At 39.2% G+C, this 71,424-nt stretch overlaps 3 protein-coding genes and 2 pseudogenes across 6 annotated transcripts; 2 read left to right on the forward strand and 3 right to left on the reverse strand.

The window, feature by feature from the left end:
- Positions 1–6,509: 6,509 nt before the first annotated feature.
- On the forward strand, positions 6,510–7,619 carry LOC146452428 (uncharacterized; annotated as a pseudogene).
- Positions 7,620–9,739: 2,120 nt separating this feature from the next.
- LOC146452429 (gamma-crystallin D-like) lies at positions 9,740–20,671 on the reverse strand. 3 transcript variants are annotated; one of them, XM_085097896.1, is made up of 7 exons: positions 20,244–20,671; positions 16,377–16,436; positions 15,433–15,657; positions 14,234–14,284; positions 10,906–13,613; positions 10,675–10,737; positions 9,740–10,122 (listed from the first exon to the last, which is right to left on the reverse strand). In XM_085097896.1, exons 2-5 carry the CDS (start codon positions 16,431–16,433, stop codon positions 13,356–13,358), a joined length of 591 nt encoding a protein of 196 aa, XP_084954022.1. In that variant the 5' UTR covers positions 16,434–16,436; positions 20,244–20,671; the 3' UTR covers positions 9,740–10,122; positions 10,675–10,737; positions 10,906–13,355. The 3 variants fall into 3 exon arrangements, with proteins under 3 accessions (XP_084954022.1, XP_084954023.1, XP_084954021.1); XM_085097897.1 differs by lacking the exon at positions 20,244–20,671 and adding an exon at positions 17,164–18,229; XM_085097895.1 differs by lacking the exon at positions 20,244–20,671 and adding an exon at positions 17,133–18,225.
- Positions 20,672–29,827: 9,156 nt separating this feature from the next.
- Positions 29,828–30,436, reverse strand: LOC146452430 (uncharacterized). The gene has a single exon (XM_085097893.1). The coding sequence runs from the start codon at positions 30,434–30,436 to the stop codon at positions 29,828–29,830; it is 609 nt and encodes a 202-aa protein (XP_084954019.1).
- A 167-nt stretch (positions 30,437–30,603) lies between these two features.
- LOC146452431 (protein CFDP2-like) lies at positions 30,604–31,140 on the reverse strand. Its single transcript, XM_085097894.1, has one exon. It carries the CDS (start codon positions 31,138–31,140, stop codon positions 30,604–30,606), a length of 537 nt encoding a protein of 178 aa, XP_084954020.1.
- An 8,310-nt stretch (positions 31,141–39,450) lies between these two features.
- Positions 39,451–41,709, forward strand: LOC146452432 (uncharacterized; annotated as a pseudogene). The gene is made up of 2 exons (XR_014859750.1): positions 39,451–39,787; positions 40,039–41,709. The product of XR_014859750.1 is annotated as an uncharacterized LOC146452432 (transcript).
- Positions 41,710–71,424: the final 29,715 nt, after the last annotated feature.

The raw sequence follows: 71,424 nt of genomic DNA on the forward strand, positions 1-71,424 counted from the left end.
AATATTTTCGTTATCTCAAGCTCAATCGAGGACTTCGCCGCCTTATGCAGATTCATTGTTATTGAACCTGGTGTAGTTTTCCTATTTTGACAGTAATTTACAGAATCAGTCATTTCTAGAAGTACCATCCACTCCCCCCTCCGGGGAGGGACGCTGACCCCTGGGAATTAGGATTTTTTGAAAACGTCTGAAACGTACCGGCAAATGCCCCCACGGCGGGGACAAACGAGCTTTCCAAATGTCCCACAATAAAATTAAATAAGAAACACAACTTAATTTCTTCTTTTTTGAGTTTAACTTCATTCTCTAGACTGTTCACAGTCCCCATATTTTTCCGTGGGATTCTCGAGACTGGTACGCTTCGATGGAGTTGCCGCCATCTTGGTTTGTAAAAGCGAGTGCGATCTGGGAAGAGTGTCTAAACTACCGAGGGGAGCCGAAGTGGGGGTTTGTTAAGTGGGGGAGGGGAAGGGAACATTTTTCTCGCCGCCTCCTCACTCGCGTTCCCCTCGGTAGTTTAGACACTCTCCCCAGATCCCGCTCGCGCAACATGGCGGCAGCTCCATCGAAACCTACCAATCTCGAGAATCCCACGGAAAAATAGGGGGACTGTGAACAGTCTATTCATTCTCAGGAAAGAATGTTTCCGGGTCGAGTTTGCAGAGACCTTGAAAATCACCAATTTTTTTGGTCGTGATCTGAAGAAAAATGAAAATTAATTTTGGTTGCATTTGAATGAAAAGCAATTTTCATAACAGAAATTTTGCACTTAGCCTGGCTTTCATTATGAGGTTCAAAGCAACTCGGAAATGGTCTATTGGGTGTCGAAAATAATTTCGTGTTTGCATTGCTTTGTTACCTTGTGTGATTGGTTGGCAAAACTTGCAGGACGTTCTCAGCCACTGAAGAGAAGCAAAACCAACTCAACTAATCGTGACTTGTTCGCAAGCGTTTCCCCGCGCTTGGAACCCGTTACAACACGTTCTAAAACCAAATGTGATATTCTAAAACGCCTTTTTTTGCACAAAATTGGCACATTCGGGTAAAAAAGGGCCAAAATATCAGGTAAAGTTTGCAATAATTAGGCTCTTATGGCTTATATTTGCCAACGTCCTAGTAGCACTTTTACAAATTGGGCCAGTATGCGCTGTTATTGCAACTTTTAGCGAAAACCAGCATGTCAGAAATAACAAGAATTGTTGTAAAAATTACCAGTTTAAGGTAGTATGGCATGTTTTTCACTAAATGTCCAACATTTTGCAAAAGCAAAGTGGCAAGAAATTAGCAATAAACTCATTTTATTGCCAGAAACAAAAATTTATTGCACAAATTGTCCTATTTTTTCGAAAAATTTCCAAGGCGTTGAAAATTTTGGTAATTTTTGGCAAGAAAGCGTGTTAAACATCCAAATAATCTAAAAAAGAGCAAGGCTGATTTCAGGGTCAGCCTTGCTCTTTTTTAGATTATTTGCTTTACAATTTTTTTGCTGATTAGATCCTTCACTACAGGATCCGGTACCTTTATTTTGTCACGGTGGTCCTTGCAAACACAGTTTATCACTGGTTTTTATTAAACATCCAAGCCTTGAAAATGGCCGTGGAAATTTTCAAAGCCATTTTTTTCTTGCAAACTCAAAATGGCCATGGAAATTTCCAAGGCAATTTTTTCTCTTCCAAACACAAAATGGCTATGGAAATTTTCAACGCCATTTTTTCTTCCAAACACAAAACGGCCATGGAAATTTCCAGGGTCATTTTTTTTTTCTTACAAACTCAAAATGGCCATGGAAATTTCCAACGCCATTTTTTTTTGCAAGCACAAAATGGCTATGGAAATTTCCAAGGCCATTTTTTTCTTACAAACTCAAAATGGCCATGGAAATTTCCAAGGCCATTTTTCGCAAAGAGAAAATGGCTATGGAAATTTCCAAGGCCTTTTTTTATTACAAACTCAAAATGGCCATGAAAATTTCCAAGGCCAATGTTTACAAACGTCGTGTTTACAACGTCGTGGCGGGGGGAGGGAGGGGGAGGGGGAGGGTAGAAAATTACCATGGCCATTTCCAGCATTTCTGTGTGTTCTCTGCGGAGTTAGAAATATTGAAAATCCAAACGGTTTTAAGCATTAGACATTTCTTCTGCTTTGCGCGTCCTGGAGTGTAGTGGATCGCGGATCTGTCTACTCTTTTGAACGAATTATAAATAACTGCACTTTGCCTGTTGTTAATTTCGGATCCTGGATCTCATCCTTACTTGTTCTTAATACGGGACTGATTTATCGGTTCGTTGAACTTACATACAACGTGCTGGGACCCAAAGGTCATTGACATTTCTACAATAATAGTTCCTGAAATTCTCGCACGAGAGGATGTAGCACAGCTCATCACCACATGTCAGAGAGTCCCAAGTTGATGCAGATGAGAAACTCGTAATATACAACATTCAGAAACCAGCTGTTCTCAGTTGTGACCGTACAACGGCAATAATCTATAAGCGAAAAGCCTTGTAAAGCTTTTTTCTGTGTAAACTGATCCGACTCACTGTGCAGCTACAAAAAGACGTTTGAATTCAGGCCACGATCACTCTAAGCGAGCGCCTAACTATTATAAAGAGCTGATGTACCCGGGCTGTACCAAGCACTCAAATTTATCAAAAAGGTAAAGAAAGATGTCATCGACTTTTAGAGTTCCCCGAATGGACCGGAGCATTTCAAGTTCTCCACGCACAATTGCAATTATGCCAGAACACAGTGAATCATACATTTAAATTATGTGATTAGATATTTATTGCTAAAAGGGACGTCGAGCCTAAAATTACAACAATCTTTCCACTTACTTTAGTATTCACCTTCCTAAACTCGGATTCCGCTGAAAAAACTAATGATCCGTACTTGTACATGTGTCTGTGACTCCCATGGTATACAGACAGTTCACTAGAATCTTTTTGGCGGAATCAATTCTATGAACCGTTTCTCGGTGCACCACAAATATGCCACTAATGATTCTATGACGAAGGCCGGAAATGTCAGGGGGAATATGTAACATATTTCTTTTGATAATGACTGTGTGCCGGCAGAGCTCGTCACAGAATTACACCAAAAAGGAAAAAAACATTACTTTGTACGTGAAAGACTTGATTTTACTTCTCAAGGCTCTTTTCTTCAAGAAAAGTAGCATGGGAGACTTCACACGAGCCCAGTACGTGACGCAGTCGGTATCTGGGTTGTATACGCCTCACCACAACTGCCACTGTTGCGCCGACAAAGGGCTTATTTTGTTTTCCATCTGACTTAAAACGACACATATTCATTTCTCTGGACAAGCACATCGAACTCCGTGATCATCAGGCCATACAACTGCCTTTACAGCTTGTAATACAACGTTCGACAAAGAACGAAAGCTGATACAAATTTGGTGTGTACTACCTCGGATCCACGAACAGTGGATGAATCGGTTTTTTAAAAACCAGAGATTATGTCTGGGTCAATTCCAAAAGCGATCATCCCCCCCCCCCCCCCCAGGCAAACCCCCGGGCATTTGACTTTTTTAAAAATGCCTGATCAAATTCCCCGCTATATGGGCCGATTTCTAGGTCAAATGTCCCAGGGGTTGGGGCTGAAATGTTATCGTGTTGGTTTTTTTTTTGTATTCGCTAGCTCTATTTATATAAAAATCAACGAAATTGATACATTCATAAATTTAAAACAATTTATTATCATCATCCAAAATCGTTATGTACTTGTGCTAGCGATTTTATAGTTTCGAAGGATTTGACTAGACTCTCAGTGCATGGCTAACGCTTTTTTGTGCTGAACGCTCCATTAGTGTAGTGTGCTTGCTCCCGATAATTTTACGCCGCGATAATTTTAAGATTACGCTTTAGATTACTAAAGATTAGATAAAGAAAGGCTTCACAGTTTACCTTTTGATACAAATTCTTCGAATGTTGACGCTAAAACAGCTTTCCTCGCGTCCTTCTGAAAATTCCAAACCTTGTATAATGGCATATTTCCGAATATCAACATAAATTTTGTCGAAAACCACGAGGAGTTGTGACATGTTACATGGAGTAGAAATCATTTTTAAACGCGACCACTGACCAGCATTTTTTCGACGGGTCAAATGCCCGATAGGTCGGGTTTCTATTCGCGTCAAATGCCCCACTATGTGGAGCGGAACAGGGGTCAAATGCCCGGGGGTTGCCCGGGGGGGGATGATCGCGCTTGGAATTGACTGATACATTAGGCCAGTGCGACTAAACCGTTGGAAGACATCTATCCCGCCGGGTCACGGTAGAATGAAATCTTTCTTGTTTCTGCCAATAAACTAGGGTCTACAAAATATTCTTAAATATCCTTAATTTCTACATTATCCTTCTGAGTGGAATTTCAAGACCTTTTGATACTGAGGAATATTAATATGATAGAGAACCTGTTTTCAGCGGGCACCCTGTATAAAATAAGGGGACAATAGCAAGGGTCCCAAGCCCGAGGGTGTCCGCTTAATACAAGTTTGACTGTATGACGAATATTAGAGCTCACTTGATGAAATTTTCATAGCTCCCCGCGACTATTACTTTAGATTTCTTCATGCCACTGGCGAAGCCTGCGCTCAACCGGCAACGCTCAGATGTCACTTTGTTTCAGTACGTTCCTTTAATTTATTGACTTGTTCGCAACCGATCTCTCTTTTCGCTTTTCGCCCGAAATCCTTGAGACCTATTATTATTATTATTATTATTATTATTATTATTATTATTATTATTATTATTATTATTATTATTTTCCTTTTTTTACATGGATGTGTATTCCTTTTTCGTGCGAATGAACGGAAATAACTGATAACGTCCCTTCAACTTTTGAATCTATCAATTAGCCTTTTCTTACCGCGGGGCGAGTTGTTTAGTTACCGTTCACTACCGCGTCAGTAACCTAAACTAATATTAAACTTTGACCATTAAGTTGTGCTGATTTTGTGTTGTTACTTTAATTTTCGGGTGCAGTGGGAGTCACTTCTGCAATCCAAATTGCCCGGCTGTCGACTGTTGTGCCAAAATTAAAACGGCATGTGTGATATCAGATAGATAACTGAGATCAGAAATTAAAAAAAAAAACCTCATTTGATTTAAACAGATAATTAGTACAGAGTGGACAAAAATCTAATGTATTAAAATTTTTAAACATTTAAGCAGTTTGTTTTCAATTTAGTAATAGTAGAGTATTATCGAGCACTTAATGTCATCCAATGCCACAAGATTTCATGTTATTTTATGTTATCGAGGTGTTCGTTCTATATTTCTTTGCATCATTTTTTTGTGTAAAGGAAGGGCAACTTGTAAAATGAAGAATATGTCTTGGAAGAGGTTAAAAGTAACGTCGAAAAATTTTCACGCTCATCATTCATGTCAGTAGTTTTCCAATGACCTTTACGCTCGACATTTAAAAATTCATCCAAAAAAATAACGATGCAGTTTCAATGTTCACTTTGCACTTCTGCTAAAAAATGACGTTGGAAATTTCCATGGTCACTTTGCCTTGGTATCAAAACCGACGTGAAAATTTCAATGGCTTTTTCGCCTTTATATCAAAACCAATGTGGAAATTTCTATTGCCATTTTGCCTTTGTATCAAAAACGACGTGGAAATTTCCATGGCCATTTTGCCTTTGTATCAAAACCGACGTGGAAATTTGCATGGCCTTTGCCTTTATGAGTAAAGGTTTGGTTATACATAGACAAGTAAAGATAAACGATAAAAAGGAACAACGTTTCGGGGTCGTCATGACGCCATTATCAAGTTCGAAGTGATAGAAATAATTGAAGTCAATGTCAGAAATAGTTCACCAAAAAAAATTAACATAATGTCTGAATATATAATGTCACGTAAATAGTTTAGCTTGAATTGAGTCCGATTGGACATTGAGAGATGGTGTTAACTCTCTAATTAGCAACATTTCGTAAACTAAGCAATCGAACTTATTCATGCACTTCTTAAAGACAGAAAACTTTCTGTCAAGGTCTTTAGGGACATTACGGTGTTCATTAAGAAGATGCTTGCCAATGGAAGAAGATTGGTATTTATGTTCGACCACGCGCTGGTGTAAATGCCTAAGTGTAAACCCTACATAACTTGCATCGCACAAGTCACATTGTTATTCGGCGGTAAACAACACAATTCTGATTTACAATAGGTGGTTTTCTCTCCTTTGTCTTTAGTTCTTGTTGGATTTTGTTAGACATTGGCAAGGAGTGGCCCGAGTGGCGAACCCATGGCGACGCCATCGGTTTGTTCGTAAAGTTGGCCGTTGAATTGAAACAGCTGATCTTTGGTGGATGCTCTGAGAAGATCTAAATGGTCCATTCTGCTAAGGTTCAATTGGTGGGTTTTGTTGAACCAGTTATCTGTGAAAGCTTTATCAGCAAGTATCTGTATGGTTTCCTCCAGGGGCACGTTGGTAAATAGCGAGGAAACATCATATGACACAAGAATATCGCCACTGTTGATCTGTTGCCAATGTCTTCATGGGATCCATTGAAGAAACCCTAGAGCTTGCAGGAAAAATGCCTCCTTTTTACAAGAGGTACGTCGACGATACTCTGACCATAATGCCGGACACAAAATCAGCGGCTTATTTTCTCCAGGTTCTTAACAACTGCCACACATCTGTGAAGTTCACCATGGAAACAGAGGTTAATGGTCTGCTACCCTTTCTTGGAATGCAGCTCCTTAACAGAGCTCCCCAAATTGAGACCAAGGTCTACATAAAACCTACTAACACGAGTCTTTTGCTTCACTACCAAAGTCACGTCGATATGCGCTATAAACGAGGGCTTTTGAGAACTATGCTTGATCGTGCGTATCGCTTATCATCGTGTTGGTCGTACTTCTCTGAGGAATGTGACCGTTTGAAAGTTGTGTTCACCCGGTTGAAATACCCACAACAACTTATCAACACCACCGTTAGGAGTTTTGTAGCCTCTAAGGCTGAAGGCACTCAACCAATACCTGCCCCTAGGGACAGTCCAACTGTCAGAATAGTCCTGCCTTTCAAAGATCAGGCTTCTGCTGACCTGGTACACAAACAGCTCAAAGATCTTAGCCAGAAGATTGACACAGTCATCCAAGCGATTTTTGTTGGTAACAAAATCCAACAAGAACTAAAGATAAAGGAGAGAAAACCACCTATTGTAAATCAGAATTGTGTTGTTTACAAATATCAATGTGACTTTTTGCGCGAGTTATGTAGGGTTTACACTTAGGCATTTACACCAGCGCGTGGTCGAACATAAATACCAATCTTCTTCCATTGGCAAGCATCTTCTTAATGAACACCGTAATGTCCCTAAAGACCTTGACAGAAAGTTTTCTGTCTTTAAGAAGTGCATGAATAAGTTCGATTGCTTAGTTTACGAAATGTTGCTAATTAGAGAGTTAACACCATCTCTCAATGTCCAATCGGACTCAATTCAAGCTAAACTATTTACGTGACATTATATATTCAGACATTATGTTAATTTTTTTTGGTGAACTATTTCTGACATTGACTTCAATTATTTCTATCACTTCGAACTTGATAATGGCGTCATGACGACCCCGAAACGTTGTTCCTTTTTATCGTTTATCTTTACTTGTCATTTTGCCTTTGTATCAAAAACGACGTGGAAATTTCCATGGCCATTTTTCATTTTATTTTTGTTGATGGAAGGCAGCATATTCTGAAAAAAGACATTTTTCGCAATATCTTGCAAAACAAAGCAAAAGTTTGGCAAAAAATACCCTCTATTAGTGAAAAATTGCAAACATACGTTCGAATTTGGTAAAATTTACTTCTTTTATGCAAATTTTTTTCATACGACTAGCCGATTAACCCAAATCTTGCAAAAATACGATAAAAGTGTCACATTTTTACCAGAATTGGGCTATTTTAGAATACAACGGAAGGTTTTAGAACGTGTTTTACATGCATCTGTTTCAATCAAACAATGAGTCCTTTTCCGTCACCAATCGCGCAATCCAACTCCAGCATTTATAGACAAGAGCCGGATCCGCGAATAGGCTGCGTTGGTGGGGGCTGCCGCAAGTGAATGTTTGGTTTATCAACAGAGTTGATAAAGTAATTTGGCCAGCGTAAAGAGATGGCCAAATTACCTTATCAACTCTGTTGATAAAACCAGCATTTATACTTGATTCTCTTTGACAACTGAATAATTTTCATTTTTCAGTTACCGGGGCCCCCTAAACTTGTCAGATACCATTTTGAGAGAATACAGTGCGTATTAGCACAGAATTAGCAGGGCTTTTTTTTAGTTTATTCTTCATGTACTGATGCGTTGGCCTCTGTTCACCATATCAAGTACTCCCCTTTTTCTGTTTTAGATCTTCGCTTGGATCTTAAAACCGTTTTTCTTTGCCATTTAGGGAAACCTCTATACGGCTAACGTACAGGGCACAAAGAGGGTTGAATCACCAGACTCTATTTAACAAATAGATTCCATGTTGCCGTGCGTCTGTTCAGTAATAGATCAAAAATGACGTCAAAATGTGGTAAGAACAAAAAAATGGCAGCCGTCGACTTCTGTGATCTATTACTGAACAGACGCACGGCAACATGGAATCTATTTGTTTGATCAGCTTCTGGTTTGATATAATAAAGAAGCAAAAGTTGTTAATGGTGACGTCATCTATGCTATTGTCTTCCAATAGATCATAAGAGAGCACCAATCAAAATGCGTGTAGAATTCAGCTTATTATATAATTTCCTATATCGCTCTATTGATCTGAGCTACGCAGCTCTGTCAAATAGATGAATGACAATCACTGTAAATAACGAACTTTATATTACTTTCTAAAGCAAAATTTTACCTTCGCTCAAATAGAATTTTCCCCTTTGAAGTTCTATTTTCATATGCATTGGTAAGCTTGATCATAACAAGTTAGAACAAGTTATCTCTTCGCAGACAAATGAATTTGTCCCGAAAACAGTATCAAAGCCCTGGGTACGGATATCATAAGCCCATTAGGGGATTTAAGTGTTTAATAGTCTCCAAAAAGAATCCTCGTAAACAGTGTTCGTTACATACGCATATAGGAATAACTTTGTCTGTAGGAAGGAGTCCATTAAGCTGTAGGATGCCTTTCCGACTGGGTATGGTGGGTTGCATATTCGTATTACTAACCTCTCTGGATAAGATTATGGAGCTTCTTTAACTGACCCCGCTTTATTCCCCAGGGAATAAAAAAAAAAGGTTTCGGTAGAGAGGCGAAGGGTAGCCTGGGAGCAAGCTCTCTATAAAGTTAGTTGCACGTGGATATACCCTGAGCGTGAACGGCAAGAGGATTGGGGCGGGATTTGTCCCACGCTCCAATCCTCTCCGGGTTTGGTTCGCTCGCCGCTCGCGCCCCGCCTCGCGCTTTTTTTTTTTTTTTTTTCTTTTTCGCGCCCCAAATACGTGTCTCGCGTGAGAACCCAATTGGAGGGCTTGCTTGCAGGCTAGGCGAGGGAGCGCTTGATTCTCCATGATAAGGTTTCAATTTTGGAAAAAATAATTACTGAACGCATGATATCCTGCGAGAATTAGACATCCTAAATTTCGATTCTACTCCGTTTGGAAATGACAAAGAAACTCATACTATTTCACATTTCTGTGTTGGATGAGACACGTAAGAAATCGATATGTTTCAAGTGGTTTAAATTCGGTTTCAATGTTAAGAGATAATCAACGTACTCAACACCACACCAGAATGAAACTGAAACAAGCTTTAATGGCAGTAATCTTCCACTCGTTACATTTGTCGTTATTGAGAACTATACCTATTCTAGTTAATCACAGTTTAGCTTTTCCTCGTCAAATTTAAAGCTTACAGCACTTTTCAAAATAGGCAAAAACTTGTTTATAGGTCAGTTTCAAACTCTTAAACCGGAGCCTTTCGGATGCTATTAACGGGACTATCAAGGCCCATGGCAGCTAGAGAGTTGTAGAGCTGACCTTGATTCAAAACCGCTTGTGTGCCCTGATAGTTGATGGCGGTAAAAGCCTGCCAATTTCCAGCACTGCTGCCGATTTGGATAGACTGGGAACCATTTGGAAAAATGTCTGTCAGGTCTTTTTGGTCCTGTGTGATAGACTAAATAGTTTGACAATATGTGATTAGATCGTCAGTATCAATATTAACGTTTCGCAGATCATGTGCACGTGTTTTAGCCATCTTTTAAATTATCTTATCTAGCTGAGCTGAGCTCGAAGATAAAAGAATGACAATAAAACCAATAGACGGTGGGGCTAAATCATGCCTTCGATTCTTTCGAATTTTTAAAGGGACAATGTCACGGCGATTTTGTTGTATGTTGTTCAAATCTGCTCAAATATTTGACAAATACCGGGGAAGAACAAGCTATAATCAGTTTTTAGCGACATCTCTACAATACATAGGTAGAACTTTGAAACACTGGTTGCAATCCATCTCTATCTTAGCCATCCGCAGTCAAAAATAATTAATACTAGTTTCTGTGCACTGGTAGGGTTATTGCTAACAAAACTAAATTGTTATTTAGACGATTCCACCGACTCAAATAAGTTTTTAGGCTATTCAAAGTAATTTAAAGTAACACAAAATATAGTTGACACTACCCCTTTATAGAGCTGGATATAAATTCAGTGTAATCAGTGTCGGCTTTACCTGCATTTTCCCTCCTTGGTTTTCATTTTCCCACAGTGTTACCGATTTGGGATCAGACATGATCTGAAATGAAAAGAAAATGTATTGTTAAAAGCAGATTTCTTTTATGCCTCATAAAACGTCAGTTGTACTCTCGTAAAAAGTTAAACAACTCATAATCATTCAGCGTACTTCAAATTTGTATTAACAGGTGTCAGGACAGGCTCTAGAAATACTCTGTGAATACTTTACCTTGTGAGGTTGTTGAAGCTTCAGTTGGATCAGTGCTGAGATGTATCTGAAATAAAGATCCAGAAGATCCGTAAAGATGTGTTTGGTGGAAGCCTTTTTATTGCTTTGGGAACAATGCACCCACACATGTAATAAATGTGGTCGTTTTCTGTTACCAAATATGGTCACAAAAACTAGAGCCAGAATCTTAACCATCAATCATATCTGTCAAGTCCATCGAGGGAGGAACTAATAAACTGTTAACTGTATTGGTTAAGGCTTGACCCTCTTAACCCTCTTAAGCACCTTGTGACGCTAAATCACTTGCAATGAAAATACTATAGCCACGCCTACACGATAGAAGTGTATTTTTTAGTGGCACGTGATATAGGAGTCACCTGAGATCAGCCAGATAAGCTTCTTTCTTTAAACAAGCCATTGTCCACCCAAGCTTGTCAAGAAAACACGTTTATTTTTGGATAAAGGAAAATTCTTTTGGACGGCTAACTGTCAAAGATGTGTCCAAATGAAGCAATTTGCTCTAATATCATAACAAAACACTTACGAATTTGTTTAAATCCATTAGACAAGAATTCCATGCATTTTATCAGTTTTCCACAGAATTGGAAATGACATTAAACGAGAATGAAACTCGGTAAATACACGGCTTGAGTAACATAATGTTAAGAATCTTAAAAATTGCATGCACAATGACTCATATTGTTACTTAATCCAGCGCCTATTAAAACCCTGCAAGAATGTCGTTTCTGCTGAACCACAGGCATCCATCCTAAATTAAATAAATTCTTATTGGAGAACGAAGTGACATTGCCAAACTCTGTTTTCAAATTAAGAGCTATCTGATATGACTTATATTCTACAACTCCTATCTTAGATGCAACTCATACCCAGATTTAAGGGAGCGCCTATTCGTAAAGGCGTCCTACAGACATGGTGTTCCTACATTAGCAACATGCTTATACAACGAACACTGTTTGCACTTTACTTCCCTGGGCCCAGTTGTTCAAAGCCCAATTAAGCTAATCCTGGGTTAACGTGAAGAAATATTCTTCCAAAGGAGTTTTGACGTACAGTTTTCTTTACCGTCAGCTTAAAATTGTCTTTTGAAAACAATTTTAGCGAGCGAGATGAAAACCTCGGTTGACTTTTAATCGGGGATTAGTGTCGGCTTCCAAACAACCCGGCCCTCATCGGCAAATGATATCGTACCCAAGGCTTTGAGACTGTTTTGGGACAATTTCATTTGTTTTCTAAGAGATAACTTGATCTTAGTTAACTTGTTATGACCAAGGTTAACAATGCATATCAAAATAGAACTTCAAAGCGGAAAATCGATTCGAGTGAAGATAAAAAAAATTTGCTTTAGAAACTGAGTGATGTAAAAAAGTTATTTTCAGGTTGCCTTGTACATGGAACTTTGTATAGACAACAACTGACGATTGTCCTTCATCTATTTGAGCGAACCTCGTGGCTCAATATAGCGATATAGCAAAAGAGAGTCATTCAACCATCTTTGTACCCTGTAAGTTAGCTCAGATATGTGATATAAAGAATAAAACGAAAAACAGCCCTGCCAATTCTACACAAAACGCATATTGTATTCTCTCATCACTCCACAGTCTCTTTAGAAACTAGCCCGGCTCTTTAGTCTAAAAGAGCTGGAGTTTATTTGCACGAAATTTGAATTAATATCTGCCTGAATGGGTGACGGAAAGGAAAACTATTAAACTGCGTCGCCGGTTTACACTGACCTCCCAATGATAACGGTGATCTAGCGTTATCAAACCAAATCTGTTCAGTTATGTCTTCGGAAATACCATACGGTAAGATATCGATGCTATTACTGAGCTTCGAATCATATAAGACTTCAGTATGAAAAGGAAAGAGCTGGAGAAAAGAAAAATGCTGATTCAGAAACGTCAGCATGCACTCGAATCTCTTTTCGGTGGCCAATTTACCGAACTCCGTTGATAAACCAAACATTCGTCTATTTTTCAAATCTAGGGACACCTGAACATAACGTCAAGAGACTTGATTCTCCAATACCATATATCAGACAATCTAAAATATTAGAACTCAGAAATAACAGCTACATTTACTCTGTTTCTTGACTTCTTTTCACCATTATATTTCATGTTACGAGTTTTGAAAACGATATTTAAAGCCGGCATATGTAAAAAGCTGAAAGATTGGTAAACTGACAATCGTTTATTTCGCTGTGTTAAGTTTTGCTGAATTATTGAATCACCTTGTAAACTAACAACATGACACCCAATATCAGGTAAATGCTAAAACAAGTAGCTGAAAAGTAGCTTTTTATTTATCTCGTGTTCAACTAGGTACAAATCACTGTTGCGAAGAACATGATACAAGTCAACGACCTGACTAGCCGCACACCGTGACAGCAGTGCGGTGTATAACGACGGCAAAATATCACAAAGTTTCATTGATCATTGTACGACAGCTTCAGTGGAAACGTCGGTATTATCCCCAGAGAATCTTTTCATGCTTTTAACAGGGATTCCCAGGCCCATGGCATCTAAACTTGTGTAGTGCCTACCGGGATCTAGAGTTACGCTCGCTCCTTGATAACCCACTTGAGTAAACACCTGCCATTTCATGGCCGTTTCTTCCACAATAATCGACTTGGCTCCATTGGGGAAATCACTCGTCAGGTCCTCTGAGTCTGGAGAATCGTTATTAAGTTCCTGTAAAAAAATCAAGTATTATCTTAATGTTATAAAACAACGATACCAGACGTGATGTATCTTACTGGAAGCATGCTGTTGACAATTCCAAAAAGTTGGATTTTTATAAAACAACAGGGTCTTACAAGAAATTCAAATGAGAGAGAACACAAACTGAGAAACTAATGATTCAGTAAACTCGGCAGATTGTAGCCAACTCTCCAGAGATCGTACTTGCAGGAATAACTTACCAGAGTGAAAATTGAAACATTTTCTTTTCTTCCGTAAGAATAACTCAACTCCTTAGGGACTTTTATATAAAATATAATTTAGGAAATAATTTTGTCCCTTAGCAATAAACAATATTGTTTTATGGTCGTACAAATAAATGTACTTGTTCTTATTACATAAATTTTCAAGATTAAGTAAGTTAGCACTTCCAATAGGCTAGCACAGACTACAACTGAACTCGATCACATTTTGGGTACAGCTCTGCGAGATAGCAAAAAGCCGTGGTTTACAAGAATGCAATCTTGTTCAGAGTTGATCCTTGCTTTCTGTGTTTTAAACCCTTTATAAATCCTTTAAATCCCGTTTAAATCCTTCTCTTCAATCTACAGTAACATTGGTTTAAGCCTTACCTTTGTTTTGCCGCCGTATCCTTCATCCTCATGCAATACCACAGTTGCAGTCTGTAACGAATAACAATAATTATTTTACCACGCTGTTTCTGATGTTTTCATGCGTTATCATAGCATGTACAACATTAGAAAAATGCGTCTGTGTAACCCTGGTAAAGCAGTCTACTTCTCGTTTTGGTCAAAATCAAGATCTGGTGCTCCATTACATTTTATTTCGTTCGTTAGTGCGAACATTAGACTATCTGCAGGATATGGCAATCCTGAGTTAAATTCAGAACTGTATTACTTGACAAATAGCCTTTTTGTTATCTGAACACAGCATATCAAGTCAATAATACTTCAGGGGTATCCAACCAGCTTCACTTCGGTGGATACCTATTTGGAAGGTCTTCATCGACTCGGAAATTTGGGTATACCCCTGGATATAGAAAATCTAAAGTTTTCTTCGGCAGAATACCAGCTCAATATTTCGTAACACTGGGCCGGAAAAACCAATTCCTTTCATTTTCGAATGGGGCAAATGCTTTGTTAAGATGCGAGAAATGGACCTAGCCAGGATCTCTTGTGGTTTAGAGTCCATCTTAACAATCACTTTAGAGGACTACCACAAACTTATAGTCCACCAATGATTTGTCAATTATTTTATTAATCTTACGCAGTCTAATTAATTCTATGATGAATTTTCTTTTTTTTTTTTTCTTTTTCTTTTCTTCTTCTTCTTCTTCTTTTTTTTTTTTTTGAGCCTAGGGGATACGTTACAATTGGGACTCTGCCCTGTTCGTCTCTCCGGTCAGGCCACGGCATTGTTATTCTTCTTCTTTTTTTTTAATGTCATATGTCAATTTATGTATTTATTTCTTTATGACGAATTACAATAAACTAAACTTAACTAAATGGAAACCTAGCATTTTATGTAACACCGAACAACAGCTAGTGAATTAGGCTAAATCAGCTAAAGCATCCGAGCACAACAAATCTGTATTAGGTTACACAAATTCGTCTTTTATAAGAGGGCACAAAACGGGATATGGGAACCAGGAGACAACATTTTAGGTATTATGATGAAAAATTTGCCTTTCCTATTCTCTTGTTGTAATTCCAACGGGAAGTTGGATTGTTTCAAGCGTGATTTCCATCATTGCCGTTTATATTAAAGTGATTTATAGTTCAGTTCCAGCCCCAATTTATACAAATTTTACCTTTTCGGCAGGGAATCTCCGCATGCTCTTTACAGGATTTGCTAGGCCCATGGCATCTAAACTTGCGTAGCGCCGACCGGGATCTAAGAAGACTTTTGCTCCGTGATAACCCACTTTGGTAAACACTTGCCATTTCTTCGCGTTTTCGTGCATGATAATCGAGCTCACTCCGTTTGGGAAGTCATGCGTCAGGTCGTTACAATCTGAGGAATCTTCCTGTAATTCCTACAATTTAAGAGATGATTTTAATGACTGCAAGAAGTACTGTTAATAGTCGGAAAAACGGATTGGTCGTTACAGGCTTTTTGTCTATCCCTTAGTGCCTATTCCTTTAGTCTCGAGAAAATGTCAAAAGAGAACTATCCTGATTTAATTTTAAATTGGGGGTACAAGAAGGTAGTGTGGCTCATACCTGTTCGCCTTAACCGCCTCAGAAATTTGGATTTAATTTTGAACAACAACAAGCGTTTTCTTTGGTATAATGTCTCATCTACAATTTTCGTGACACTGAGAAAATTACTTCCTGTTATTTTGAAGGGACAGAAAATGCCGTTAAGAGTGTGAAACAAAACTTGCTGTAAAATTTCAGAACATGCATGATCTAACCGCCATTCAAGGAGACTAAAAAATTCAGCCGAAGTCAGAGATCCGAGCAGATCAAACTGTATTAGCGTACAATAATATCTCTTTTCAAGGCCACAAAACGAGCTTGGAAAACAAGAGATGATATTTGAAGTATTTTGCTTAAATTTTCTGATTGGGTGTCCCTGAAGTCTTCAGTATACAAAAACTCTGGGAACGTTAAGTTACACAGTGTGCTTTGTTTCAATATTTCAGTTCGCATCATGTCTATACACTTCCAACACTTTACTCTGCGTGTCTTAGCACAGAACTTAGTCACATATTACCCTGACAATACGCTTTTATAACTGGTTATGTCTTACTTGCTCTTTCCCGCCGTATCCTTCATTCTCAAATAAAAAACCAGTCACTTGAGTCATGGTCTGAAAGGCAAACATTATGGATTAATGACCACTGATACGAACTTAGTCCGATTTTTTTTTTTTTTTTTTTTTTTGGAAAAACTCTTCTTCCAGGCTACGCAAACCTCATGTAATAGCTGAATAAAAATTGCTGAGCAATTGCTAGTTTAACAACCAGCAAATTCATGTGAAAGCAACGATCAATTTCCTTTTGTTCCCAGTGATCGTCTATACAGAGGATTGTCAAAAACAGGATATTTTTTACGTCATATTTTATTATTAAAGCGAATCGAGCCGTTATGTCGCAATAGAAAAGCGACAAAATTCTAATTTGTTAGGTATTTGCTCGTTACAATAAGCATTTTATTGCTGAATCAGTCATCTTGCCGGATAAATACTCAGGACGAGGGCTTGTTTGGCAGTAGTTTAGCGACCAACATTAGATCAACCCAGGGGATGTCGACTGCCGGCTTAAAAATGTTAAATTAGAAAATATAAAAATTAATCATATCAATATAGTGAACACCAAGGAAATTTTGCATTCAGGAGTAAAACTAAAATATGTGGACGAAATAAAACGGAGGTTACTAAATATAACAGTCCTTATAGCGTCCGAGGTGGCCGTTTATACACGTAAGTAACTTAAAACTATTTAATACTGAGCTAAAAATGGGAAAAGATGGCAAGTGAAATCGATTGGTGAGACGTAAATCCTACCTTGGTGTTAACCGACGATAGTTCGAGTTACCTGTTGCTTCCAAGAGTTTTAAGTTCGTTCTCAAGTCAGCATTCCTTCGCAACATAAGCAAATTAACAAACAGAGAAAATTTACTATTCACTCTCCTGAATGGGCTTGTCACGTGCGCGCATTCTTGTTATTGTTCCACCTAAATCTTTAGCTTTTGGCGTCAGTTGGCTCTAGGTTGGGTCGAAAGGATGTTGTAGGTCAATGTGAAGTGAGCAAACTCAACTGTTCCCGTTTTGAGAAGTGTCCACATTGGTGTCCGGGCGCTGTCTCAAAATAATAGTTTTCTAAGTATACCGGACAGACAAAAAATCATCGTTTGCTTTCAAGGTGTTCAAGGTCAAAAACCTATTAATATCGATAACTGAAATGTTATTTTTTGGAGAAACCTCAAATTTCAGGGAAATCTTAAAATTGGTTCGCATCAGCCAAAAAAAGTAGAGTGAATCTAGGCGCATTTCTTGCAATCCAGATGGGCTTTATTGACACCAATTTCTGACAAAAGCACTTTTTACATTAAAATCTAATCCTCCCTTCATTAACAATTTTCCTTATTCCATACCGCTAGTAGAAGATCTAAATCGACAAATAGGACTGAAAAATATAGATCATCTAAGCTTCCCACACACTCGAGATGGACAGGAAGTCGAACCTCCTTTTCTCTTCGTTGTTTGATTGATTATACAACAGTTAGACTTAATGAAAGTTGGGAATGTCATGATAAATAATTTCAGAAGGTTTGGTGTCTGATATTGATTACAATTCGAGGTTTGGCACTTGCTTGCTAATTAATGTGTCTCGCTTAAGTGAGTCTTTTGAAAAGCTTCGAAAACTAATCGGTGCATAAATCTAGGTGAATGGCTAACGACTTTCCAAGCTTTTCAAAACAGACTCACTTAAACGAGACACACTAATTAGCAAAAACGACTCATAATTTAGTCACAATAACCTGGCCGCAAACACCTTAAAACTTTGACTCAGTCAGTTTTTTATCACCAAGATACTAGCGTTCTTTACCCAAGACAATCGCTTCTATAATGCTAGTAACTCGTTTTAGCTTCGACGTTTTTTCGACGGCCAATGAACAACAAAGATACATCGTTACATAATATTTTCCTTATATCTTTCTTTTATTTCAAATAAAATGATTTTGAAATGTAATTAACCTGATCAGATACTTGTGGTATCATCGATTCGTTGAAATTAGTTCACATTATTTGTCCGTAAAAGCAAGAGTATTCTATTCCCATTATTACTGTACAAAAATGTCACGACAAACAAACAAAAGCGGGCTTATAATCGGGAGGGTAAAGAATGCTTGTGTCTGTGATTGGATTGCTTGAATCATATTCATACTTTACTGAATACAAGATATACTGGTAGAAGTGTGACTTCTTTTACAGAATTGATCGTTTAAGAATTGGTTCATGCTTAGTTAAGGATGCACGCGGGAAGTTTGGAGAGCACGAGAGAAGCGTAAGAGTTGCTCGACGCCAGTAGGAATTAGACAGGGAAGCGCGCGCGCCATGTTACAATAGTTACTGAACAATGTATAAGTTCTATTTACCACCACCAGCAGTCTGTCTGTGGCACTTTTAAGAGACAACAACCCAAATCAAAACAGTGAATCATTCTGAAATTCGTTTGCATGATACGTGCGCAAACAAGGGAAAGAGTAAAATTCTTTCATTCAACCATGATCCAATTGGCCCCCCACGCAGTAGTTTTTAAGTACGAGTCTCCTAAAAGCGAAGGAGAGCGTGCAATGGAAATCATGACAACTCACCCCACACGTTTATTTTTGGACAAAGAAAAATTCTTTTGGTCGCCTGCTAACTGTCAAAGGTGTGTCCAAATGAAGCAGTTTTCTCGAATATCATAACAACACTTATGAATTTGTTCAAATCCATTAGACAAGAATTCCATGAATTTTATTGACATTAAACGAGAATAAAACTCGGTAAATACACGGCTGACGTAAGATAATGTAAAGAATCTTAAAAATTGCATGCACAGTGACTCACATTGTTAATGCATCCAACGCCTATTAAAATCCTGCAAAATTTTCGTTTCTGCTGAACCACAGGCATTCATCCTACATTAAATAGATTCTTATTGGAGAACGAAGGACATTGCGAAACTCTGTTTTCAAATTAAGAGCTATCTGATATAACCTATATTCCACAACTCCTATCTCGGATGCAACTCACACCCAGATTTAAGGAAGCGCCTATTCGTAAAGGCGTCCTACACACAAAGTGTTCCTACAAGTAACATGCTTATATAACGAACACTGTTTGCACTTTATTTCCCTGGGCCCAGTTGTTCAAAGCTCAATAAGCTTATCACTAAAGATTCTTCCATCAGAGTTTTGACGTAGACTTTTCTTTACCGTCAGCTTAAAATTTGCTTTTGAAAACAATTTTAACGAGCAAGATGAAAACCTCGGTTAACTTTTAACCGGGGATTAACGTTAATCGGCTTCCGAACAACCGGCTGGGCCCTGTTCGGCAAATGATATCGAACCCAAGGCTTTGACACTGTTTTGGGACAATTTTATTTGTTTTCTAAGGCCCGGTTCAATCGCCGCACTTCACATGAGCCGAATAGAATTCAATAAAGTAAGTTCATGTGAAGTACGGCGTCTGAATCAATTTAGAACGGCCGATCTAATTCGGATCGGCTCAGCTATTTTTCCCGCCTGATTCTGCCGGGAATAACGACTGTGGACCGGCTTTGATTCAGACGCCGTACTTCACATGAGCCGAATAAAATGCATAAATTATTACAAATCTACAATTTTCTTCAGTCATAATATGTTTCAGTGTATTAATTTCGGCTGAATTAAGTCTGAATCAATTCAGCCCGGATTAACAATTTGGGTTGGTCTGAAATTCGAATTCGATTCGGCTCATGTGAAGTACAGCGTCTGAACCGTACCTAGAGATAACTTGATCTAACTTGTTATGACCAAGCTTACCAATGCATATCAAAATACAACTTCCAAGTGGAAAATCAATTCGAGCGAAGAGAAAATTTTGCTTAAGAAAGTGATGTAAAAAAAAACAATATTTTCAGCTTACCTTGTACAGAGAACTTCGTGTAGATAACAGCGATTGTCCTTCATCTTTTTGAGCGAACTTCGCAGCTCATGATCAATATAACGATATAACAAAAGAGAGTCCAGTCATTCAACCCTCTTTGTACCCAGTGAGTTCTCTCATAAACGTGAAATACTGAAAGAATAAAACGAAAAACAGCCCTTCCAATTCTATACAATACGCATACTGTATTCTCCCATCGCTCCACAGTCTCTTTAGAAACTAGCTCGGTTCTTATCTAGAAGTGCTGAAGTTTGTTTGCACGAAATTTGAATTAATATCTGCCTGAATGGGTGACGCAAAGGAAAACTATTAAGCTGCGTCGCCGATTGACACTGACGTCCCCATGATAACGGCGATATAGCCTTATCAAACCAAACCTGTTCAGTTTTGTCTTCGGAAATACCGTACGGTTAGATATCAATGCTATTACTAAGTTCCGAATTATATAAGACTTCAGTATGAAAAGGAAAGAGCTGGAGAAAAGAAAAATGCAGATTCAGAAACTTCAGCACTCTAATCTTTTTTCGTGGCCAATTTACCTTTAGTTATCAACTTTCATCTATTTTTCAAATCTATGGACACCTGAATATAACGACAAGAGACTTGATTCTCCAGCACCATATATCAGGCAATCTAAAATATTAGAACTTAGAAATAAGAGCTACATTTACTCTGCTTCTTGACTTCTTTTCACCAAGTATATTTTTATGTAAAGAGTTTTGAAAACGATATTTAAAGCTTATAGCGAAAAGCTGAAAGCGAAGTTAGAACACAATTGGTAAACTGACAATCATTTATTTCGTTGTGTTTGCTGAATTATTGAATCACCTTGTAAACTAACAACATGACACCCAATATGAGGTAAATGCTTTATCTGCATGGTGTTCAACTTGGTACAAAGCACACTACACCAGTGCAGTGTATAACGACGGCAAATATCACAAAGTTTCATTGATCGTTGTGCGACAGCTTCAGTGGAAACATCAGCATTGTTCCCAGAGAATCGTCTCATACTTTTAACAGGACTTCCCAGGCCCATGGCATCTAAACTTGTGTAGCGCCGACCGGGAACTAAAGTTACGCTCACTCCTTGATAACGGACTTGAATAAACACCTGTTATTTCTTGGCCGTTTGTTCCACAATAATCGACTTGGCTCCATTGGGGAAATCACTCGTTAGGTTCTCTGAGTCTGGAGAATCTTTATTAAGTTCCTGCAATAAAATCAAGTATTATGTTAATGTAAAAAAACATCGATACCAGCCGAGATGTAGCTTACTGGAAGATTGCTGTTAACAATTCCAAAAGGTTGGATTTTTATAAAACTTTTAAGGAGGAATACTCTCTTTCTAACCACCCGGGTCTTAAAAGAAAAGCAAATGAGCGAGAGCATAAACTAGAAAACTAATAATTAAACTCGGCAGATTTTAACCAACTCTCTGGATCAACAATGAACTGGATCAATCAGTGCATCAAACGTGAATCTACGTGAATCTAGAGAGGAAACCTTACTATTTATAAGTCTCGCCGGGTTTATTTTAGGTTCCTCGCCACTTTATATCTTCCTTTTTCGGTTTTCTTTGAAAATTTGTTTTTCATAAATCTGTATGGTAAACTGTATCAGGTAAAGTATGGCAAAGTAAAATGGCATGGAAAAATATATATATATATATATATATATATATATCTATATATAAATAAAAAATTTTTCTTGCCTATAAATATATACTGCAAAATTAAGTTGTACCCTTTACCAATACTCAGTATGCTTTTAGGTAGGCCGTGCAGATAGAGGTATACTTGTTATTTTATAAATTAGAAGAAAACACTGCCAATAGGATAGCACAGACTACAACTGAACTAATCACATCTTGGGTAGTTTGCGAGAAGTCGTTAGATGGCAGATAAAGATGCGATCTTGTTCAGAGTTGATCCTTGCTTTCTGTAGACAAAATCCATTTGATTTTCTAACTGAGGAAGAATCTGGTCAATTAATTAAACGATAAAATGAGAAAGGAAAAGTGGAGATTGTTCAGTTTGCCCGCCAGGGCGAAGAACTCATCAAAATCCATTGTTTGAATAAACTGCTTAATTTAGAACTGAACAAATGAGTCATATTCATTTCCCGTTTGGAACAAATGATTCCTAGTTTACTGTGTTGTATATATAAGTCTTCAATCTTAGCAACATTAGTTTAAGCCTTACTTTCCGAGGGTTTCTTGTCTGATGTTAATTACAATTTGAGGTTTGGTGCTTGCTTGCTAATTAGTGTGTCTCGCTTAAGTGAGTCTGTTTTGAAAAGCCTCGAAGATTAATCTGTGCATAAATCCGGGTGAATGGCTAACGACTTTCGAAGCTTTTCAAAACAGAGACACATTAATTAGCAAAAACGACAACAACAACAAAGATACATCGTTACACAATAATTTCCTTATGTTATCCTTTTATTTCAAATAAAATGGTTTTAAAATGTAATTAACAATCAGATACTTGTTGGTATCATTGATTCGTTGAAATTAGTTCACATTATTTGTCCGCAAAAGCAAGAGTATTCTATTCCAATTATTACTGTACAAAAATGTCACGACAAACAAACAAAAGCGGGCTTATAATCGGGAGGGTAAAGAATGCTTGTGTCTGAGATTGGATTGCTTGAATCATATTGATTTCATACTTTACTGAATACAAGATATACTGGTAGAAGTGTGATTTCTTTTACAGCATTGATCGCTTAAAAATTGGTTCATGCTTAGCGTGCGTATATCGAGTTATCGATGCACGCGGGAAGTTTGGAGAGCACGAGAGAAGCGTAATAGTTGCTCGAGGCCACGCCTCGAACAACTCTAGCTTCTTGAGTGCTCTCCAAACTTCCATAGTGCATCCATAACTCGATATACGCACAGCTAAATGCATGAACCAATTCTTTTATAACATAGTGACAACAAGGTATCGAAAAGTACTAGGGGGATTAGGAAACAGGTTTTATTTGTGATTGATTACAAAATTCTCTTAGTGCGCTGCACCTAAAAACAAAGGTTCTTATCAGCTGTTTACAAAAACGCCACAATGGTATGGTCTGAATGAGAAAGTGTCATCTGAAATTGTCAATTTTTTAATTAGTTTGTATAAACTAAAACTAAACGAAGGAAACCCGAGTTTGTCTGCAAGCTGGCACGTCATTTTATGGACGCACGGCCGTGAGTATGTTGAGAAATGTACCATAATGACGCCAGTAGGAATTAGACAGGGAAGCACGCGCGCCATGTTATAATGGTTACTGAACAATGTATAACTTCTATGTACCACCACCAGCAGTCTGTCTGTGGCACTTTTAAGAGACAACAACCCAAATCAAAACTGTTAATCATTCTAAAATTCGTTTGCATGATACGTGCGTAAACAAGGGAAAGAGTAATAAAAATTCTTTTATTCAACCATGATCCAATTGGCCTCCCACGTAGTAGTTTTTATGTACTTAAGTCTCCTACAAGCGAAGGAGAGCGTGGGAGGCTATGATCCAATTGACGTACTTGTATTGCCTCTAACACCATGGGCCTAAAACAAACCTCTTCAGGTTTCGTCACTTGTACATTAGACAAGGAGATTTAGACAAGGAAAAACAAATAAACAATCAAAGGATGGTGCCAGTTAAGTTATTTTTCCCAACATACTTAATACAAAAGAAAGAAAACTTGCAGATAACAAAAATATTCTCCTGCTGTAAACTATGCATATAATAAATATGCGAGCAAACTAAAATATATATATTTAGCCAGGCCTAAAAGCGGAGCTCCACAATTCCTTTTTAATAGCACTTATATACATCCAAGGCTGCTTATTGTATGAACTTAATAACACGTAATAACGTTAAAAACTCCTCATCCTTTCTGGAGTTATATATATCTTGAGTGCATATAAAGCAATTGAAACTGTTGACGCGAAATATTTCAGTGAGCGCTTAAAATTAATTAGAGCGTGTTTACAAATATGCGCTGCGAATGGCGAATGCATTACACCAGGGCGTAACATGTCGATAATTTCGAAGTTTCTAAGTAAATGTTAACAAAAGGAGAATACAAGAAAAATAATGTTTAGTTGTGGTCCAAAACTTTTAATTAGAGCGTGTTTATAAATATGCATGCGCTGCGAATGGCAAAGTCCAACGCAAAATGTTCAAAACAATTCATAACTCTGGAAATAATTCTCCTACAGAAATAATTCCACTCTCCAACCCCAGGGAGTCCACAAAAGTTGTGAAAAAGAAATAAATTAATAAATTATTGACTTATGTTGTTCGTTTCTTGCGGTTTTCTATAGTGCTCATTTGCATAAAATTTACGCGACAGCACTAATGTCGTGTACTGAGTTGTGCGCGAGCGGATCTAAGCTCTGCTGACTTTACTATATATAAATATTGACAAGGGAGGCAACTTTTTCGCGAAACAATCTGAACACACTCAGCAAAATAGCTTTGAACGTTCGACTTGTTCGCCGCTTTGCAACCAAATTCGTATCAAATGAAAGCTGGATAAATTTGGGAACACATTTACCTGTCAGAATCCCAAGAAGAAACAATTTTGAGCCAGCATTTTAGCTCCGTTTTCGTAGTTTTGCTCGGTGTATTTTTTCGCATCAGCTGCGGCCAGTTACCTTGGCGCAGACGTCACAGCGACAGCTATGGTCAGTCATCGCTCCCTATTAAGTCACAAATTGCGCGAACTGACATTTTACTTTACTTACAAGTCGGCCGAAAATGTTTTCCGGTCTCGCGCAATTTGTGACTAAACAGGGAGCGATGACTGTCCATGGCTGTCGCGCAAAAACATCTTTGTAAGGTAGGGAGAGGCGACATTTCGCTCGCGATGGCGCGTAAATCTGTGACGTCTGCGCCAAGGTAACTGGCCGCAGCTGATGCGAAAAAATACACCGAGCAAAACTACGAAAACGGAGCTAAAATGCTGGTTCAAAATTGTTTCTTCTTGGGATTCTGACAAGTAAATGTGTTCCCAAATTTATCCAGCTTTCATTTGATACGAATTTGGTTGCAAAGCGGCGAACAAGTCGAACGTTCAAAGCTATTTTGCTGAGGGTGTTCAAATTGTTTCGCGAAAAAGTTGCCTCCCTTGTCAATATTTATATATAGTAAAGTCAGCAGAGCTTAGATCCGCTCGCGCACAACTCAGTACACGACATTAGTGCTGACGCGTAAATTTTATGCAAATGAGCACTATAGAAAACCGCAAGAAACGAACAACATAAGTCAATAATTTATTAATTTATTTCTTTTTCACAACTTTTGTGGACTCCCTGTGCTCCAAGTAAACGTTAGCAAAAGGAGGAGGCCCGTCGATAAAACCCGCAACATGGAACATTCCGAAACACGAAAAAAAATTAAGATACAAAAAATAATAATAATTAAAAAAAATTCATATAAGAAGAAGTACGGAGTAGATGGGACGGTAGTATAAATGGAGTATGTACTTCAATGGTATGTACTTCATGTATCCCTTATTATAATAGGGGGTATATGAAGAACCTACGATAAATGGTGTGTTGTAACTGACCAGACTGGATGAAGGCGCAAGTACTTTCCCGCCATTTGCAGCACGTGCTTATCGTCCGCTACGCCAGAAATGGATCAGTTCCGGCTCGGCTGACCAAAAAATCAATTTCCTGATGTTCGGAGTGGAACTAAAAGTCGTTCGCGCAGTCTTTTTACCAAAACCCTCCCCGGCTCCCCGCGTCTTCGCCTCGGGCCTCACGTTCCGTATTTGTACTCCTTTGTTGGTTCGAGAGAAGAAAAACTTATTTATGCCCTGAGCGGGATTTGAACCCACGTCCCCCTATTACCGGTCGGGTGTGATTACCACTACACTATCACATCCCGCTATCTAAATTTGCCATGTAGCCAGCATGGTTGCTCTGATAGTGTAGTGGTAATCACACCCGGCCGGTAATCAGGGGGACGTGGGTTCAAATCTCGCTCAGGGCATAAAAAGTTTTTCTTCCAATAAAAATGTCATTCAGAAGTTGTCCGTCCTTGGGTTACTTCTAACTTCTCTACAACCTATACCCTTGTGCTATCTGAGCTGATTTTCCAGAAGGTGGCTACAGAAATTGACATTTTTGTTAACTTTTCTTAAGATATTTATTTATTTATTTATTTATTTATTTATTTATTTATCTATCCGTCTATCTATCTGTTTATTTATTTATTTATTTATTTATTTATTTAGCGTTTCCTATTGAATTTCACATCAGTAAATAGATAGATTACAAGAACGTAAGGTCAGAAAATACTATGCAAGGGAAAAGTGGGGCTTTTTTGGAATTAGACATGAGATTTGCATGTGAGTGAAATGAAACATGACCTGTGATCCCACCAAACAATTGTGACATTTGGCAATTATTAACGGCGCCAACGCATCTTAAATCTCACCCAAAACCCGGTCTTTAAGCGCTCAAGTTCAGCTTTCTACAACAGAATCGGCTTAATCGGAGCAAGACAGCGTTTTAAATTAATTTTCCGTTTTCATTCTAAATTCATGACGCAATGCGAATCACGCCGAACGAACATCTGGAAATTATTTGTGACATTTAGTACGGAAATCCGACCAAAAATCGCACTTCTCGACTAATCGATCACTAGCCTAACAACGCTACAGTAATAACGGCAAAAAGTAATTGAATAGCTTCTCAAACTCACGCTTTTTGAAGAGAAAATCCTTGCCATTTCTTGTTCGTGTTTCGTCCATATAACGTTAAGTCCCGGATGTTGACCAAAAAACATTGAACGGGGAACACATACAGCGGTTTTCAACAAGAACTTAAACAGTGTGCTGTAGTTTGATTTGTACCAAGTTGAACAGGAGATAAAGCATTTAGCTCATATTGAGTGTCATGTTGTTAGTTTACAAGGTGATTCAATAATTCAGCAAACACAACGAAATAAATGAGTGTCAGTTTACCAATTGCGTTCTAACTTCGCTTTCAGTTTTTCACATATGCCTGCTTTAAATATCGTTTTCAAAACTCGTAGCATGAAAATGTACTTGGTGAAAAGAAGTCAAGAAACAGAGTAAATGTAGCTCTTATTTCTGAGTTAATATTTTAGATTGTCTGATATAGGGTATTGGAGAATCAAGTCTCTTGTCGTTATGTTCAGGTTCCAGCCTTTTCCCTTTCCCTCTCTGCAGTCCTCCTCCATGTTGTCCTTGGTCTGCCCCGTTTTCGTCGCCCTTCAGGTGTCCAGGTTAATGCAGTCCTGCAGTCATTATTCGGTTCTTTCCTCATGATGTATCCGATGAATTTCCATCTCCGCCTTCGAACGTCCTCACTGAGATTTTCCATCTCAGCCATAATCAGGACTTCTTTGTTTGTAATTCTTTCCTGCCAGCGTATCTTAAATATCCGTCTAAGACATCTGCTTTGGAAGACGTCGATTTTGTTTTCATCACTTTTATTCATCTTCCACGTCTCGCAGCCATACATCAAGACTAGCTTTGCCAGTGTTTTATATAGCCTGACTTTGGTTCGTCGACTGATCCTGTTGCTACTCCAAATCTTTTTCAATCTCAAGAATACCCCTCTTGCTAGACTACTCTGTTGTGGATGTCCTCCTCCGCCCTCTTTGGAAACTGTAGCACCCAAGTACACAAATCTATCAACACTCTCTATTCCTCGTCCATTTACCCCCACCACATCGTTTTTCCGCGAATTTATTCGTAGCAGTCTACATTTGTCTACATTGACTTTCAGTCCCACTCTTTCTGCTTCATGGGCCAACTTATCGGTCTTAGTCTGAATGTGCTGCCTAGTTGATGACAAAAGGGCTATATCATCCGCAAAGTCTAGATCCTCGAGCTTTGTGGTGAACTTCCATCTTATATCGGTGTTCCCCTCTTGCAAGGTATTTATCATTACCCAGTCAACGACTGGTAGGAATAGTAAACTTGACGTGTTACAGCCCTGTTTCACTCCAGTTTTGATCTTAAACCATTCCGTTGTATCCTGGCCATCCACTACTGCGCATTGAAAGTCATCATAAAGCGCTTTCACCATGTTGATTATCTTGAATGGTATGCCGTAGCTTCTCATAATCAACCATAGGCTATCCCTGTGGACTGAATCGAACGCTTTCTCGAAATCTATGAAGTTAACGTACAGTGATGACTGCCACTCTATTGACTGTTGGATGATATTTCTCAATATGAAAATTTGCTCAGTAGTTCCTCTACCTGGTCGAAAACCTGCTTGTTTCTTTCTGAGCTTCGACTCTACTCCGATTCGTATCCTGTCGATCACAATTTTCCCCATGACCTTACTGACAACTGACAGCAGCGTTATTCCACGCCAGTCCTTACATTCCTTCAGATTTCCTTTTTTCGGCAGTTTGACAATCAGTCCTCAGGGCCGTACGTAGGATTTTTTGTCTGAGGGGGCAAACTCCTCACACCCCTCACAAGGGTCTACCGTATACAGACAGGGTTTCTAGTTGGACGTTTTTGTTTTCACTCCTACACAGAAAGTTGTCTCTAAGACCTTTAAAGGAGGCAAAACACACTGATGCTTTTTGTCTTTAATTGTCATGATTTATCATGGCATAAACACCTTGTTTAGCTGGAACCAAACATTGCCGTATCTCAATAAGAAAGACCGGTAAAACTATCACGCACTTAAATGAGCCAAACCAAACCCAGCTGAAATGCCCTATGTGGCATCAAAAACACCGTCGTTGAACACACAGATTTAGAGGACATCAAAACTCATCAGGCACGAATGACCTGTGATGTTGAACAAACGATGGCCCTATCAAATCCTCCAAAACCGCTACAAATATTTGAGAGTAGCGCAGGCCTTTAAAGACCAATTTAGCTCTGAAAAAACATACTCGTGTAAGCTGGATTCAAAAAGGCTAAAACACGCACCAGGGAGTCGCGTAGCGTCAGTCTTTATTTACACGCCAAATTCTATACCACAGGCCGAGCCCAAATTACAAAATCATTATTTTCATAAGAAAACTCGTACTGGCTTTTACCTCGAAAGATTTTCCAAAATAATTATTTGGAATTCATATTGAAGGAAGATATTTTTCAGCTAAATCAGTCAATTTTCGTGTGATTCGGAGAAGTATAGCAACAAGAAATAGCTCAGCAAATTCAAACACTATGTTAGAAAAAAAAATTGAGTTTTCCTGGCGGAGGCAGCTGCCCCCTCTGCCCCCGCGCTATGTACGGCCCTGGTCCTTTTCTCCATTTTCTTGGTGTCTTCTCATCTCTCCACACTATGCCTATGATCTCCTCGACTTAAGTGGTAGCATAGTCAATGTCAGCTTTAAGCAGCTCTGCTTGAAAGTTGTCAATTCCCGGTGCTTTTCCATTCTTCAGATGCCCTATTGCCTTCCTTACTTCGGTCCTGCTGGGTTCAGATGTATTAATTTCTTCTATTTCATCCGGCAGTTCTGTCTCAATTTCGCTTACTGGATTGCTAGGGTTCTCCCTATTTAGTACTTTAGAGAAGTGCTCCAGCCATCGTTTGGTTTTACTCTCTTTATCATTAAGGATCTTACCGTTTTTGTCCATTACTGCAGCACTCTGCCTTGGCCTTTCGTTGCTTAATACTTTTGTCAGGGTATAACGGTGTTTTCGTGTGTTGTTGTTTAGCTGCATTTTCAGCTTCTTCTGCAATCTCTTCTGTCCATCTTCTTTTGTCCACCCTAACCTGTCTTTTAACTTCCCTATCCTTCTGTCGGTATTCATCTTGCCATCTCTTTTTTTGCCTCTCTGATCTTGCACCAATTAACTTCTGTTTGATGGCTTTCCTTTGGTCTATCAGAGTCCAAGCTTCCTGGCTTAACCAACGCTTGTTTTTCTTTTTCTTATACCCTAGGACCTCTTCTGCCGTTTGTACATAAGCTTTCTTCATTATCTCACTTTTCCTTTCTACTTCGTCTCCTTCTTCTTCCTCTCCTTCTTCGGTCATTGGCTCTTCTGCTGCTAGTGCCTGGAATCTGTTCTTCAGCTGTATGTTGAACCTTCTGTGTATATCATTGTTTTGGAGTTTCCGTGTGTTAAACTTCCTCTTGGTACTCTTTGTCACCGGTGCTCTTTTGAGCTTTAATCTGATGGTTGATCGAACAAGGTCATGGTCGCTGGCTACATCTGCTGACCTCATCGACCTGGTATCTAACACTAACTGACGTTCTAAATCTTCTGTTAACCAGAGTGTGATCTATCTGATTTTTGTTTTTCCATCGGGCGACACCCAGGTTTGCTTGTGAATTTCCTTGTGAGGAAATACTTTTCCAGTGATAACCATTTCATTAGAATCGCAGAATTCTTTCAGTCTTTCTCCATTATCATTAACGGTGCCCAGCACATTACTCTTTCAAGGCCGTTGACAAGGTTTCCCATCTGCTCGGCTACTTCTTGTAGTTTCCCGTAGAAATCGTTTTTCGTTTGCTCATCGGCATGATTGGCTGGCGCGTACACATGTATCATCGTAAGCTTGACAAACTTAGAGTAGAATCTTGCCTTTATTATTCTCTCATTAATTGGTGACCGGTCAATTAGAGCCTTTGTTGCCTCTTTTGTCATCATTATTGCCACGCCTTGCATGCGTTGATCGTCATCTCGTCCTGAGTAAAGTACTGTTTCGCCTGAACTCAATTTCATTCTACCTGCTCTTGTCCATCGGCACTCACTTATTCCCATAATTTGGATCTTCATCTGATTCATCACTCTCGCAACTTGTGCGGATTTTCCTGTAGTATGCATCGTTCTCACATTCCAGTTCCCTATTCTTATCTGAGCCCTTGGTGTCATTAGTGGTTTGTTCAACTCCTGAGCTTCCTCTCGGCTTTGGCTCAAGGGCGTCATGCTTTGCTTACTTAAGCAAGGTACCACATTGGTCCCAAGAGAAGATTGCCTTCGATAGAGTGTTTAAGGTTTCTGTAATCTGCTTTGTTTTAAGGGGGTGGGTGATTGGCCCACCGCCGAACCCCCAACCTGGAGGACCAACGTTTTTTACATCACTTTCGAAAGCAAAATTTTCTCTTTGCTCGATTCAATTTTCCGCTTTGAAGTTCTGTTTTGATATTCATAGTAAAGCTTGGTCATAACAAGTTAGATCAAGTTTAGAAAACAAATAAAATTGTCCCAAACTAGTATCAAAGCCTTGGGTACGATATCGTTTGCCGATCAGGGCCTGGTTGTTCGGAAACCGATTAACGTTAATCCCCGACTCAAAGTTAACCGAGGTTTTCATCTCGCTCGCTAAAATTGTTTTCAAAAGCCAATTTTAAGCTGACGGTAAAGCAAAGTGTACGTCAAAACTCTTTTGGAAGAATCTTTATCGATAAGTAATTAAACTTGAATCAAAGTTCAAGTTAGGATTAGCTTAATTGGGCTTTGAAAAACTGGGCCCAGGGGAGTAAAGTGCAAACAGTGTTCGTTATATAAGCATGTTACTTGTAGGAACACTTTGTGTGTAGGACGCCTTTACGAATAGGCGCGTCCTTAATCTGGGCGAGTTGCATCCAAGATGGAAACGGATGTTAACCGAAAATTGGTCCCAAAATATCTTTCTGCTTGCGGCAGTGTGAACATGCATCTGTACCTTAATAATAATAATAATAATAATAATAATAATAATAATAATAATAATAATAATAATAATAATAAAATCACTTATTGAGCGCTGTGTCCACGAATTGCTCAAAGCGCTGTACAACAATGTGTTATAAAATACAAACTAATAGCTATTATAATGAAATTAACTATACTAAAAATAACTAGACATCATCATAAGCCAATTTAAATACTGTATGTCTTCAACTGCATCTTGAACTGGTCAAAAGAGGTAACACTCCTGAGTTCAAGAGGCAATTGATACCATAGCCTAGGAGCAACTACATGTACAGAAAAAGCTCTATCACCATACGTCTTTAACCTAGATTTAGGCACAGCTAAAAGATTCTGAGAACTAGAACGAAGTAAACGTGAACTATTATAGTAGTGTGAAAGTTCAGATAGGTAAGTTGGTGCCAAGCCATTAAGGCATTTGTAGACTAAAAGCAATATTTTAAAATGTATGCGATAGTTTAGCGGTAGCAAGTGAAGTTTAAACATGATAGGAGTAATATGGTCAAACCGCTTAGTGTGCAGCAGTATTTTGTATTAATCTCATGCTTTATAGGATTGGACAACTTTACAGGATTGGACAACTGTCAGTCAGCTGTGCACAAAATTCTGGTCATGGTCGGGATCACCTGCTAGCTAAACGTTTTTCAAGTAAGAGAATTCCCATATGTTGCGAGAGCAAACGCCTTTGCCGGATTTTGTTTCGCCGGAAAAGGTGAAAACACCACTCGGGGGTGGCTCTTTTTGCGTTCATGCAGGCGCTTAGGCAGAGCAAACAGTCGTCGTTTTGCGGTGCCACTACTTGAGACCTTGAGTGTCGTAAAACCCAAACGAAAGCAATTCTACTTTTGTCAATAACAATCAGCAATAGACGCAAACAGCGCAACGAACAAATCTAAAATAGATCTGTTCTCGAAGCAAATACATGTAACCTGCGCCAAGCGCGGGAAAACACGTGCGAGCAAGTTACGATTGGTTTGGGTTTTGCTTTCCATTGGTTGAGAAATTGGCGCAATTTTTACCAACCAATCACAGGGTGTATTTATACGTACTAAAGTCCTAATTTTAGGAATTGCTCAGAGAGTTTTAAAATAAATACACCTCTTCCTGGCTTGCTACTATATCAGCTGAAAATGCTCTAATATTTCACGCTGTTGCCCTCTGTTTATTTTTCGGACAATCATGCCTCAGGCTTTGTTCTCCCATACACTATAATCGCGATAAGATACCTATAAACATTTTCCCGTTTGCGCACACAAGAAACATTTTGGACAAACAACGTTTCCAATCTGCGATAATGTTTCCCATTTCTTAAGACGCCTTGTGATACCGGTAGAAGGAGTTCAGTCCTGCATGTAATGAAGAGTCAAATAGATTTTAGACCAGGTAGTGAAGGGTATTGGCAAATGATAATTTAGTTCCTGTCTTGGGAATTTTCTCGTTGCTTTCTGGGAGATAGGTTAATTTAGTCTGTCATAAGGACGAAGGTAAGACGTATGCGGCAATAGAACTTTAACACGGAAAAAATCTATTTCGGACACGGAGAACATTTAATTTGCGTCAGATCACGAATTTGATTGACGTCGTTATTCCCAAGGTCCCTGAAACCTGGAAACATTGCGGTTTATCCAAAACAAGTTTCCTGTGTGCGCAAACGGAGAAATAGTTTATATTAGGGAAACAGAATATTTCTGAAAAGAATGAGAAACATTGAGGAAACACTCGTTGTACGCAGCAATGTTTTTCTTTGTCAGCGGGAATCTAAAATCATGCATGGATGATTGGTTGCGTCCAAGTTCGGTTTACTTTGTACTCGGTCATATACGTATGTGTTTCTTTGTACCATGCACAGGGTTTCAATGTCGTTGCTGGATGCTCGAATTGAATGGAAAGTTGTTTCAAAATAGATCAAGTGGCATTGTTAATCAGTTTGAAAACAGTCTAGTTAAGATTCTCCTCATCTGATCAGCAGTGCTCTACAGTGAGAGACAATTCCTGTTTTCTTATTTTTTGTTTTTCGTAAGTTCAAATCTCACTTCAAAAATTTTGTTACACAACTTTTACAGTTTGTTTTCCAGTGGATTTTGTTCCAAATTGGCTCATGTTTTATGGCCGTTTTGCGGTCACCCCATACTTTAGGGGTAAACTGCACCGCCGGATTTCTTAGTAATGTTGTTTACAGTTACGAAAGATTTGTGTCGATGTTAGCTCAAACTTATTGCTGCGTTGGGACATTATTGATAATTTTCCACTGTTAATTGATCTGAGTTAAAGAATTTTCTTTTATCCAGAATAAAACATCGCTTGCATGCATGCTTTAGTGTCAAACCAAAGCCGGTGCCGCCGATCGAGTACAGAGGTTTTGAACAGAAGTATAATTAAGTAGATAGAATAACGGCGTATAACCCTTTTTTTTTTTAGGGCAACACTTAAGAGTGCGTGACTGTAACTTTCGAGAATCGCTGGCCAAGCTTGAAAAATCGAAACTCCTGATAATTTGCCTGAAGTTTACTTTTGGGGAACTATCTTCGAAAATATTATTTGAATGTTCTGGAAATTTATAGTTTTCGAGAATTTTGGAAAAAACGAAATTACGGGTTTTGTCTCATTAATTATGCAAAAATCTTACTCAAAATTAGCCAAGTTCAATACGCTTGTGTTGAAACAGTACGCAACGCTACTAAACGAGGTCGGTTTTGAATAAGAGCATAACTCACCTACTGTCTATCAATGGAACCTATGTAAACTTTTGTAGAACTTTGGAGGGTTTATGGCTCGTTGAAAAATTGACATTTTAAGGACTTCGCGATGAGGTGAAAATTGAGTATGATTGAAGGTTTAAAATGCATCTTGGTATGTCAGGTATCGACTCGAGAGGAACATTGTGATAAAGTTTGGGTCTTCGTCTTTGATAATATGAAATAAAAAATCTGGGCAATCAATGCACGCGCTGACGAAAACCAAAGTTAGCGAGGCTTCGTTAACAAATTTGCATAATTCGCAAGTGTTGAGAAAGTGCTGTTGTGGCGACTCGGTGAAAACATTGACCCAGGCTATCTTCAAATGGTCATTTTACCTCATATTGCATTTGCCTGTTTCGCTTTCTTGTTTAATAACGTGGGAGAAAAGGTCTGGACAAAAAAAATGTACGCCATCGGGAAAGAAAACATTCGCCAAATTCTGGTAGGAAATTTGCATAATGCAAATCTCCCAATAAATCTCTCTGCAAAGGAATCTGATTGGGAGAGTTTCTCGCAGAGACTATTTGACCGAAACACTCCATATCAAAGGAGTCAAAACAATCTTTAATTACACGATTTCAACAAATAATTGTCGAATCTTAACCTTTAAAAATTAATAGTGCCAAACTGACACTCGCTATTGCGTTACCTGCGTCACGTCAATACCTGTCGACATATTTTAAATAATATAATGCCCAGAAACCAACTTGTGCTGCGAAATTGCCATTTACAACAACTAGAATAAAGACTTTTATTTGCTGGCAAATAAGCGGTTTTGATAAAAATAAAAACGTTCACAGGACACTGGAATCACGTTTAAAAAATACACGCTTGTCAAATGAGGTAAGAAAGTTGGCATGGAGCCGGTCAAAGCGAACATTTTTCATTAAATCAAGTTTGTTTAGTGGAATGCTTTTCGAATAGCCAGTCCAACCTTTTTCAGTGGCTTCCAAATAATGATCACTCAGAAGCGGGTCAGTTAAAAAAAAACTCTGTTCGTGTTGTTTGATACTGTACCTTCGCAAGCGACTGAAAAACAATGTCAGCCGGCACGCCATACTTTAACGTAATTACTGGTATGAAATATCACACATGCACGAATACACACTTTAAAACCTGTGTGTCAATTTCTGTTTAGCCAAAAAAAATAACTCAGTTTATACCTTCAGTCCACATTGGCTGTAGGGCATGCATTTATCTTTGTTGAATGTCAACAAGAGAAACACAGTGACACTGTGTACACGCAGTGTCTACCTTGTCATGTCACGATGAGTGTTACACAATGGCGTAAATTATAAGGGTTTGAATTGGAATTTACGAACGTGTTTTGGAGTCAAAAAGTAAAGGGCATGAATTGAACAAAAATGGCTTACCTTTTCCCCTTGATATGTTGCCAGTGTTTGTGTGCCATATTTTGCCCATTTCAGTACGATTCCAGTGGGTTTTAGGTTCGCTGAAAGTTTTCGTTTCTCTATACGGTATCCTACTATATATATCTATACCCCCAAAATCTTGGTCACTTTGGTATCAATAGTATTTTTAGAAAAAAATTGCAACGTTAACAACGCAGTCAGTATAAAACGTGAGTCGCAGACGAAGAACTGTGGACCACGGACTGGGTATAAAAGAGGTAGTACTACTAAGGTATAGGAGGAGTATGGACTACGGACTACGGACTGCGGACTGACTGCATGCCCTACAGTCCACATTGGCTGCAGGGCATGTATTTACCTTTGTCGAATGTCAACAACAGAAACACGGGTACCTTAGTGACACTGTATACACGCAACATCTACTGCATGCATGCACGACATCTACATGACTGTGCACGTGGGCTTATTGGTTGATCATGATCAATGATCATCAAACATCCTTTTGCGCATTTAATCTGCACTGCAAGAGCAAGTTTTCACCAAATCGAGCCCTGAGATGAATTCTAAAAATCTAAAATGCCGGACTCTCTTCAGCGCGTATTAAGAATTCAGCTGTTTCGCTGAGATAAAGCAAGATTTTATGTTTGCACTGTCGATCCTCACTATTTTATTCCCAGTCCATTTTTTGTTTCTCAAAAACAACTACCGAAACTTGATTTTATACATCTTAAACTTATTGAAAATGAATACAAGAAAGATATGATTTTCAGACTTCCAGTTCTCCTTTAAGCCTAGTGCGTAGTACGTAGTCCTCCTATTATACACTTACCTTAGTACCTCTGTTATACCCAGTCCGTGGTCCGTAGTCCTTTGTCCGCGCATTACGTCGTATTCTGACCCCGTTGATAACGTGCGCAAGTCTTCGAAAGTAAATTACAGGGGACTGAAGTGACCAAGATTTTGGGGATAGATATATATAGCAGGATATAGAGCGAGGAAAATGTCCAGCAAACCTTTAAAAATCCATTGGAATCGTACTGAAATGGCTAAAATATGGCACACAAACACTGGTAAGAGATCGAGAGACAAGGTAAGCCATTTTTGTTCAATTTATTCCCTTTATTTTCGATTCCAAAACACGTTCGTAAATTCCAATACAAACCCTTAAAATTTACGCCATTGCGTAACACTCATCGTGACACTCGAATTACAACATGACAATAAAAAGGTCAAACGAATTTCTTTTGAACGCTCATAGAGCTTCGGCTACCTGTGATGTATGCAGTAGACATTGCGTGTATGCAGTGTCATTAAGATACCCGTGTTTCTCTTGTTGGCATTCGATGTCCAAAGATAAATGCATGCCCTACAGCCAATGTGGACTGTAGGTATAAACTGAGTTATTACTTTGTCAAACGGAAATTGGCACACAGGTTTTGAAACGTGTAGCTGTGCATGTGTGTTTGTGGGCATCTTTTAAGACATATCGACAGCTATTGACGTGACGCAGGTAACGCAATAGCGAGTATCAGTTTGACACAAAAATTTAATTCGACAATTATTTGTTGAAATCGGATTGTTAAACGTTGTTTTAACTCCTCTTATATGGAGTGTTTCGGGTCTCTTCACGAAACCTTCCCAATCAGATTCCTTTGCAGAGAGATTTATTGGGAGATTTGCATTATGCAAATTTCCCACCAGAATTTGGCGAATATTTTCTTTCCCGATGGCGTGCATTTTTTTTTTGTCCAGACCTTTTCTATCACGTTATTAAACAAGAAAGAGAAACAGACAAATGCAATATGAGATAAAATGACCATTTGAAGATAGCCTGGGTCAATGTTTTCACCGAGGCGCCACAACAGCATTTTCTCAACACTTGCGAATTATGCAAATTTGTTAACGAAGCCTCGCTAACTTTGGTTTTCGTCAGCGCGTGCATTGATTGCCCAGATTTTTTATTTCATATTGTCAAAGACGAAGACCCAAACTTTATCACAATGTTTCTCTCGAGTCGATACCTGACATACCAAGATGCATTTTAAACCTTCAATCTTACTCAATTTTCACCTCATCGCGAAGTCCTTAAAATGTCAATTTTTCAATGAGCCATAAACCCTCCAAAGTTCTACAAAAGTTTACAGAGGTCCCATTGATAGACAGTAGGTGAGTTATGCTCTTATTCAAAACCGACCTCGTTTTGTAGCGTTGCGTACTGTTTCAACACAAGCGTATTGAACTTGGCTAATTTTGAGTAAGATTTTTGCATAATTAATGAGACAAAACCCGTAATTTCGTTTTTTCCAAAATTCTCGAAAACTATAAATTTCCAGAACATTCAAATAATATTTTCGAAGATAGTTCCCCAAAAGTAAACTTCAGGCAAATTATCAGGAGTTTCGATTTTTCAAGCTTGGCCAGCGATTCTCGAAAGTTACAGTCAGGCACTCTTAAGCCCACACGTTCCAAGAGTTCCGTGTTGTTCTGTTTTCAAGGTATGGAAAACCAAATATAAGCATTCCTAACTCTCCGGCTCCACTGATTAACTGTATCATAGGTAACTGGAGTTATATTTTAAATTACCGAGCAACCATGGGTTCGTTTTGGTGAACAATGATGATCGTGAATATCTCGGTTAGGAAAGACATTACCCGCTTCAGGAATTCAGATTAAACTGGGAAGGAAAACTAGCGTTTTCTTTATCGAAACATGGAAAACCTAATCCCTTTTATTTTTAGAGACGTAAAGACGTCATTAAAAATTCGAAAAAAGGTCATGCAGCTGCCAACAACAGCTCGTGAATTAATAGTCCCTGAAAGGTTTTGGGAAATTTAAATTAACCAGGGCAAAAGAACCCGAGCAGCTCAAACAATGTTAACTTAATGCACAAATGTGCCTTTTACTTGCTGACAAGGCCATAAAATAATGTCAGGAATGAAGGAAACAACACTATTTTGCTTTAAATGTTCTCGTTGTGTCCCTCTATTGTAAACTGAGCACTGAAATTCTGAACCTAAAATCGCAACAAACCCTTCGAACAATTTTTAAAACATTTCAGTATGTTCTCAATTTGTTTGCGTCCATCTGTTACAGATAAACCCAAGAAAGAACGAAAAAGAATAAAACGGGAGGTTTAATTTCCTGATTTCTGAAAATAAGTGTATGGGAAGTTTAAGAGATGATCTATGACGTTCCTATTTGTTGATTTGATCTGTCTACGGCAGGATGGAATGTATAGGACAAAATTTCAGTTATCTTGATAGATTAAACACAACGAAACTATACTGATCAATTCGGCAGAGCGCGGGAATGCGGACGCTTTGATCAGTAAACAGGAACACTTTTAGGCAAATGGGTAAGTAAGTGCTGTTGACTTTGAATTGACGTCAAGTTGAGTATTCGATATTATAAAATACCTAACATACTACGCGCGTTCTGATTGGTCAATAGAGTTGCCAAACCTATGTACTATTGTACCGGTAAACTCCCGCTGCTCTTCCGCTGGAGATTTCTCGATAATGGCCGACGAGCGCGACGAAAACTTTCCGAACTTCGACATATTGTCAGGCTTTGATGTGCTTTTGCCGCACAATAAAAATTTGGAGCCAAATTCTAAAAAGGAGAGCTTAAATACTGAGACAGAAGAAGAAAGGTCGAGCAAAAAGAGAAGATTTGCCGATGTGGAAAACGAAGAACTTGACTCGATCGTCGAAAATGCACAAGCCAAAAAAACCAAGCAGGCAACACAGTGGGCAGTTTCCGTATTCACAGGTTGGTTTTAATTACATGAATAATCTTTTAGCCTGGCTTTTCACTGAAACTGTTATTTTATAAAATAAACGGCTCAAACAGTACTGATAAACAGTACAAAATTTGTAATTTATTGAAGGTTTATATGCCAAAGTCAAGTTGTTTACAAATAACTTGAAGCGTTTAAAACAATTAAAACCGACTTCAACCCGAGTACAAGGTATTTGATATTAACTGCTCAAATCGCAATTCCTCTTCCTCTGTTCACCTAGAGTGGAGTAAACAAAAGGCTATTGGCGTAAGTCTGGCAGAAATGGCGGTCGAAGAGCTGGACAGGAATCTGAGGCATTTCTACGCCGAAGCAAGAAATAAAGAAGGCGAAAATTACAGCCGCGCGACTCTTCTCTCCTTAAGAAATGGCATTGAGAGATATCGAAACACACCACCACACAGTTTAGGAATAAGGTTCACTCACGACTCACGTTTTGTCCTCTCAAACCAAATGCTTCACGCCAAAATTAAGCAGCTTAAGCAAGAAGGCATGCAAAACACCAAGCACAAACCAGCAATAGAAAAAGAAGACCTGGCCAAGCTCAAAACAAGTGAAGTTTTTGCAAGCCGCTGTCCCTCTTGAGAAACGTCTGGTTTCATGTTTCTCTGTTTTGGTGTCGTCGTAGGTTTGAAGTCCAGAGAAACCTCAAGAAAACAAGCTTTGCGTTTGAGAGAGATTCAACAGGCTGCCCTTTCGTCACCATGACGCACGACCAAACGACAAAGAACCATCCAGGGGGAATTTCAGAAGTGGAGAGCTTCGAAAAAAATGGCCGAATGTACAAAACCACCTGTACAACCGATGGCTATTCTGCTCTGGAAGTCTTCCTCACAAAGCTCAATCCACAATGCGATGCACTATTTCAGTATCCGAAGAGAAATTGGCGCCCTTCAGATAAAGTGTGGTATGAAAATCGGCCACTCGGAAAGAACAAGTTGTCCTCATTAATAAAAGAAATCAGTGCCGAAGCAGGTCTGTCCCGTACCTACACCAACCATTCGGTGAGAGCGACAGCCATAACCCTGTGGGCCAACGCCGGATTAACAGATCGAGAGATCATGGCAATTTCTGGCCACCGCAAAGAAGCGAGCTTGCGAAGCTATCACAATCAGCCATCAGTAAATCAGCTTCGAAAGTGCAGCGACGTGTTGACAGTGGCACTTTGCGAAGACGAAGAAGTACAAACATCTGCCGTTCAGCAACGTACAGCTACAAGAAGTCCATTCCAGCAGCTGCCGTGTACAAGTTCCACAATAAACATGAACAACGTCTCGACAGGAATGGCTCACCACAGCACAGTTGCGACGTCCACGGCATACAGCAATATGTTTAATTCATGTAAAATCGGCTGTGTAAACATTACTTTTCATCAGTAACTGCTATCTGCTAATAAAAAGCATTCTTTCGCCCGAGGCATTAACCTTTTTTTGCCACATTTTTGTGAGAGTTCGACAGTAATTCCACTTAAAGTGCCCCTGGGACGAAAATTTCATTTTCTATCTTTTTCCATTTTCGTGTAGAATATGACCTTCTTACTCATTTTACCAAATTTCAATCCTTTACGGCGATTGGAAGTATTTTTTTTTTAGCTTTTTATTCGAGATTTCACGGCCGCCATTACTTGGCCTTGTTCCGGAAGTTAAGGCTCAAATTACAGGAAGTGACGTCATTGGCTCAACACGAAAAATTCCAGATGGCTAATTTTCATATTGATTCTACTTCATAAACTGTATTCTGCTGTTATTTAGTTCGCAACAGCAGAATACAGTTTATGAAGTAGAATCCATATGAAAATTAGCCATCTGGAATTTTTCGTGTTGAGCCAATGACGTCACTTCCTGTAATTTGAGCCTTAACTTCCGGAACAAGGCCAAGTAATGGCGGCCGTGAAATCTCGAATAAAAAGCTAAAAAAAATAATACTTCCAATCGCCGTAAAGGATTGAAATTTGGTAACATTTTCGTCCCAGGGGCACTTTGAAAAACACTTTCATTCATTCGCTCAAACCGCGATGCGTCCTTCGGGGATTCAACAGGTTTATGCTCAAAATAGATCCCGATTTGTGATTGGTTCTTCCGCTTTACTGATGAATTTGAAGAGAATAAACAACTTGATCAAGTTACAAACTAAAAAGCGCCGATTTCTAAGTGTTTTTGTCCAAGTAGTTATTTCATAAAAGCAATAGACCGCACTTTCCAGAAGTTTACCAGCGTAATAAAACCACTTGGGATGTTGGGAGTACACTCAAAAAGCTTGTAAATCACTCGCCTGCGGCTCGTGATTTACAAGCTTTCTCGTGTTCTCCCAACATCCCGCGTAGTTTTATTACGCTGGTAAACTTCTGGAAAGTGCGGTCTATTGCTTAAGTATAACATCCTTTTGACTCAACTTACAGTTTTAAAACGTTAATATGTATATAAAACAATAATAAGATTGCATGCAAAACGAGAAACTCGTTCAGGAAATACACTCTTACGTTTAGGGGTTATTTTTCTGACGTTTGGGGGTTAGTAATTCTTTCGTTTGGGGGTTAGTTTTCTCACGTTTGGAGGTTAGCTTTCTTACGTTGGGGAGTTAGTAATTCTTACGTTTGGTGGTTACGGATTCTTACGTTTAGAGGGTTAGTTTTCTTACGTTTGGGGGTTAGTAATTCTTCCTTTTGGGGGTTTATTTTCTTACGTTTTGGGGGTTGATCATTCTTACGTTTGGGGGCTAGGTTTTTTTTACGTTTAGGGGTTAGTAATTCTTACGTTTAAGAGTTAGGTTTTTTTACGTTTAAGAGTTAGTTGTCTTACGTTTGGGGCTTAGTAATTCTTACGTTTAAGGGTTAGTTTTCTTACGTTTGGGGGTCAGGTATTCTTACGTTTGGAGGTTAGTAATTCTTACGTTTGGGGATTAGGGATTCTTACGTTTGGGGGTTAGTTTTCTTACGTTTGGGGGTTAGGGATTTTTACGTTTGGGTGTTATTTTTCTTACGTTTGGGGTTTAGAAATTCTTACGTTTGGGGGTTAAGAATTCTTACGTTTTCGGGTTAGTAAATCTTACGTTTGTGGGTTAGGGATTCTTACGTTTGGGATTTAGTAATTCTAACGTTTGGGGGTTAGTAATTCTTACGTTTGGGCGTTAAGGATTCTCACGTTTTGGGGTTTTTTATCTTACCTTTGGGGTTTAGTAATTCTTACGTTGGGTTGTTATTGATTCTTACGTTTAGGGGTTAGTTTTCTTACGTTTTGCGGGTTAGTAATTCTTACGTTTGGGGGTTAGGTTTCTTACGTCTGGGGGTTAGTAATTCTTACGTTTGGAGGTTAGGGATTCTTACGTTTGGGGGTTAGTTTTCTTAGGTTTAGGGATCCGTTTTCTTACGTTTGGTGGTTAGTAATTCTTACGTTTGTTGGTTAGAGATTCTTTTGTTTTCGGGTTATTTGTCTTACGTTTGGGGGTTAGTTTTCTTACGTTTCGCGGTCAGTTCTCTTACGTTGGGGGGTTAGCAATTCTTACTTTTTGGTGTTAAGGATTCTTACGTTCGGGGGTTAGTTTTCTTACATTTGGGGGTTAGTAATTCTTACGTTTGGGGGTTAGGGATTCTTACGTTTGGTGGTTAGTTTTCTCACGTTTGGGGGTTAATAGTTCCTACGTTTGGGGGTTAGGGATTCTTACGTTTGGGTGTTATTTTTCTTACGTTTGGGGTTTAGTAATTCTTACGTTTGGGGGTTAAGAATTCTTACGTTTCAGGGTTAGTAAATCTTATGTTTGTGGGTTAGGGATTCTTACGTTTAGGGGTTAGTTTTGTTACGTTTGGGGGTTAGTAATTCTTGCGTTTGGGCGTTAGGGATTCTTACGTTTTGGGGTTATTTTTCTTACCTTTGGGGTTTAGTAATTCTTACGTTGGGTTGTTATGGATTCTTACGTTTAGGGGTTAGTTTCCTTACGTTTTGCGGGTTAGTAATTCTTAAGTTTGGGGTTAGGTTTCTTACGTTTGGGGGTCTGTAATTCTTACGTTTGGAGGTAAGGGATTCTTACGTTTGGGGGTTAGTTTTTTCAGGTTTGGGAATCAGTTCTCTTACGTTTGGTGGTTAGTAATTCTTACGTTTTGGGGTTAGAGATTCTTTTGTTTTCGGGTTATTTGTCTTACGTTTGGGGGTTAGTTTTCTTACGTTTCGCGGTCAGTTCTCTTACGTTGGGGGGTTAGCAATTCTTGCATTTCGGGGTTAAGGATTCTTACGTTCCGGGGTTAGTTTTCTTACGTTTGGGGGTTAGTAATTCTTACGTTTAGGGGTTGAGATTATTACGTTTAGGGATTAATAATTTTTATGTTTGGAGTTAAGCACTTCTCACGTTTTGGGGTTAGTTTTTTTAGGTTTGGGAGTTAGTTTTTGTACGTTATGGGGTTTGTATATTTTTACGTTTCGGTGCTTTTTTTTTACGTTTGGGGTTTAGTTATTTTTACGTTTGCGGGTGAGGATTCTTACGTTTAGGGGTTAGTTTTCTTACGTTTTGGGGGTTAGTAATTCTTACGTTTGGGGGTTAGGTTTTTTACGTTTAAGGGTTAGTAATTCTTACCTTTGGAGGTTAGGGATTCTTACGTTTCGGTGTTAGTTTTCTCAGGTTTGAGGATTAGTTTTCTTACGTTTAAGGGTTAGTAATTCTTATGTTTGTGGGCTAGAGATTCTTACCCTTTGGGGTTATTTTTCTTACGTTTGGGGTTTAGTAATTTTTACGTTTAGGGGTTAGTTTTCTTACGTTTGTGGGTTAGTTCTCTTACGTTGGGGGGTTAGCAATTCATACCTTTGGGGGTTAGGGATTCTAACGTTTAGGGCTTAATCTTCTTACGTTTAGGCGTTATTTGTCTTACTTTTGGGGTTTGATAATTCTTACGTTTGGCGGTTAGGGATTCTTACGTTTGGGGGTTATTTTTCTTAGGTTTTGAGGTTAGTTTTCTTACGTTTAAGGGATAGTTTTTCTTACGTTTGTGGTTTAGACATTCTTACGTTTTACGATTATTTTTCTTACGTTTGGGGTTTAGTAATTCTTACGTTTAGGGGTTAGGGATTCTTACGTTTGGGGGTTAGTTTTCTTACGTTTGGGGGTTAGTTCTCTTACGTTTGGGGGCCAGTTATTCTTACGTTTGGAAGTTAGGGATTCTTATGTTCGGGGATTAATTTTCTTACGTTTGGGGGTTAGTAATTCTTTCGTTTGAAGGTTAGTTTTCTTACGTTTAAGGGGTTATGGATTCTTACGTTTGGGAGTTAGTAATTCTTACATTTGGGGGTTATTTTTCTTACGTTTGGAGTTTAGTATTCTTTACGTTTGGGGGTTAGGAATCTTACGTTTGGGGGTTACTAATTCTTACGTTTGGGGTTAGGGATTCTTACGTTTGGGGGTTAGTTTTCTTACGTTTGGGGGTTAATAGTTCCTACGTTTGGGGCTAGGGATTCTTACGTTTGGGTGTTATTTTTCTTACGTTTGGGGTTTAGTAATTCTTACGTTTGGGGGTTAAGAATTCTTACGTTTTGGGGTTACTAAATCTTACGTGTGTGGGTTAGGGATTCTTACGTTTGGGGTTTAGTAATTCTAACGTTTAGGGGTTAGTAATTCTTACGTTTGAGCGTTAGGGATTCTCGTGTTTTGGGGTTTTTTATCTTACCTTTGGGGTTTAGTAATTCTTACGTTGGGTTGTTATGGATTCTTACGTTTAGGGGTTAGTTTTCTTACGTTTTGCAGGTTAGTAATTCTTACGTTTGGGGGTTAGGTTTCTTACGTCTGGGGGTTAGTAATTCTTACGTTTGGAGGTTGGGGATTCTTACGTTTGGGGGTTAGTTTTCTTAGGTTTCGGGATCAGTTTTCTTACGTTTGGTGGTTAGTAATTCTTACGTTTGTTGGTTAGAGATTCTTTTGTTGTTGGGTTATTTTTCTTACGTTTACGGGTTAGTTTTCTTACGTTTTGCGGTCAGTTCTCTTCCGTTGCGGGGTTAGCAATTCTTACTTTTGGGTGTTAAGGATTCTTACGTTCGGGGGTTAGTTTTCTTATGTTTAGGGGTTAGTAATTCTTACGTTTTGGAGTTAGGGATTCTTACGTTTGGGGGGTTAGTTTTCTCAGGTTTTGAGGTTAGGTTTCTTACGTTTGGGGGTTAGTAATTCTTATGTTTGGGGGTTTGTAATTCTTACGTTTGCGGGTTAGGGATTCTTACGTTTGGGGGTTAGTTTTCTTACGTTTGGTGGTTAGTTTTCTCACGTTTGGTGGTTAATAGTTCCTACGTTTGGGGGTTAGGGATTCTTACGTTTGGGGGTTAAGAATTCTTACGTTTAAAGGTTAGTTTTCTTACGTTTGGGGGTTAGTAATTCTTACGTTTGGGCGTTAGGGATTCTTACGTTTTGGGGTTATTTTTCTTACGTTTGGGGGTTAGTAATTCTTACGTTTGGGCGTTAGGGATTCTTACGTTTTGGGGTTATTTTTCTTACCTTTGGGGTTTAGTAATTCTTACGTTGGGTTGTTATGGATTCTTACGTTTAGGGGTTAGTTTTCTTACGTTTTGCGGGTTAGTAATTCTTACGTTTAGGGGTTAGGTTTCTTACGTCTGGGGGTTAGTAATTCTTACGTTTGGAGGTTGGGGATTCTTACGTTTGGGGATTAGTTTTCTTAGGTTTCGGGATCACTTTTCTTATGTTTGGTGGTTAGTAATTCTTACGTTTGTTGGTTAGAGATTCTTTTGTTGTTGGGTTATTTTTCTTACGTTTACGGGTTAGTTTTCTTACGTTTGGCGGTCAGTTCTCTTCCGTTACGGGGTTAGCAATTCTTACTTTTGGGTGTTAAGGATTCTTACGTTCCGGGGTTAGTTTTCTTACGTTTGGGGGTTAGTAATTCTTGCGTTTGGGGGTTAGGGATTCTTACGTTTGGGGGTTAGTTTTCTTAGGTTTAGGGATCCGTTTTCTTACGTTTGGTGGTTAGTAATTCTTACGTTTGTTGGTTAGAGATTCTTTTGTTTTCGGGTTATTTGTCTTACGTTTGGGGGTTAGTTTTCTTACGTTTCGCGGTCAGTTCTCTTACGTTGGGGGGTTAGCAATTCTTACTTTTTGGTGTTAAGGATTCTTACGTTCGGGGGTTAGTTTTCTTACATTTGGGGGTTAGTAATTCTTACGTTTGGGGGTTAGGGATTCTTACGTTTGGTGGTTAGTTTTCTCACGTTTGGGGGTTAATAGTTCCTACGTTTGGGGGTTAGGGATTCTTACGTTTGGGTGTTATTTTTCTTACGTTTGGGGTTTAGTAATTCTTACGTTTGGGGGTTAAGAATTCTTACGTTTCAGGGTTAGTAAATCTTATGTTTGTGGGTTAGGGATTCTTACGTTTAGGGGTTAGTTTTGTTACGTTTGGGGGTTAGTAATTCTTGCGTTTGGGCGTTAGGGATTCTTACGTTTTGGGGTTATTTTTCTTACCTTTGGGGTTTAGTAATTCTTACGTTGGGTTGTTATGGATTCTTACGTTTAGGGGTTAGTTTCCTTACGTTTTGCGGGTTAGTAATTCTTAAGTTTGGGGTTAGGTTTCTTACGTTTGGGGGTCTGTAATTCTTACGTTTGGAGGTAAGGGATTCTTACGTTTGGGGGTTAGTTTTTTCAGGTTTGGGAATCAGTTCTCTTACGTTTGGTGGTTAGTAATTCTTACGTTTTGGGGTTAGAGATTCTTTTGTTTTCGGGTTATTTGTCTTACGTTTGGGGGTTAGTTTTCTTACGTTTCGCGGTCAGTTCTCTTACGTTGGGGGGTTAGCAATTCTTGCATTTCGGGGTTAAGGATTCTTACGTTCCGGGGTTAGTTTTCTTACGTTTGGGGGTTAGTAATTCTTACGTTTAGGGGTTGAGATTATTACGTTTAGGGATTAATAATTTTTATGTTTGGAGTTAAGCACTTCTCACGTTTTGGGGTTAGTTTTTTTAGGTTTGGGAGTTAGTTTTTGTACGTTATGGGGTTTGTATATTTTTACGTTTCGGTGCTTTTTTTTTACGTTTGGGGTTTAGTTATTTTTACGTTTGCGGGTGAGGATTCTTACGTTTAGGGGTTAGTTTTCTTACGTTTTGGGGGTTAGTAATTCTTACGTTTGGGGGTTAGGTTTTTTACGTTTAAGGGTTAGTAATTCTTACCTTTGGAGGTTAGGGATTCTTACGTTTCGGTGTTAGTTTTCTCAGGTTTGAGGATTAGTTTTCTTACGTTTAAGGGTTAGTAATTCTTATGTTTGTGGGCTAGAGATTCTTACCCTTTGGGGTTATTTTTCTTACGTTTGGGGTTTAGTAATTTTTACGTTTAGGGGTTAGTTTTCTTACGTTTGTGGGTTAGTTCTCTTACGTTGGGGGGTTAGCAATTCATACCTTTGGGGGTTAGGGATTCTAACGTTTAGGGCTTAATCTTCTTACGTTTAGGCGTTATTTGTCTTACTTTTGGGGTTTGATAATTCTTACGTTTGGCGGTTAGGGATTCTTACGTTTGGGGGTTATTTTTCTTAGGTTTTGAGGTTAGTTTTCTTACGTTTAAGGGATAGTTTTTCTTACGTTTGTGGTTTAGACATTCTTACGTTTTACGATTATTTTTCTTACGTTTGGGGTTTAGTAATTCTTACGTTTAGGGGTTAGGGATTCTTACGTTTGGGGGTTAGTTTTCTTACGTTTGGGGGTTAGTTCTCTTACGTTTGGGGGCCAGTTATTCTTACGTTTGGAAGTTAGGGATTCTTATGTTCGGGGATTAATTTTCTTACGTTTGGGGGTTAGTAATTCTTTCGTTTGAAGGTTAGTTTTCTTACGTTTAAGGGGTTATGGATTCTTACGTTTGGGAGTTAGTAATTCTTACATTTGGGGGTTATTTTTCTTACGTTTGGAGTTTAGTATTCTTTACGTTTGGGGGTTAGGAATCTTACGTTTGGGGGTTACTAATTCTTACGTTTGGGGTTAGGGATTCTTACGTTTGGGGGTTAGTTTTCTTACGTTTGGGGGTTAATAGTTCCTACGTTTGGGGCTAGGGATTCTTACGTTTGGGTGTTATTTTTCTTACGTTTGGGGTTTAGTAATTCTTACGTTTGGGGGTTAAGAATTCTTACGTTTTGGGGTTACTAAATCTTACGTGTGTGGGTTAGGGATTCTTACGTTTGGGGTTTAGTAATTCTAACGTTTAGGGGTTAGTAATTCTTACGTTTGAGCGTTAGGGATTCTCGTGTTTTGGGGTTTTTTATCTTACCTTTGGGGTTTAGTAATTCTTACGTTGGGTTGTTATGGATTCTTACGTTTAGGGGTTAGTTTTCTTACGTTTTGCAGGTTAGTAATTCTTACGTTTGGGGGTTAGGTTTCTTACGTCTGGGGGTTAGTAATTCTTACGTTTGGAGGTTGGGGATTCTTACGTTTGGGGGTTAGTTTTCTTAGGTTTCGGGATCAGTTTTCTTACGTTTGGTGGTTAGTAATTCTTACGTTTGTTGGTTAGAGATTCTTTTGTTGTTGGGTTATTTTTCTTACGTTTACGGGTTAGTTTTCTTACGTTTTGCGGTCAGTTCTCTTCCGTTGCGGGGTTAGCAATTCTTACTTTTGGGTGTTAAGGATTCTTACGTTCGGGGGTTAGTTTTCTTATGTTTAGGGGTTAGTAATTCTTACGTTTTGGAGTTAGGGATTCTTACGTTTGGGGGGTTAGTTTTCTCAGGTTTTGAGGTTAGGTTTCTTACGTTTGGGGGTTAGTAATTCTTATGTTTGGGGGTTTGTAATTCTTACGTTTGCGGGTTAGGGATTCTTACGTTTGGGGGTTAGTTTTCTTACGTTTGGTGGTTAGTTTTCTCACGTTTGGTGGTTAATAGTTCCTACGTTTGGGGGTTAGGGATTCTTACGTTTGGGGGTTAAGAATTCTTACGTTTAAAGGTTAGTTTTCTTACGTTTGGGGGTTAGTAATTCTTACGTTTGGGCGTTAGGGATTCTTACGTTTTGGGGTTATTTTTCTTACGTTTGGGGGTTAGTAATTCTTACGTTTGGGCGTTAGGGATTCTTACGTTTTGGGGTTATTTTTCTTACCTTTGGGGTTTAGTAATTCTTACGTTGGGTTGTTATGGATTCTTACGTTTAGGGGTTAGTTTTCTTACGTTTTGCGGGTTAGTAATTCTTACGTTTAGGGGTTAGGTTTCTTACGTCTGGGGGTTAGTAATTCTTACGTTTGGAGGTTGGGGATTCTTACGTTTGGGGATTAGTTTTCTTAGGTTTCGGGATCACTTTTCTTATGTTTGGTGGTTAGTAATTCTTACGTTTGTTGGTTAGAGATTCTTTTGTTGTTGGGTTATTTTTCTTACGTTTACGGGTTAGTTTTCTTACGTTTGGCGGTCAGTTCTCTTCCGTTACGGGGTTAGCAATTCTTACTTTTGGGTGTTAAGGATTCTTACGTTCCGGGGTTAGTTTTCTTACGTTTGGGGGTTAGTAATTCTTGCGTTTGGGGGTTAGGGATTCTTACGTTTGGGGGTTAGTTTTCTTACGTTTGGTGGTTAGTTTTCTCACGTTTGGGGGTTAATAGTTCCTACGTTTGGGGGTTAGGGATTCTTACGTTTGGGGGTTAAGAATTCTTACGTTTAGGGGTTAGTAAATCTTACGTTTGTGGGTTAGGGATTCTTAGGTTTAGGGGTTAGTTTTCTTACGTTTGGGGGTTAGCAATTCTTACGTTTGAGCGTTAGGGATTCTTACGTTTTGGGGTTATTTTTCTTACCTTTGGGGTTTAGTAATTCTTACGTTGGGTTGTTATGGATTCTTACGTTTAGGGGTTAGTTTTCTTACGTTTTGCGGGTTAGTAATTCTTACGTTTGGGGTTAGGTTTCTTACGTTTGGGGGTCTGTAATTCTTACGTTTAGAGGTAAGGGATTCTTACGTTTGGTGGTTAGTAATTTTTACGTTTTTGGGTTAGAGATTCTTTTGTTTTCGGGTTATTTTTCTGACGTTTGGGGGTTAGTTTTCTTACGTTTCGCGATCAGTTCTCTTGCGTTGGGGGGTTAGCAATTCTTACGGTTGGGAGTTAAGGATTCTTACGTTCCGGGGTTAGTTTTCTTACGTTTGGGGGTTAGTAATTCTTACGTTTGGAGGTTATGTTTCTTACGTTTGGGGGTTAGTAATTCTTACGTTTTGGACTTAGTTTTCTTAGGTTTTGAGGTTAGTTTTTTACGTTTGGGGGTTAGTAATTCTTTCGTTTAGGGGTTGAGATTATTACGTTTAGGGATTAATAATTTTTACGTTTGCAGTTAAGCACTTCTTACGTTTTGGGGTTAGTTTTTTTAGGTTTGGGAGTTAGTTTTTGTACGTTATGGGGTTAGTAATTTTTACGTTTGGGTGCTATTTTTTTTACGTGTGGGGTTTAGTTAGTTTTACGTTTGCGGGTATGGATTCTTACGTTTGGGGGTTAGTTTCCTTTCGTTTAAGGGTTAGTTTTCTAACGTTTGGGGGTTAGTAATTCTTACGTTTGGGGGTTAAGGTTTCTTACGTTTTGGGGTTATTTTTCTTATCTTTGGGGTTTGATGATTCTTACGTTTAGGGGTTAGGAATTCTTACGTTTGGGAGTTAGTTTTCTTACGTTTTGTTGGTTAGTAATTCTTACGTTTGGAGGTTAGTAATTCTTACGTTTTGGAGTTAGCGATTCTTACGTTTGGGGGGTTAGTTTTCTTAGGTTTTGAGGTTAGGTTTCTTACGTTTGGGGGTTAGTAATTCTTATGTTTGGGGGTTAGTAATTCTTACGTTTGCGGGTTAGGGATTCTTACGTTTAGGGGTTAGTTTTCTTACGTTTCGTGAATAGTTTTCTTACGTTTGGGGGTTAGTAGTTCCTGCGTTTGGGGGTTACGGATTCTTACGTTTGGGGATTAGGGATTATTACGTTTGGGGGTTAGTAATTTTGCTTATGTTTGGCGTTAAGTAATTCTTTAGTTTGGGGGTTAGGGATTCTTACGTTTGGGGTTTAGTAAGTCTTTAGTTTGGGGGCTAGGGATTCTTACGTTTGGGGATTAGTTTTCTTACGGTGGGGGGTTAGTATTTCTTACGTTTGGAGGTTAGGGATATTTACGTTTGGGGGATAGTTTTCTTACGTTTGGGAGTTAGTTTTCCTACGTTTGGGGGTTAGTAATTTTTACGTTTTTGGGTTAGATATTCTTACGTTTTAGGGTTATTTTTCTTACGTTTGGGGTTTAGTAATTCTTACGTTTAAGGATTAGTTATCTTACGTTTGGCGTTAGTTCTATGACGTTGGGGGGTTAGAAGTTCTTACGTTTGGGGGTTAATTTTTTTACGTTTGGAAGTAAGTAATTCTTACGTTTGGTGGTTATTTTTCTGACGTTTGGGGGTTAGTAATTCTTTCGTTGGGGGTTAGTTTTTCTTACGTTTGAGGCTTAGGGAATCTTACGTTTAAGGGTCAGTAATTTTTCCGTTTAAGGGTTAGGGATTATTACCTTTTGGGGTTAGATTTCTTAGGTTTGGGGGTTAGTTTTTTTAATTTTGGGGTCTTAGTATATATTACGTTTCGGGGTTATTTTTCTTACGATTGCGGTTTAGTAATTTTAACGTTTGCGGGTTAGGGATTTTTACGTTTAAGGGTTTGTTTTCTTACGTTGGTGAATAGTTTTCTTACGTTTGGGGGTTAGTAGTTCCTGCGTTTGGAGGTTACGGATTCTTACGTTTGGGGATTAGGGATTATTACGTTTGGGGGTTAGTAATTTCTCTTACGTTTGGGGTTTAGTAATTCTTTAGTTTGGGGGTTAAGGATTCTTAGGTTTGGGGGTTATTTTTCTTACGTTTGGGGTTTAGTAATTCTTACGTTTGGGGAATACTTTTCTTACGTTAGGGTGTTAGTTATCTTACGTTGGGAGGGTTAGTAATTCTTACATTTGGGGGTTAGGGATTCTTACGTTTAAGGGTTATTTTTCTGACGTTTGGAAGTTAGTAATTCTTTCGTTTGGGGGTTAGTTTTTCTTACGTTTAAAGGTTATTGAATCTTACGTTTGTGGGTTAGTAATTTTTACGTTTGGGGGTTAGGGATGTTTTAGTTTTGGGGTTAGATTTCTTAGGTTTAGGGGTTAGTTTTTTTACTTTTGGGGTTTTAGTATATCGTACGTTTTGGGGTTATTTTTCTTACGTCTGGGGCTTAGTAATTCTTACGTATGCGGGTTAGGGGTTCTTACGTTTAAGGGTCATTTTTTTTACCTTTTGGGGGTTAGTTTTCTTACGTTTGGGGGTTAGTAGTTCCTACGTTTCGAGGTTAGGGATTTTTACGTTTGGGGGTTATTTTTGTTACGTTTTGGGCTTCGTAATTCCTACGTTTCGGGGTTAAAGATTCTTACGTTTGGGGGTTAGTTCTCTTACGTTAGGGGGTTTAGTAATTCTTACGTTTGGGGTTTACGGATTTTCACGTTTGGGGGTTAAAATTCTTACGTTTGGGGGTTAGTTTTCTCACGTTTTGGGGGTTAGTTATTCTTACGTTTGGAGGTTATTTTTCTGACGTTTGGGGGTAAATAATTCTTTCGTTTGGGGGTTAGTAATTCTTACACTTGGCGGTTAGGGATTCTTACGTTTGGGGGTTAGTTTTCTTACGTTTGGGGGTTAGTAATTCTCACGTTTGAGGTTTAGGGGTTCTAACGTTTCGGGGTTATTTTTCTTACGTTTGAGGTTTAAAAATTCTTACGTTTGGGGGTTAGCGATTTTTAAGTCTGGGGGTTTGTTTACTTACGTTTGGGCGTTAGTTTTGTTACGTTTTCGGGGTTAGTAATTCTTACGTTTGCAGGTTACCGATTCTTACGTTTGGGGGTAAGCATTTTCACATTTGGGGGTTAGTAATTCTTACGTTTGGGGGTTAGGATTTCTTACGTTTGGGGTTTAATAATTCTTATGTTTGAAGGTTAGGGATTCTTACGTTAGGGGTTAGTTTTCTTACCTTTTTGGCGTCAATCATTCTTACGTTTGGGGGTTAGGTCTCTTTCGTTTGGGGGTTAGTAATTCTTACGTTTTGGGGTTGGGGATTCTTACGTTTGGGGGTTAGGAATTCTTACGTTTCGGGGTTAGTTTTCGTACGTTTGGGGGTTAGTTTTTTTACGTTGGGGATTAGTAATTTTTACGTTTGGGAATTAGAAATTTTTACGTTTGGAGGTTAGGTTTCTTACGTTTGAGGGTTAGTAATTCTAACTTTTAGGGGTTATTTTTCTGACGTTCTGGGGTTAGTAATTCTTTTGTTTGGAAGTTAGTTTTCTTACGTTTGAGGGTTAGGGATTCTTACGTGTAGGGGTTATTTTTCTTACGTTTGGGGTATGATAATTATTACGTTTGGGGCTTATTGATTTTTACGTTTGCGGTTAGTTTCCTTACGTTTGGGGGTTAGTAATTTTTATGTTTGCGGGTTATTTTTCTGACGTTCGGGGCTTAGTTTTCTTACGTTAGTGGGTTAGGGACCCTTACGTTTAGGGGTTATTTTTCTTACGTTTGGGGTTTGATAATTCGTACGTTTGGGGGTTAGGGATTCTTATGTTTGTGGGTTAGGTCTCTTACGTTTGGCGGTTAGTTATTCTTCAGTTAGGGGTTAGGGATTCTTACGTTTGGGGGTTAGTAATTCTCACGTTTTGGGGGTTAGTATTTCTTTCGTTTGGGGGTTAGTTTTTTTACGTTTGCTGGTTAGGGATTCTTACGTTTAAAGGTTAGTAATTCTTACGTTTGGGGGATGGAGATTCTTATGTTTGAGGGTTAGTTTTCTTACGTTTTGAAGTAAAAAATTCTTACGTTTGGGGGTTAGGTCTCTTACGTTTGGGGGTTAGCATATTTTTACGTTTGGGGGTTAGTAATTATTACGTTTGGGGGTTAGTGATTCTTTTGTTTGGGGGGTTAGTTTTTTTTACGTTTGGGGATTAGGGATTTTTAAATGTAAGGGTTAGTTTTCTTGCGTTGTGGGGTTAGTAATTCTTACGTTTTGGGGTTAGTTTTCTTACGTTTGGGGGTTAGTAATTGTTACTTTTGGCGGTTATTTTTCTGACGTTTGGGGGTTAGTAATTCTTTCGTTTGGGGGTTAGCTTTCTTACGTTTGAGGGTTACGGATTCTTACGTTTGGGGGGTTAGTTTTCTTAGGTTTAGGGGCTAGTTTTCTTACTCTTAAGGGTTAGTAATTCTTACGTTTGGGGGTGGGATTCTTACGTTTGGGGGATAATTTTCTTACGTTTAGGTTTGAAAATTCTTACGTTTAGGGGTTAGGGGTTCTTACGTTTGTGGGTTAGTTTTCTTACAGTTGGGGGTTGGTTCTCTTACGTTGCCGGGTTAGTAATTCTTATGTTTGGGGGTTTGAAATTCTTACGTTTGGGGGTTAGTTTTCTCACGTTTGGGGGTCAGTAATTCTTACGTTTGTGGGTTATTTTTCTTTCGTTTGGGGGTTAGAAATTCTTTGGTTTGGGGGTTAGTTTTCTTACGTTTCAGGGTTAGGGATTCTTACGTTTAAGAGTTAGTAATTTTTACGTTTAAGGGTTAAAAGATTTTTACTTTTTGCGGTTTGTTTTCTTAGGTTTGGGGGTTAGTTTTTTTACGTTAGTGGGTTAGGGTTTCTTACGTTTGGGGGTTATTTTTTTTACGTTTGGGGTTTGATAATTCTTACGTTTGAAGGTTAAGGATTCTTATGTTTGTGGGTTAAGTCTCTTACCTTTGGCGGTTAGTTATTCTTACGTTTAGGGGTTAGGGATTCTTACGTTTGGGGGTTAGTATTTCTTTCGTTTGGGGGTTAGTTTTTTTACGTTTGCGGGTTAGGGATTCTTACGTTTAAAGGTTAGTAATTCTTACGTTTGGGGGATGGAGATTCTTATGTTTGAGGGTTAGTTTTCTTACGTTTGGGGTTAAGTAATTTTTACGTTTGGGGGTTAGGGATTGTTATGGTTGTGGGTTAGTTTTCTCACGTTTTGAAGTGAAAAGTTCTTACGTTTGGGGGTTAGGTCTCTTACGTTTGGGGGTTACAGTTTCTTACGTTTGGGGGTTAGTAATTCTTTTGTTTGGGGCGTTAGTTTTTTTTACGTTTGGGGATTAGGGATTCTTAAAATTAAGGGTTATTTTTCTTACGTTCAGGGTTTAGTAATTCTTACGTTTGGGGGTTAGGAGTTCTTACGTTTAGGGATTAGTTTTCTTACGTTCGGGGGTTAGTTTTCTTACGTTGGGGGGTTAGTAATTCTTACGTTTTGGGGTTAGTTTTCTTACGTTTGGGGGTTAGTAATTCTTACTTTTGCCGGTTATTTTTCTGACGTTTGGGGGTTAGTAATTCTTTCGTTTGGGGGTTAGCTTTCTTACGTTTGGGGGGTTCATTTTCTTAGGTTTAGGGCTAGTTTTCTTACTCTTAAGGGTTAGTAATTCTTACGTTTGGGGGTGGAATTCTTACGTTTGGGGGATAATTTTCTTACGTTTAGGTTTGAAAATTCTTACGTTTAGGGGTTAGGGGTTCTTACGTTTGTGGGTTAGTTTTCTTACATTTGGGGGTTGGTTCTCTTACGTTGCCGGGTTAGTAATTCTTATGTTTGAGGGTTTGAAATTCTTACATTTGGGGGTTAGTTTTCTTACGTTTGGGGGTCAGTAATTCTTACGTTTGTGGGTTATTTTTCTTTCGTTTGGGGGTTAGAAATTCTTTGGTTTGGGGGTTAGTTTTCTTACGTTTCAGGGTTAGGGATTCTTACGTTTAAGAGTTAGTAATTTTTACGTTTAATGGATCAAAGATTTTTACGTTTTGCAGTTTGTTTTCTTAGGTTTGGGGGTTAGTTTTTTTTCCTCTTGAAGCGAGGGCCGAAGGCCCGAGCGTAGCGAGGTTAATAAATTTGTCGGGCCGAGCCGAGCCGGCCCGAGTGGAGCTAAGCCGCGCGAATTCGAGCGGAAAATATATTTATATGTTTATATCTTTGAAGTTGTCCGTACTGTTACCGGTTGAAACCGGTTGTGTTGCATAGCAACTACGAATTGCGTCTGACGCCAACAAGGCTGGCAAGTGGCAACTTTTCCTGACGTCAGACGCCATTCGTAGTTGCTATGCAACACAACCGGTTTCAACCGGTCAGAAGCGGCAAGGCCTGGTCACTGTATAAAAGAAAACCGCTGCGTCACAATGGTGCACTCTCATGTTTATTCTTGAGGGCCGAACGTGTAATTCATCGAGGCGTGAAAAATGTTTACTATTGGTGAAAGACGACCAAATTGTGATGCAAATGAACAACAGGAGCAGGCACAAGGGACAAGACATATTCGCCGAGGGAGATTTAACAACGAAACTTCTGAACAACGTGAAAGGCGACTTCAGAGTCAGCGCGAGCAGCGAAGAAGAAGGAGACATCAGGAAACCACAGAGCAAAGGCAACTTCGCTTGGCTCAGCAATTCTAACGTTTGGGGGTTAGTAATTCTTACGTTTGAGCGTTAGGGATTCTCGTGTTTTGGGGTTTTTTATCTTACCTTTGGGGTTTAGTAATTCTTACGTTGGGTTGTTATGGATTCTTACGTTTAGGGGTTAGTTTTCTTACGTTTTGCAGGTTAGTAATTCTTACGTTTGGGGGTTAGGTTTCTTACGTCTGGGGGTTAGTAATTCTTACGTTTGGAGGTTGGGGATTCTTACGTTTGGGGGTTAGTTTTCTTAGGTTTCGGGATCAGTTTTCTTACGTTTGGTGGTTAGTAATTCTTACGTTTGTTGGTTAGAGATTCTTTTGTTGTTGGGTTATTTTTCTTACGTTTACGGGTTAGTTTTCTTACGTTTTGCGGTCAGTTCTCTTCCGTTGCGGGGTTAGCAATTCTTACTTTTGGGTGTTAAGGATTCTTACGTTCGGGGGTTAGTTTTCTTATGTTTAGGGGTTAGTAATTCTTACGTTTTGGAGTTAGGGATTCTTACGTTTGGGGGGTTAGTTTTCTCAGGTTTTGAGGTTAGGTTTCTTACGTTTGGGGGTTAGTAATTCTTATGTTTGGGGGTTTGTAATTCTTACGTTTGCGGGTTAGGGATTCTTACGTTTGGGGGTTAGTTTTCTTACGTTTGGTGGTTAGTTTTCTCACGTTTGGTGGTTAATAGTTCCTACGTTTGGGGGTTAGGGATTCTTACGTTTGGGGGTTAAGAATTCTTACGTTTAAAGGTTAGTTTTCTTACGTTTGGGGGTTAGTAATTCTTACGTTTGGGCGTTAGGGATTCTTACGTTTTGGGGTTATTTTTCTTACGTTTGGGGGTTAGTAATTCTTACGTTTGGGCGTTAGGGATTCTTACGTTTTGGGGTTATTTTTCTTACCTTTGGGGTTTAGTAATTCTTACGTTGGGTTGTTATGGATTCTTACGTTTAGGGGTTAGTTTTCTTACGTTTTGCGGGTTAGTAATTCTTACGTTTAGGGGTTAGGTTTCTTACGTCTGGGGGTTAGTAATTCTTACGTTTGGAGGTTGGGGATTCTTACGTTTGGGGATTAGTTTTCTTAGGTTTCGGGATCACTTTTCTTATGTTTGGTGGTTAGTAATTCTTACGTTTGTTGGTTAGAGATTCTTTTGTTGTTGGGTTATTTTTTTTACGTTTACGGGTTAGTTTTCTTACGTTTGGCGGTCAGTTCTCTTCCGTTACGGGGTTAGCAATTCTTACTTTTGGGTGTTAAGGATTCTTACGTTCCGGGGTTAGTTTTCTTACGTTTGGGGGTTAGTAATTCTTGCGTTTGGGGGTTAGGGATTCTTACGTTTGGGGGTTAGTTTTCTTACGTTTGGTGGTTAGTTTTCTCACGTTTGGGGGTTAATAGTTCCTACGTTTGGGGGTTAGGGATTCTTACGTTTGGGGGTTAGGGATTCTTACGTTTGGGGGTTAAGAATTCTTACGTTTAGGGGTTAGTAAATCTTACGTTTGTGGGTTAGGGATTCTTAGGTTTAGGGGTTAGTTTTCTTACGTTTGGGGGTTAGCAATTCTTACGTTTGAGCGTTAGGGATTCTTACGTTTTGGGGTTATTTTTCTTACCTTTGGGGTTTAGTAATTCTTACGTTGGGTTGTTATGGATTCTTACGTTTAGGGGTTAGTTTTCTTACGTTTTGCGGGTTAGTAATTCTTACGTTTGGGGTTAGGTTTCTTACGTTTGGGGGTCTGTAATTCTTACGTTTAGAGGTAAGGGATTCTTACGTTTGGTGGTTAGTAATTTTTACGTTTTTGGGTTAGAGATTCTTTTGTTTTCGGGTTATTTTTCTGACGTTTGGGGGTTAGTTTTCTTACGTTTCGCGATCAGTTCTCTTGCGTTGGGGGGTTAGCAATTCTTACGGTTGGGAGTTAAGGATTCTTACGTTCCGGGGTTAGTTTTCTTACGTTTGGGGGTTAGTAATTCTTACGTTTGGAGGTTATGTTTCTTACGTTTGGGGGTTAGTAATTCTTACGTTTTGGACTTAGTTTTCTTAGGTTTTGAGGTTAGTTTTTTACGTTTGGGGGTTAGTAATTCTTTCGTTTAGGGGTTGAGATTATTACGTTTAGGGATTAATAATTTTTACGTTTGCAGTTAAGCACTTCTTACGTTTTGGGGTTAGTTTTTTTAGGTTTGGGAGTTAGTTTTTGTACGTTATGGGGTTAGTAATTTTTACGTTTGGGTGCTATTTTTTTTACGTGTGGGGTTTAGTTAGCTTTACGTTTGCGGGTATGGATTCTTACGTTTGGGGGTTAGTTTCCTTTCGTTTAAGGGTTAGTTTTCTAACGTTTGGGGGTTAGTAATTCTTACGTTTGGGGGTTAAGGTTTCTTACGTTTTGGGGTTATTTTTCTTATCTTTGGGGTTTGATGATTCTTACGTTTAGGGGTTAGGAATTCTTACGTTTGGGAGTTAGTTTTCTTACCTTTTGTTGGTTAGTAATTCTTACGTTTGGAGGTTAGTAATTCTTACGTTTTGGAGTTAGCGATTCTTACGTTTGGGGGGTTAGTTTTCTTAGGTTTTGAGGTTAGGTTTCTTACGTTTGGGGGTTAGTAATTCTTATGTTTGGGGGTTAGTAATTCTTACGTTTGCGGGTTAGGGATTCTTACGTTTAGGGGTTAGTTTTCTTACGTTTCGTGAATAGTTTTCTTACGTTTGGGGGTTAGTAGTTCCTGCGTTTGGGGGTTACGGATTCTTACGTTTGGGGATTAGGGATTATTACGTTTGGGGGTTAGTAATTTTGCTTATGTTTGGCGTTAAGTAATTCTTTAGTTTGGGGGTTAGGGATTCTTACGTTTGGGGTTTAGTAAGTCTTTAGTTTGGGGGCTAGGGATTCTTACGTTTGGGGATTAGTTTTCTTACGGTGGGGGGTTAGTATTTCTTACGTTTGGGGGTTAGGGATATTTACGTTTGGGGGATAGTTTTCTTACGTTTGGGAGTTAGTTTTCCTACGTTTGGGGGTTAGTAATTTTTACGTTTTTGGGTTAGATATTCTTACGTTTTAGGGTTATTTTTCTTACGTTTGGGGTTTAGTAATTCTTACGTTTAAGGATTAGTTATCTTACGTTTGGCGTTAGTTCTATGACGTTGGGGGGTTAGAAGTTCTTACGTTTGGGGGTTAATTTTTTTACGTTTGGAAGTAAGTAATTCTTACGTTTGGTGGTTATTTTTCTGACGTTTGGGGGTTAGTAATACTTTCGTTGGGGGTTAGTTTTTCTTACGTTTGAGGCTTAGGGAATCTTACGTTTAAGGGTCAGTAATTTTTCCGTTTAAGGGTTAGGGATTCTTACCTTTTGGGGTTAGATTTCTTAGGTTTGGGGGTTAGTTTTTTTAATTTTGGGGTCTTAGTATATATTACGTTTCGGGGTTATTTTTCTTACGAGTGCGGTTTAGTAATTTTAACGTTTGCGGGTTAGGGATTTTTACGTTTAAGGGTTTGTTTTCTTACGTTGGTGAATAGTTTTCTTACGTTTGGGGGTTAGTAGTTCCTGCGTTTGGAGGTTACGGATTCTTACGTTTGGGGATTAGGGATTATTAAGTTTGGGGGTTAGTAATTTCTCTTACGTTTGGGGTTTAGTAATTCTTTAGTTTGGGGGTTAAGGATTCTTAGGTTTGGGGGTTATTTTTCTTACGTTTGGGGTTTAGTAATTCTTACGTTTGGGGAATACTTTTCTTACGTTAGGGTGTTAGTTATCTTACGTTGGGAGGGTTAGTAATTCTTACATTTGGGGGTTAGGGATTCTTACGTTTAAGGGTTATTTTTCTGACGTTTGGAAGTTAGTAATTCTTTCGTTTGGGGGTTAGTTTTTCTTACGTTTAAAGGTTATTGAATCTTACGTTTGTGGGTTAGTAATTTTTACGTTTGGGGGTTAGGGATGTTTTAGTTTTGGGGTTAGATTTCTTAGGTTTAGGGGTTAGTTTTTTTACTTTTGGGGTTTTAGTATATCGTACGTTTTGGGGTTATTTTTCTTACGTCTGGGGCTTAGTAATTCTTACGTATGCGGGTTAGGGGTTCTTACGTTTAAGGGTCATTTTTTTTACCTTTTGGGGGTTAGTTTTCTTACGTTTGGGGGTTAGTAGTTCCTACGTTTCGAGGTTAGGGATTTTTACGTTTGGGGGTTATTTTTGTTACGTTTTGGGCTTCGTAATTCCTACGTTTCGGGGTTAAAGATTCTTACGTTTGGGGGTTAGTTCTCTTACGTTAGGGGGTTTAGTAATTCTTACGTTTGGGGTTTACGGATTTTCACGTTTGGGGGTTAAAATTCTTACGTTTGGGGGTTAGTTTTCTCACGTTTTGGGGGTTAGTTATTCTTACGTTTGGAGGTTATTTTTCTGACGTTTGGGGGTAAATAATTCTTTCGTTTGGGGGTTAGTAATTCTTACACTTGGCGGTTAGGGATTCTTACGTTTGGGGGTTAGTTTTCTTACGTTTGGGGGTTAGTAATTCTTACGTTTGAGGTTTAGGGGTTCTAACGTTTCGGGGTTATTTTTCTTACGTTTGAGGTTTAAAAATTCTTACGTTTGGGGGTTAGCGATTTTTAAGTCTGGGGGTTTGTTTACTTACGTTTGGGCGTTAGTTTTGTTACGTTTTCGGGGTTAGTAATTCTTACGTTTGCAGGTTACCGATTCTTACGTTTGGGGGTAAGCTTTTTCACATTTGGGGGTTAGTAATTCTTACGTTTGGGGGTTAGGATTTCTTACGTTTGGGGTTTAATAATTCTTATGTTTGAAGGTTAGGGATTCTTACGTTAGGGGTTAGTTTTCTTACCTTTTTGGCGTTAATCATTCTTACGTTTGGGGGTTAGGTCTCTTTCGTTTGGGGGTTAGTAATTCTTACGTTTTGGGGTTGGGGATTCTTACGTTTGGGGGTTAGGAATTCTTACGTTTCGGGGTTAGTTTTCGTACGTTTGGGGGTTAGTTTTTTTACGTTGGGGATTAGTAATTTTTACGTTTGGGAATTAGAAATTTTTACGTTTGGAGGTTAGGTTTCTTACGTTTGAGGGTTAGTAATTCTAACTTTTAGGGGTTATTTTTCTGACGTTCTGGGGTTAGTAATTCTTTTGTTTGGAAGTTAGTTTTCTTACGTTTGAGGGTTAGGGATTCTTACGTGTAGGGGTTATTTTTCTTACGTTTGGGGTATGATAATTATTACGTTTGGGGCTTATTGATTTTTACGTTTGCGGTTAGTTTCCTTACGTTTGGGGGTTAGTAATTTTTATGTTTGCGGGTTATTTTTCTGACGTTCGGGGCTTAGTTTTCTTACGTTAGTGGGTTAGGGACCCTTACGTTTAGGGGTTATTTTTCTTACGTTTGGGGTTTGATAATTCGTACGTTTGGGGGTTAGGGATTCTTATGTTTGTGGGTTAGGTCTCTTACGTTTGGCGGTTAGTTATTCTTCAGTTAGGGGTTAGGGATTCTTACGTTTGGGGGTTAGTAATTCTCACGTTTTGGGGGTTAGTATTTCTTTCGTTTGGGGGTTAGTTTTTTTACGTTTGCTGGTTAGGGATTCTTACGTTTAAAGGTTAGTAATTCTTACGTTTGGGGGATGGAGATTCTTATGTTTGAGGGTTAGTTTTCTTACGTTTTGAAGTAAAAAATTCTTACGTTTGGGGGTTAGGTCTCTTACGTTTGGGGGTTAGCATATTTTTACGTTTGGGGGTTAGTAATTATTACGTTTGGGGGTTAGTGATTCTTTTGTTTGGGGGGTTAGTTTTTTTTACGTTTGGGGATTAGGGATTTTTAAATGTAAGGGTTAGTTTTCTTGCGTTGTGGGGTTAGTAATTCTTACGTTTTGGGGTTAGTTTTCTTACGTTTGGGGGTTAGTAATTGTTACTTTTGGCGGTTATTTTTCTGACGTTTGGGGGTTAGTAATTCTTTCGTTTGGGGGTTAGCTTTCTTACGTTTGAGGGTTACGGATTCTTACGTTTGGGGGGTTAGTTTTCTTAGGTTTAGGGGCTAGTTTTCTTACTCTTAAGGGTTAGTAATTCTTACGTTTGGGGGTGGGATTCTTACGTTTGGGGGATAATTTTCTTACGTTTAGGTTTGAAAATTCTTACGTTTAGGGGTTAGGGGTTCTTACGTTTGTGGGTTAGTTTTCTTACAGTTGGGGGTTGGTTCTCTTACGTTGCCGGGTTAGTAATTCTTATGTTTGGGGGTTTGAAATTCTTACGTTTGGGGGTTAGTTTTCTCACGTTTGGGGGTCAGTAATTCTTACGTTTGTGGGTTATTTTTCTTTCGTTTGGGGGTTAGAAATTCTTTGGTTTGGGGGTTAGTTTTCTTACGTTTCAGGGTTAGGGATTCTTACGTTTAAGAGTTAGTAATTTTTACGTTTAAGGGTTAAAAGATTTTTACTTTTTGCGGTTTGTTTTCTTAGGTTTGGGGGTTAGTTTTTTTACGTTAGTGGGTTAGGGTTTCTTACGTTTGGGGGTTATTTTTTTTACGTTTGGGGTTTGATAATTCTTACGTTTGAAGGTTAAGGATTCTTATGTTTGTGGGTTAAGTCTCTTACCTTTGGCGGTTAGTTATTCTTACGTTTAGGGGTTAGGGATTCTTACGTTTGGGGGTTAGTATTTCTTTCGTTTGGGGGTTAGTTTTTTTACGTTTGCGGGTTAGGGATTCTTACGTTTAAAGGTTAGTAATTCTTACGTTTGGGGGATGGAGATTCTTATGTTTGAGGGTTAGTTTTCTTACGTTTGGGGTTAAGTAATTTTTACGTTTGGGGGTTAGGGATTGTTATGGTTGTGGGTTAGTTTTCTCACGTTTTGAAGTGAAAAGTTCTTACGTTTGGGGGTTAGGTCTCTTACGTTTGGGGGTTACAGTTTCTTACGTTTGGGGGTTAGTAATTCTTTTGTTTGGGGCGTTAGTTTTTTTTACGTTTGGGGATTAGGGATTCTTAAAATTAAGGGTTATTTTTCTTACGTTCAGGGTTTAGTAATTCTTACGTTTGGGGGTTAGGAGTTCTTACGTTTAGGGATTAGTTTTCTTACGTTCGGGGGTTAGTTTTCTTACGTTGGGGGGTTAGTAATTCTTACGTTTTGGGGTTAGTTTTCTTACGTTTGGGGGTTAGTAATTCTTACTTTTGCCGGTTATTTTTCTGACGTTTGGGGGTTAGTAATTCTTTCGTTTGGGGGTTAGCTTTCTTACGTTTGGGGGGTTCATTTTCTTAGGTTTAGGGCTAGTTTTCTTACTCTTAAGGGTTAGTAATTCTTACGTTTGGGGGTGGAATTCTTACGTTTGGGGGATAATTTTCTTACGTTTAGGTTTGAAAATTCTTACGTTTAGGGGTTAGGGGTTCTTACGTTTGTGGGTTAGTTTTCTTACATTTGGGGGTTGGTTCTCTTACGTTGCCGGGTTAGTAATTCTTATGTTTGAGGGTTTGAAATTCTTACATTTGGGGGTTAGTTTTCTTACGTTTGGGGGTCAGTAATTCTTACGTTTGTGGGTTATTTTTCTTTCGTTTGGGGGTTAGAAATTCTTTGGTTTGGGGGTTAGTTTTCTTACGTTTCAGGGTTAGGGATTCTTACGTTTAAGAGTTAGTAATTTTTACGTTTAATGGATCAAAGATTTTTACGTTTTGCAGTTTGTTTTCTTAGGTTTGGGGGTTAGTTTTTTTTCCTCTTGAAGCGAGGGCCGAAGGCCCGAGCGTAGCGAGGTTAATAAATTTGTCGGGCCGAGCCGAGCCGGCCCGAGTGGAGCTAAGCCGCGCGAATTCGAGCGGAAAATATATTTATATGTTTATATCTTTGAAGTTGTCCGTACTGTTACCGGTTGAAACCGGTTGTGTTGCATAGCAACTACGAATTGCGTCTGACGCCAACAAGGCTGGCAAGTGGCAACTTTTCCTGACGTCAGACGCCATTCGTAGTTGCTATGCAACACAACCGGTTTCAACCGGTCAGAAGCGGCAAGGCCTGGTCACTGTATAAAAGAAAACCGCTGCGTCACAATGGTGCACTCTCATGTTTATTCTTGAGGGCCGAACGTGTAATTCATCGAGGCGTGAAAAATGTTTACTATTGGTGAAAGACGACCAAATTGTGATGCAAATGAACAACAGGAGCAGGCACAAGGGACAAGACATATTCGCCGAGGGAGATTTAACAACGAAACTTCTGAACAACGTGAAAGGCGACTTCAGAGTCAGCGCGAGCAGCGAAGAAGAAGGAGACATCAGGAAACCACAGAGCAAAGGCAACTTCGCTTGGCTCAGCAAAGACACTGCCGTCAGGAAGAAACAGAGGAGCAGAGGAACCGCAGATTGGAGTATCACAGGCAGAACAACCAAGGTAGGCGTCAATTAGAAACTTTAGAAGATAGGCAATCTAGGTTAGATTTAACTCGTGCTCGCTTCAATAACGAAACCTCTGTTGAACGCGAGCTTCGATTACATCGACTTCGAAGTAACCAGGCACAACGACTGATTAATGAGACCGAACAGGAACGAGATTTACGATTACAAACGGTTCGGACAAACCAGACACAACGACGGATTAATGAGACTGAACAGGAACGACATTTGCGATTACAAACGCTTCGGACAACCCAGTCCATACGAATACAAGCAGAAAGTGAACAGCAAAGACATGACAGATTACAAATCGCCCGTGACAACAGTGCTCGTAGAATAGAAGTTGAAACGAACGAGGAACGACAAAACAGACTCCAATTGCTTCGACAAAATGGTGCTATGTACAGAGAGACCGAGAGGCTAGAACATGTAGAAGATCAAAATAATCGCGACAGCTATCTTTCCAACGGGTGGAGAAATGACGAACAGCCTTTACATGAACAACAATGGGTTCAAACTGAGATGGCAAATTTCCATCGTGCAATGAATAAATTACAACACCGACAATGTGTAACCTGTAAGGAAACTTGGCCAACAAACACTGGTTTAACACTTCAGACTTTTGAATGCCTAAGATGTAAGCGTGATAAGGGAAACCCCAAATTATTCTCCCAGGAAAATGACATGGATCCGGGTTGCTTACCAACAGCATTACAAGGCTTAACTGACATTGAGGAGATGCTTATTGCAAGAGCTTGCCCAATTATGTGTGTTTATCGGAAACATGGAGGACAAAGGGGTTATAAGGGACATGTTTTAAATCTTCCCCAAAACATTCAGGGTTTTCTCTCTAGACTTCCTCCTAATGTTGCACAACTACCTTATCTGATAATTCGAAAACATGGAGCTGACAACACACACAGAGATTGTAGAGTTAGAAGACAGAAGGTTCTTCAGGCAATCACATGGCTGAAGGATAACAATCCCTTTTATGCTGACATTCAAATTGACTATGAAGCCCTCCACAGTTTACCCATTGATGGAGTTCCCTCAGATCTCCCTACAGCTGAGGATCCACAGCCAAATGCACAGGAACACACTGCCGAAGAACACACTTCTCAGAGCAATGATGATGCCGATTCTCAGCACAGTCATTCCTTTCTCCCACTTCCTCAATCTCAACAGTCAGAACAGGATGCCATAAGGGCTTTAATCAATGGAGAAGATCCGTTAGACTGGCCATCCAATGATGGTGATCCTATCAATGAATTCCGTACAGAGGGTTTGGCTACTATGGCATTTCCAACTCTTTTCCCTTATGGAAAAGGAGATCCCACTAAGAAAACACGCCTTCGAGAAGTTTCTTTAACGGAAGGCTTCAAACACCTTATTAAGTATGTAGACTGTTCGACAGCAGGAACCTTTCCCTGGCGCTTTGCATCACACCCTCGATTTCCATATTGGGCACTCAACATGAAACAACGCCATCAACTGTTGTCCCAAGCTCGCATCTATCTCACGCAAAATCCAGAAGACTCCAATTTAACAATCGAGGAACTTCGTCAAATGGTAGGACAGATGTCAGCCAACCAGCTCATGAATCGCCTTCAACGTTACGTTGCCAAGATTCAAGGGACAAAGCAGTACTGGTATCAACGCTACCAGGAACTGAAAGCTCTCATTGCACAGAAAGGGGCTCCCACCTTTTTCTTCACTTTCAGTGCAGCTGACAACTACTGGCCAGATTTACACCGACTACTACAGGAGCCAAACAATGCCACACCTTCCATTCGCATTAAAGCTGTAATAGACAATCCACACTTGACAGATTCTTACTTTGTTTCAAGGCTAGATGAATTTTCTAATGTTTGGCTACATCGAGTATTGCACACACAATGGAAGTGGCATCGTTTTGAGTGGCAGGCGCGAGGCAGTATACACGCACATGGCTGTGCAAAGCTTACAAATGATCCAGGCCTTTGCAACCTCGTAAACACAGCTGTTCAAGGATGGAAGCTAGAGCAGATTCTGCAACTGCAAATGCAACAACCAAGCTATGAACACATGGCAGCTGACTTTCAACCCCAAATTGAAGCAGGACATCAAGCAACAACAACTGTTATCAAATATGCAGACTGGTTAGTAACCACAATTAATGAGGCCATTCCCCAGGAAAACTGGGTTGTACCTTCCCCACATCCATCATCTTCACTATTTCAAAACATGCAAAATATCAATGATGACTACCAAGCCCTTGTCAATTCAGTTGAACGCCACACAAAATGCAGTACAGCATACTGCCTTCGGACCAAACCCGGACAGGAACCAACATGCCGTTTCAATTTCCCAAAGGACTGTCAAGAAGAAACATCCCTTGACTTCCACCTGATAAGAAAAGCAGGCAGCGATGACCAGGAACTGACAGTTGAAGAAGTCACCCAAGCTCGAGTTAAAGTAACCCTAACTACTAAACGCAATGACAGCCGTATTAACTCCCACAACCGAGTAATGCTACAACACTGGAGAGCCAATGTTGATCTTCAAGCCATTGTTGATACTGACCAATGCATTCGCTACATGGCTAAGTATGCTACTAAAGGTGAACCAAGATCCCAGTCAGCCACTGAAATCCTGAGACTCTGTGTAAACAAGCTTCATGACACAGACATGGCAACAACTGCATTGCGAAGTGCAATGATCCAAGTTGTTGGAGAGCGTGACATAGGATCACAAGAAACTGCTCACCTGCTTCTTGGAAAACCATTGTACTCCTCCACATTCTCGTTTCTCTGTGTGTCATTAGATGGTAGTAGAAGAGTTCGGACAGGGCAAGACGAAAATGACAATCAAGGCGATGAAGCATTAGACCCTTCAGTACTTGATGCTTACTCGCTTCGAGCTAACTGGCAAGAACAGACCCCAAATATTCTTGATCTTAACTTGGTTCAATTTGCTTCAGCTTACTATGTCTCGAAAGGAGAGCTCAAACGCCGTAAACAATAAGTAATCATTCGAACATTTCCCAATTTTTCCCCTAATCCATCCGGACAGAACTATGGAAAGTACTGTAAATATCAGCTGATTAAATACAAACCATGGTCTGGTGAAGTTAATACTGCTTGGAATGGACTTGAAGACTCAGATGACATTCACATACAATGTTACCATGCATTTCTTACATTGGACAACGCTGGAGATTACATGCCCATGTTAGCGCAAGAGCAACAACAAGCTCAACGTTACACTGAGGAAGAACAAGACGATGATGATGAGGAAGATGACGAACCACAGCACGAAGAAGAACCTGAAGAGTGGATGCTCCTGTGTCGCTTAAATCAACAATATGACCAAAGTGTATCACAAGAAAACCCCACTCAGCAAAACTTCCACTTTGACTGGACGACAGCAGGAAGGACAATGCCTCCTGGTTTAGTTCGTGACTCTGCAAATTGGATCACAAAAAGGAGAAATGAAGCAGGCGAAGACCCAACTGTTGTACACAGGAGACAGCACCAGCCTGTTAATCCAGAACAACTAAATGTCGATCAGCGCCTTGCTTTCAACATAGTAGCTATGCATCATGACGCTCTCAACAGTGAGACACCAAATGAGCCTCTTCGCATGATAATTACAGGAACAGCAGGATCGGGCAAGTCTTTTTTAATCAATGCCTTAATGACCATTCTACGAGATAAGTGTAAGCTGACAGGTACTACTGGAATTGCTGGATACAACATTCGGGGCTGTACATTACACTCTGCGTTGCAGCTGCCAGTGTGTAACCACAACAATTCTGACTTGCAACGACAAGCACTACAACGATTACAACTTCGCTTCACTGGTAAGCATTACCTTATTACTGATGAGATGTCTATGCTCGGACAGAGGACATTGGCTTGGGTAGATAAGCGTCTGCGCCAGGCTACAGGTAAACTAAATGAACCACTTGGAGGAATTTCAATGATCTTGCTTGGAGATTTCGCACAATTGCCACCTGTTGGAGACAAGCCTATTTATGCCACATCGCCCAGTTCAATTCTAGGTCAACATGGTTATTCAATATATACTCTTTTCGAAACAGTTGTGATGCTAAGGCAAAACATTAGACAAGCAGGAAATAATCCAGAGGCTGAAGTTTTCCGAGAAATTCTTATGCGTATGCGAAATGGCCAGAGCACGCAATGCGATTGGCAAAAACTTTGCGAACGTACACCACAGCACATCAACATGGACAACTTCAAAGATGCCCCGCGGTTATTTTTTGACAAAGCAAGTGTAGCAAACTACAATTATGACAAACTTAGCAACCTAGCAAACCCAGTTGCTCGCATCTCTGCTGTTCATTCAGGCAGAAATGCAAAGGCCGCCACATCAGATGATGCTGGAGGTCTTGATGCTGTTATATTTCTTGCAAGAGGAGCAGCTGTAATGCTAACATGTAACCTTTGGCAGGAAGTTGGACTGTGTAATGGTGCATCAGGTGTTGTACATGACCTCATCTTCCATCCTGAGCGCCCTCCCCCCTGTTTGCCTATCGCAGCACTGGTGGATTTTCAGCACTACACAGGACCACCTTTCCTGCACACACACCCTCAGATTGTCCCTATACCACCACACTTATTTGAATGGGAAACTGAAGGCCAACGATTGTCACGACAGCAGCTACCACTTCGTTTAAGCTACGCGATGACCATTCACAAGTCGCAAGGCCAAACATTATCTACAGCGGTTATTGACCTAGCAAAAGCAGAAAGAGCTGCAGGATGTAGTTTTGTTGCACTCTCTAGAGTACGCTCTTTAGATAATGTAGTTCTACAGCCATTGTCCTTTCAAAGACTCCAGGCGATAGCTAAAAGCAAGCAATTACAACAAAGGCTAAGAGAAGAGGAACGATTACAACAACTGGCTGATATCATCGCACGTCAACATCAGCACCGCCATTAATCTGCTCAATCAACAACTACCCGTAGTTCACAAATGAACCCTCATCTTAAAATCTCATATAGCCAGTATCTAAATGCTAGATATTTTTTCCTTGTTAAGGTAAGTGATTATTTCCTCATCTTAAAATCTCATATCGCCAGTGTCTAAATGCGAGATATTTCTTCCTTCTTAAGGTAAGTGGACACAAGAAAAGTACACTTTCGAAAATTTCATTTCAGCATAAAATTTATTTCATACATTTTAGTTTATCTAGTGTTGCCAGTTTAGATGTAGCATAAAGATAAATCTTTACATTCTAACCTCTTCTGCAAGGTAAGTGACAACAAAATTGCAGTGAAATGTGAAAACATAACTTTTGTCACTTAGTACTTTTTCTCAATACCAAAATTATGTATCCAGGCTGCAGTAAAAACAACTTCATTACTGAATAGTAAGCAGATGAGACTCAGGGAAATGGAATTTTTGGATGAAGATATAGTCATTTCTTATCCATTCAATTTCCCCCAGTCTTGCCTTGCAACTATTCACTGAGCACTCATAACAAAGAGAACATTACATAGCAGTAATTATTGAACGGGCGTGCGAAATAAGGCCCAGAGTGACTTTTGATGTAAGGTCAAATTCTCCTTTTGTTTTGTTGGAAGGAGAATTTAGCAATTTATCTTCAACCAACCACAATCACATGTCATCAGTACATATTTTGTTCATGCAAATAAAGCAGTTTCAACTATAGCAAATGTTGTACTTACTGAGTTTCAATTAATCATTATCCTGGAAGGTACGGGTGGGGGGGGGGGGGGGGGGGGGGCGTTTGGAGAGCAAAAAGATGAGCTACAGTTACATAGACCATCTTCGGAGAGCTCTCTTAAATATCATTTGAAAAATATTGTACCCTTTACACTTTTACCAACCCTTTCACTACCAACATATCAGAGCTAATTCTCCTTAGTAATTTTATTCCTGAGATTTTGGTGTCATAGCAAAACACTATCCACAATTATTT

This window comes from Pavona decussata, unplaced genomic scaffold (assembly GCF_977016875.1).
Source record: "Pavona decussata unplaced genomic scaffold, jaPavDecu1.1 SCAFFOLD_369, whole genome shotgun sequence".
NCBI classification, from domain to species: domain Eukaryota; kingdom Metazoa; phylum Cnidaria; class Anthozoa; order Scleractinia; family Agariciidae; genus Pavona; species Pavona decussata.

Coding starts and splice junctions, on each gene's coding strand:
- LOC146452430 (XM_085097893.1), bottom strand. CDS start 30,436: ATGAGGTCAGCAGATGTAGCCAGCGACCATGACCTTGTTCGATCAACC.
- LOC146452431 (XM_085097894.1), bottom strand. CDS start 31,140: ATGACGCCCTTGAGCCAAAGCCGAGAGGAAGCTCAGGAGTTGAACAAA.
- LOC146452429 (XM_085097896.1), bottom strand. CDS start 16,433: ATGACTCAAGTGACTGGTTTTTTATTTGAGAATGAAGGATACGGCGGG. Junction 14,285..15,432: donor GGAGATTCCCTGCCGAAAAG/GTAAAATTTGTA, acceptor TATTCGTTACAG/ACTGCAACTGTGGTATTGCA. Junction 13,614..14,233: donor GATACGGCGGCAAAACAAAG/GTAAGGCTTAAA, acceptor ATTTTTTTACAG/GAACTTAATAACGATTCTCC.